The sequence below is a fragment of the Bidens hawaiensis genome, unplaced genomic scaffold (assembly GCF_021521415.1).
Source record: "Bidens hawaiensis isolate Kalapana, Puna unplaced genomic scaffold, B.hawaiensis_p1.1 tig00032121_1, whole genome shotgun sequence".
NCBI lineage: Eukaryota > Viridiplantae > Streptophyta > Magnoliopsida > Asterales > Asteraceae > Bidens > Bidens hawaiensis.
In genome coordinates, this window is record NW_027495456.1 from 24,875 (window position 1) to 96,963 (window position 72,089).

The following is a 72,089-nucleotide window of genomic DNA, read 5'->3' on the forward strand; positions in this document are numbered from 1 at the left end:
TATCTCTTAGTTTAGACGATGTAGAACATAACTTGTACAGGTTTGGAATTGATAAAAATTATACTACTTGGATAAAACATGGAGAAGCTGAAACCAACATTCCAACTAATGTTAATAATATTGGGTTTGCCTGCACCAACGTTCCAACTAATGATAATAATACTGGGTTTGTTGACACCAACAATCCAACTAAATTGACTGATAATAATACTGGTTTGTTGACACCAACATTCCAACAGATGCTTGTGAAACTGTAGAAACGGTAAATGCTACAAAAGACAATTTCAAAGGCGACCAGAAGCATCAACAGTTTCTACAACTACTTGCTGACGCTGAGAAGCCCCTGTATAAAGGATGTCCTGACTTCACCAAGTTGTCTGCATTAATACAACTACTCAACTTGAAGAGCAAGCACGGGGTATCTTATAAGTTCTTTGATGAACTTATGAAATTTTTGAAAACGATGCTACCTGCAGATAACGAAATGGTAAATAATATGTATGAGGGCAAAAGGATGATGAAGGCAATGGGCTCAGGATATGAAAAGATACATGTGTGTATCAATGACTACATTATTTATTATAAGGATTACAAGGATTTGGAGGCATGTCTAGTTTATAACAAGTCGAGGTGGAAGGTGGATGAGAACACTAACAAAACTTACATAAACACGCCAGCTTAGGTACTGTGGTAGTTTCCCATTATTCCACGATTCAAGTGCCTCTTTCAATCAAAGACCACAGCAGATAATTTAACATGGCACGCCACGAGTACCAATAAACCCGGTGTTTTACGCCACCCATCAGATTCACCAGCATGGAAAGCCATAGATGACAGGTACTCAGATACCATCGGAAGCGATCCAAGAAATCTTCGTCTAGGGATTTGCACTGATGGGGTCGACGTACATAGAGACAATATAAACCACAGTGTGTGGCCTGTTTTAGCAGTCATTTAAAACCTACCACCTTGGATGTGTATGAAAAGAAAGTTCATCATGTTTTTCTTATTAATATCCGGAGTTCCAGGAAACAATATTGATGTGTTTTTACAGCCTTTAATTGATGACCTAGCATCTTTATTTGAGGTCGGGGAGCCAACATATGATGCATATAAACAAGAAATGTTTACACTACGTGCAGTTGTCTTATGGACGATTAATGATTACCCTTCTCTTGGTACACTATGTGGTTGCCCTTACAGTGTATTCAAAGGTTGTGTAGTGTGTCGGGGCGACACTCAGTGTGTTCGACTTTATCTCACAAAGAAGCAGAGTTATGCTGCCCACAGAAGGTATCTAGCACATGACCACCCTTTCAAAAAACAAACAAAGACGTTCAATGGAAAAGAAGAGATGAGAACCGCTAAAGAGCCTATGACAGGGGAAGAGATACACGACGAGGTCAAAAACATTAAGAATGAATGGGGAAAGGGATCAGAATCTCTAAGTGGTAGTAAGAGAAAAAGGGATAACATAATGCCGCAACCATATTGGAAGAAGTTCAACATATGGTACCAACGGATCAGCTATCGGAAGCATTTACCTGTCCAACATTGTATTGATTTGATGCATGTTGAAAAGAATGTGACAAAGGGTATTGTCAGGACGTTGCTGAAGATTACCGGTAGGACAAAAGACGAGTTGGCAGCTAGAAAGAATTTGGAGTTTTTAGGGATTAAAAGGAGTTGCAACCGAAGCAAAAGTCAACAATACAGAACGGCCCGCAGCACGCTTCACATTATCAGCACAAGAAAAAGACATGTTTCTCGAAACATTGTATAAATAGAAGGCTCCACTAGGGTATTGTTCTAACATCTCTAGTTTGGTGAATCTTAAAGAAAGGAAGCTACAAGGCCTTAAATCACATGATTATCACATGCTTATGCAACAGTTACTGCCCCTTGCAATACTGTCCATCATGCCAGAACCAATGAGAAATGCTATAATCAGGCTTTGTTTTTTATTTTTCAAGTCAATTTGTAGCAAAGAAATCATTGTAGAGCAAATAGTTACACTGTGACTGCTGGAAAAGTACTTTCCTCCATCATTTTTTGATGTCATGGTTCACTTAACTGTGCACCTAGTCAGAGAGATAAAAATATGTGGACCACCATGCTTTCGTTGGATGTATCGCTTTGAAAGGTGTATGAAGGTTATCAAAGGGCATGTGCAAAACAAAACTTATCCAGAAGATTGCATTGCTAAGGAGAACATTGCGGAAGAAACAACCGAGTTTCTCAGCGAATACCAAAAAAGCATCAAGAGTACTGTTGGTATTCAACATAATAAGCATGATGATAATGGGGAGACAATTCCTGTCATAATCACAGGCGCTAAATCAGTTGAAGTTTCTCCTGATCTATTCAAGAGAGCACATTTTTATGTGCTGCAGAATACGCACGAAATAGCGTCGTATATCGAGTAATTAAGTATTACTAACATATATACTCTAATTAAATATATATATATATATATATATATATTAATTCACAATATATTATACTCCTACTTGCAGACAACACAAGACCTCTTTGAAAAACCAAAGACTGGTAAATGACAAGCATGCTGGAGGAGGAGCACACCTAAAAGTTTGGTGACTGGTTCCGCGACAAGGTAGATCAATTTACTAAGTCTTCTATAATTTTTAAAAATATTTTATAGTTTCTTCCATGTAGGTGAATATAATCCTTGTAATGAAATTTAGGTTGAAAGAGAGCTAGCGGTCTCCCAGGTTCTATATCGGAAACAGTAAAGTGGATTTAACACGGAGCACACCGCAACGTATACAAATACGACTCATACAACATCAACGGTTTTGCATTTCGTACAAAATCTCATGATGATAGAGTTACCAGAACAGCGGGGTTGGTGTAGAGGCGGATGACATGCACATCAAAAAAGGACTTATGGACAAAACTTTTATTTTGGGGTTTTGCAATAGATATGGGTCCTAGATTATCATACTAAAAGAATTCAGGTCTTCATGTGCCGATGGGTTTACAATAAACATGTCAAACATTATATTCTACGTTACACGTCGGTCGACCTAAACAAATTTGGCCACAAGTATGATCTGTTCATATTGGCCTCGCAAGCACGCCAGGTGTTTTATGTTGAAGATCAGCTGGATAGAAAAAAGCATGGTGTCCTCATGACTCCACCCAATAATTATAGACATTCGTATGACGAGGTCGATGAGGAATTTATACGGTTACTTTCCCTCATGAGGGTAATAGATTGCCCGTGAACCAAATCAACTGCTTCGTAATGAGTCCCCGGATGATTACTTGAGGCCCGAGGAAAAGCCTACAACTATTCGTAATGGCGATTAAACCAGCCATATAGAACTGCTGATTCAAAACCAGCAGTTCTGTCTATTGTTACAGAACTGCTGGTGAGGTCGATGTCGGGGTTGTCGACCAAATATTTTATTTTCAAACCTAGCAGTTGTGTACATTGATACAGTAATTTGTTCGCCTAGCTAGATGTCATTAATGTTTAAATCTAGTTATGATACATACTTTGTACTTATTAATTCAAAGTAAAGAAATATTGGTTCTTTTTAATACTATTACTGCTTATACATGCCGGTTTATTGAATTCATTCGTATGACCAGGCTCGACCTCGGCTCGTTTTGTTCTTTATTAATTAATAAAGCTCGAGCTCGGTTTGTTTCGTAGTTTTTCAAGCTCGAGCTCGGCTGGTTTAATATTTAATAATTAATTTATTATATTGTTGGTAATTAAAGTCACAAAACTGTTTTTGTATTAAAGGGATTAAACCACCACACTTTTACAAGACACTTTAGCCACCTATTTATACTAAAACATTCAACATAAAAATCTGCATAATCTGAAAACAACTTGTACAACTAGTTGCAAGTTACAACCTGATATACCAGTTGTTTACCTTACCTATTACAAAATTACCCAAGGTTTAAAAGCTTTAACAACATTAAAATACCAAGGGTTTCAGCTGACTCGTTTCATAACAAACTTGTGAACATGACGATTATGTCGACTAACATATATATATATATATATATAACTAGTGTTTTTCGCGGAGCGTTTCGCAGGATAGTCAGTAAAACCGAAGCGTTGTTGGTCCCCATCCGTTGATACGGTAAGTCGACGAGAATTCGTACAGTTTCGGTTACGTGATTTATTGTGTCGAAACTAAGAAAAAAAATAAAGCATAACAATTATAAAAATTGGGGTGGACCAATGGCGTGGCGTCAGCAGGTAAAACCAACCTTTATCGATCCCGGGCGTAGAGGTGGTTGTGTCTACGTGAATCAGTTGGTTTTTATCATGTTTGTTGCAGTACCAGAACTTCAAAACAAAATCAGCATTCGGTCCTTTTCGTTACAGTACTGGAACTAAGACAAAACGCGGTGTGTCTATGTGAGTTCAGTCGGTTTCAGTCGCATTAGACATGGTAGCATAACTAAATCAAAACAATAATAAAAAGAACAATAAAATATCAAAAACAATAATATATATGTATCTATTAATATATATATATATATATCATTTCTCTCTTGAACTTAAACTTATATATATATATATATATATATATATATATATATATATAAATGATGAGGTCGTTTAGGCTTACGAGCCGGCTCGAGCTCGATAACTGAAGCTCCGGCTCGGGCTCGTTTATTAAACGAGCTTTCTTTTAAGCTCGAGCTCGGTCTCGGGCTCGTTTAAGCTTGGCTCGATCGAGCTTTTTCACGAGCCGATCTCGAGTAGCTCGCGTCATTTGTACCCCCAGTCTATTTCATTTGGTTAAGTTCAAACGTACAGACATTAACTAACATTCAAACATCATCAACAAATATAAAATACATGCATGCAGCATCATCAACACAGTTAATAGGATAACCAAAATATATTAATTATATTTATAGTTAATAATTAGTTTACATGCATTACAATATTAATATAAAAAACTAATTAAAAACTATTACTAGCTAAGTCCTGCCATCAGATTCCATATCTGAATCTATCATCTGGTCATTCTCTTATGGAGTAAGAGAGGGCATGATCCTATCCCACATGCCATCTGAGGTGTAGATGGAGTCCTTTAGCTTGTGAAGGTGAAGGTGCACCTCAGTATGGAATGTCCTATAAGCGGACACAACCTTGAAGTCTTCGATTCCGTTCAACCCGATCCATGCGACCTCGATGCCCCGGGCCTTCACCACAATGCTGAAATAGTCAACAGGGGTGTACCCAAGAAACCTAACCATTCGGTTAAGTTGTTGGTGCCTGAAGGTTAGAGGGTTGACATAGTTAACATAGCTCACCCTTTGATTCTTCCAGACGGCGCCTGAATCAAAGTGGAAAACAATGGTGTAGAAGGCGGGGTCGTACTAGAAGGGTGTTGCCTCACCCTTTTTTCGTACAATCCAATTTGTCGGCGCCATAATATTTTTAGAAATCGATCGAAAACCGTGAAGAAGATGGTGAAGAAGGCGATACGGTTTATTGTGATTTGCTGGAATATTGGAAGCGATATGGGGGAAATCGAAAACTGTGACTGGTATTTAAACACCATCGTAAACCGGTACATCTCCCTGACAATTTGAAATTGGCGGCACAAGGAAACCAGAAAGACAGTGATTACTTGGCCACTAGTCAATTCACCGAGTGGCCATTAGTTACGTTTGGACACGCTTAAAAATATTTAACTATAACTATTTATCACTTATAGCCACACATTATAAGTGTATCAGTGACAATAAAAAACTTAGGAAAATAAAACTAAATTACTCTTTGGTCAAAAAATTCGTATAAGTGGCCATATGTTTTAAGGTTATAGCCACATTAATAATAAATACAATAGTTGTTCGTCATATTTCGCCACATTGTTAAAAATGTGGCTAACAAATGTGACATTAGGTCACACAACGTAATATAAGTGGCTATTTCTTTTACCTTTTAGACACATCTCTTATCAATACAATATCCGTTCGTCACCTTTGGACACACTATTAAAGCATGTGGCTAGTTAAATGTCACAGTTTTCCTTAGAGTGTGGCTAATACATGTGTTTTTGGTCACATGTTTCAAAGATCAAACAAACTATGACTTTAGGTCATATTTCGCCACACATTTTTATAATGTGGATAGCTTATGTAATAGTTTTTTTAAAGTGTGGCGAAAAATACCTGAGTCAGTATAGAATGATCACATGAAGAAAAACATGTGTGGCCAAAACTAGTCTGGAAGATTTTTAAACACGGTCAAAGACCTTTTAGCCATACATTTAAGCGGAAGTGTGGCAAATCGCCCAGACCACATGTGTGGCTAAAAGTCGTTTTCACGTATTGAAGTACCGAACAGGTACGAGTATTCAGAAAAATATCTCATCCCTAATGTACACATGTATTTGATATATGTGTGTGTGTTTATATATATAGGGGAGGGATAATTTGAGAACTTGCTGAGTTTTAAAAACTTTATTCTTAACCACACATTTAATTAAATAAGATAGATTACGGTGTTTGAGATTAAATTTGATTAAAGAATTAAGTTGGAGAGAGAATAAAAATGTAAAGTTATTACACTAATTTAAACGTCTATTACACCTATCTAAAAATTCGACTCGGTGCGTAAAAAATGTTGTAAGTTTTCTACGTATATATATATATATAGAAAGAGAGAGAGAGAGAGTTAAGTGCCATTTTACTACATATGGTATGGCCAATTACGTAACTTCAGTACCTATTCTATATTTTGTGCAAATGGCTACCTCGGTTTATAAAAACTTGTATTTTTAGTATTTTTTTTATAACCACGTCTTTTTTTTAAGTCAGGGATAACTTGGTAACTTCGTTATAATATTAATTTTTTTGAAACGCTTATATCTTGTAAACCCTAAATCCCTAAATCATATAATCAAAATCCAAATCGTAAATCCCCAAATATTAAAAAAAATTCAAACCCTATGATGATATGGAGAAAGGGTCTAGGGATTTAGGATTTGAATTTTGATGTTATGATTTGGGGATTTAGGGTTTACAATATATAAGCATTTAAAAGAATAAAAACTAAAAAAATAACGAATTTACCAAATTATCCCTGACTTAACGAAAAAAATGGACGGGGTTAGAAAAAAGTACTAAAAATGCAAGTTTTTTGATACTAAGGTAGCCATTTGCACAAAATAAAGAATATGTACTAAAGTTGCGTAGTTGGCCAAACGACATATATTAAAATGACACCAAACTCACATATATGTATATATATATATAGGGTTGGTCGTAGGGTAATGCGAGTCGGACGTTCGGCCGAAGCCCGTAATTTTCGTGAGCCAAAGTTTTTCCAATGTATTTTATCACTTTTTTATAAGACAAGTATAAGTCTTAATCACCTTAAATATATTGGGCTCAAACATTTTTTTATTGTTTATTGTTATAACGTTAATCCTCATTTAAAAAGATAGCTTATATATTTAGTTACTCATTAATATCTACGTGTCTTTGTATTCATGCTCAGCTGAAGTATTGAAATCCCACTGGCTGGCATATATATATATATATATATATATATATAATTGTATTTTGAGAAGTGTGAAAAGACTTTAAAAGAAAACAAACCACTATAATAGGATACTATACCATGTAAATAGGAAACCATACAGGCTTTAAAAACTACCAATCTCAACCACCATATCCTAAATCCAAGGGCCTAGATCTATTCTTATGCTTCTCACAAAACTATTGTTTTTTACGTTAACCCTATCATATATATATATAGGGTGGGGTTAGAATAAGAAGTAAGTTATTTGTATGAAGTGTGAGAAGTAATATCAGGCGTTGGATATGATCATCTCATGGTGGATATTGTTAGTGTGTTTTTTGTTCGGTGTGTTTTATTTTTTTAAGGGTAAAAACCACTTTTTACACTTCTTAAGATAGTTTTACTTCTTATTTTAACCTTGCTCTCTCTCTATATATATATATATGTGTGTGTGTGTGTGTGTGGGTATTGGATCATTTTCGAAGTTTTTTTTACAGCGAGAAGTGCGAGAAGTGAAGGTGTAACTCCATTAATCCCTAATTTCACTCCATTTTCTTATTGTGTAGGTGCGTATGTACGTGTGTAGGTATGTACTTTTGAATATGTGTATGTATGTTTGTATGTGTGTAGGTATGTAGGTTTGAATGTGGCTCGGTACGTTTGTATGTGTGTAGGTAGGTTTGAATGTGTGTAGGTACGCATGTATATGTATAGGTAAGTTTGAATGTGTGTAGCTAAGACATAAATACAACCAACATACATACATGTAGGTAACATCATAAGAAAGGGAGTGAAATTAGGAATTAATGGAGTTACACCTTTACTTCTCACACTTCTTGCTATAATATCACTTCTCGCAAGATCCATTCCCTGTGTGTGTATGTATGTATTTGTATGTGATATTTACATGCTTACATGTAAACCATATATAAATAAAAAGATTCCATGACTACCTTGACTCAACATTTTCGTTTTCAAAGGAGACTTATGATGCAGAAATAACGATACGACATATAATAAGCGGTACTTTTTTTTTTGTGAGTATTCCGTTGATTTGAGTTTTTGATTTAATAATATATAATTTACTATAAAACGATTACAATAAAGTGGCAGGCAAACGGGCAACAAGCTGCGCCGCAACCCCCTTTTGAATAGCAAAACCAATCCTGCTAAAAACGAAGCTTTGGGACCTAGAAGCTGAAGAGGTTCCATGTACGGCACGCTGAACCCTACTCAAAAATTTCACAGCCTCTGGGCCATAGCACCAAATGTATCAAAGGCAAATGGTAGAAAGACATGTTGGTTCTTTAAATCTTTCTCGTGTTAACAACTTTGCCCGATTCAGCCTTCAACGCAGCCTGGCCCACAACAAACCCACGGTCCCTGAGCCCAACAAGAGGAGACACTCCTGTAAGATCCACACATGCGTGTTTCCCCCCTGCCCAGCCGAACACAAGAATATCAGCTGGTCGTAAAGTAGACATCCCTTCAAGAGGATCCGCGAGAAAGTTAACAGGGGCCTCCTTTTTAGCAGAAATCCCTGCCCGTTTGAGAACATCACATAGAACATCCCTAACCAAATCATGTATGTATTTAAAGCCAGGCAATTCTTTGCAATGCACCACATGGTCACCAAAAGAATCCAAACAGACCTTGCGACAAATTGGACAAGGCTCATCAGTCGGGAACATAGGGATCATTAACCGGTACTTAAGGATAGCCCGATACTCCAAACCCGACATACGTTGGCCTAATCCTTCAATGGGGATGGCCGTTAAAAAATATTGAGCCCGAGGAGACCGAACGCATTCAAACATCGCCTTTTGGCGAGGGGATAGATCAAACATCACTTCTAAACTTTTGACGATTCCACTAAATAAGGCACTCGCCACAACATGTTGGGCTTTAGGGGGGCGGTGTCCTTATTAAGAACTCGCTAAGATCAAAATCTGGAAGTGAAGTACGTAAACGATCCATCGCACACTCATAATCATAGTCCAACCCATAAATATCACAACCCCGATTAACATGGTCTTGCAAACACCATGATTGTGCTCTCGAAGCCAAAAAAGCATATGTAGATACATCCTCAGCCGAACAGAGACCCAACCCCCCATAACGGGTCGGAAGTGATGTCAGCCTCCATTGGAGATCCCCAAAGAACGGACCTCCACAAACCACGATGTCCTCAATCGCCCTTCGAATGTCATTGTCAAATATGGAAACAGCTTCCCCCACACACATAGGTTGGCACGTTCTCAAATCGAACAAAAGGTTGACGACTCCCATACATGAGCGAACAAAAGAAGCTCGCATTGAGGATCCCGAAGTCTTGGGAGACAGCTCATCAGTTCCACAGCGCGCTAGATGCCCTTTTCATAGCCAAACTGCTGATAAACCCCGCATCCCGGCTTACAGCACCACCAAGGAGTTTCACACTAAGCACCGGCCTTCCAATTCCACAAGGGAACAACCCCTCCTGTACCTTCACCCCATTGCATGTTGGCCAAAATAACTCTGTTTTCTTAACGTTTAATTCAAGACCCAAACGAGGCCCCTCAGACATGATAATATCTAATGATTTGGCCACCTCTCTAGAATCCCCGATAATCGTGCCATCATCCAAGTACCAAGCATGACAGAGAAGCTTGCACCGATCTCTGATTTGATGAACCAGTGGGTGCAAAACTAAGGCAAAAAGGAGAGGCCCAAGAGGGTCCCCCTGTTGAACCCCAGTGATGGATTTAATGTAAGTATCACCCACATATAACCTAGCCGACTGCCCATATAAAAATTCCACCCAAAGGGAAATGGAAGGACATCGACTCCGGACCTCATGTAGATGGGTCGTCCTATCGACTAAGTTGAATGAATTGGAGTAATCAACAGTAAGCATAGCCAATGACCCATCCGAATGAAACTGATTTAGAAACCTATTCGCTCTATGGAGCACGGCCTCTACCCCACTAGGGACTCCCACCCCAAATTGAAAGTCATCAAGGTATTTAGCCATCTCCTTTCCAACACCCCTCATAGCCACCTTAGAGACCAACCGTCTCCAAATGGCCCCAACGGCAACAGGTCTAATCCCATTGTCCGGTTTAAGCAACGGCGTAAGTGGGGCAAACGCAACAAACTCTGCCAACACCTTAGGACACCTTCCCCCAAAAATAAATTAACCACCGTAGAGATAGCCTTGAGCAAACCATCCTCAATCGGAGACCCCTCTCCGCACAACGCATCTAAAATGTGTTGGGCTTGCAAACCGTCCCGCCCACACGACGTCCCTTTAGGAAAATATTTAATGCACCCAAGCACACTATCAACGTCCACGACAAGGGGAGACTAAGAAAGCAAGGAAGCAGGCATAATCGAAGGTGCCATGATGGGATGCTTAGATAACAAAGCGTTCAAAGTATCCTTACCGAAAGGTGCAACCCCTGAAGAGCATAATACTTTGACCGCAGCAGTGAAATGCCCGTCCACAACATTTCCGCATACATTGTTTAACATTGGCGCCCAACCCGGCGTTATCAGATTCGGGGGACAAACGCATCACCAGCCGGGGCATCTCCTAGGGGTTGGTCAAAAAGCGATATAAGGATCTCAAAGAAACAGTCACCGTCAACCCAAGCGGATAGCGACCGTTGAATAATTCGGCATTGCTCAGACTTTCTATTGCCAGACCTACGTTGCTGATGATTAGAAGGTCTGAAAACTCGTAATGTGCAACGTGGTAACAACAAAAGTTTCACCCACGCCTCAACAGACTCTAGCATAGTCGCCACCTTACCCAGAGCACCTACTAAGGCTTGGGAAAAAGCCATACGACAACTATAAATAATCTTTTTAACAGTCGTAATAGGAAGAGTGAAGACACGCTCAAGGAGAGCTACATCCACCTCCACCTTTCCCACCGTGACAACTTCCCTCCCAACATGTGGCTTCTCAATCCACATTATAAACTCCTCCACATCTCCCGTGACACACTTGTACCAGACCGACCCGTCATCATGATGGCACCCCCGACGGAGAGCATGTGACTCCATACACACTCCACACATCCACCTACGCGAGACCTTTAAAGCCTCACCAACCGAAATAAACAATCCAAATTCGTCGAGATCGCCTCCCGTAAGGTATTTTTCTTGTCATCCGATGACAAATGAAGCCGCTTAATATGTGCGGCCAATCGAACCCCCTTGGACCCCGGAAATCCATCCGGGCAATAGTGGAAGCCTCTAAACGGACACGGCCAAACACCCTCCTCAATCCCAGTCATAGCACCCCTGCCCAACAAAACATCCCGGTAGCCACGTACCACACAGAGAAAAATAATAATAAAACAAAACTCGAGTTGTTTTTGAGGAATGAACACCCGAACGAAAGAGGAAAGAGGAGAGCAACCACCCGTTGCCCTCCCCTCCTCAAAACACAAAAAACAATGATTATTTTATTGAGGCATTTTGTCGAACACCTGACGGGCAAACTATTTTCTTCAAAAAAATTTAGTTGATGATGATTCCTTTTTGAGTGTACCAAGTGAAAATGGAATTTGGGTTATAACGAAAAGGAGGAAGAGATTATTAATACAATTGATCAACGACTTTACATATTGAATTTGTGAAGACAGCCGCCATGTAAGTGGTTGACTTATAATTGATGGATCACTGCCATGATTAGACCGTGGTAGACCACCGACGGATACCCAAGGTAAGGTTTGGTTTTGTGCTGTTAACATAATATAATGTCGCCATTTAAAAGCTAGCTTGTTTTGCAAGTAGTTAATTGTTATTTATGTTTAATAACTTTTATATATGTTAAAATGGGATGTATTGTCGATAGAGCTTAATTAAATGTAGATGTAAGCCAAGATAACACAAAAGATCTCAATCCGTATATATCAAACATCATGGAAGGGTTTTTAAAGCATTAGCCGTGGTATCATAATTTATTTTTGTTTCGACTCCAACAAAATATTAAAGTCTTACGGAATGCAATGGCCCTCAAAACCAGGAATCTCAAATTAAACGCAAGTTTATAAAAAGCCTGGAACATAGAAAACGCAAGTTTATAAAAACATAAAATTAAACTTTTCAAATTAAAGTATTTTATAAAAGAATGTTTTCTTAATTTTATTACGGAAACGGTGGAAGTAATGGAGAGTTGGAGACAAATCAAAAACGAATAACATGAGCTGGAACGCGCAAAGGCAAGTTTCATTCTTAGAGTTGGTTCCCTTCTGTACGCTTTAATTATTTGCCTCCTCCAACACACACGATGGTTCCTCTCTCACACTGTCTACTGATTTAACCACACCTATTTAAACAACCATTTCACCACATATCTTTCTCATCACACAAGTATCTCTCTCTCTAATAACACTACCTCTCCCAGAAAATAACAATGGCACGATCACACTATTCAATCTCGAAAGCTTGTGCAATCGCTCTCACAATTTCATGTCTAATAGTAGCCACATCCGCGGGCAGTTTTTATGATGAAATGGACATCACTTTCGGTGGTGAACGTGCTAAAATTCTCAACGGCGGTCAGGATCTCTCGCTTTCACTCGATCAGTACTCCGGCTCTGGATTCCAGTCCAAGAACGAGTATCTCTTTGGGAGGTTTGACATGCAACTCAAACTGGTTCCTGGGAACTCTGCCGGCACTGTCACCACATTCTACGTGAGTACTAATTTATATTTTATTTTTAACATATATCCACCTTAATTAATTTACAAATTCCAACCAATACAATGTCTTTGTATTGAATCACATCAGTTGTCATCACAAGGCGCGGGGCATGACGAGATCGACTTTGAATTCTTGGGCAACTCATCTGGAAACCCTTACACAATACACACAAATGTGTATGCACAAGGGAAAGGAGATAAAGAACAACAATTCCACCTATGGTTCGACCCTACTGCAGCCTTCCACACATACACCATCGTATGGAACTCCCAAAGACTCATGTAAGCCTTTCATCCAACACATATATATTTATGGTTCTCGTATTTTATTTATATTTTGTTTTTATATTCATTGCACGGAATACTGATCCACTGTTCATCCTTTTGCTGCAGTTTCTTGATAGATAACATACCAGTAAGGGTGTACAATAATCATGAGGCTGCCGGGGTCCAAGAGCCAACCAATGAGGGTGTATGCCAGCTTGTGGAACGCGGATGACTGGGCAACTCAAGGTGGGCGTGTGAAGACTGACTGGACTAAGGCACCTTTCACAGCATCCTATAGAAAATTCAATGCCAATGCCAACAATGTGAGCCCCAATTCAAAGTCAACAAGTTCTGAAAATGACAACCAGGCATGGAGTACACAAAGGCTCGATGCTGCTGGGCGAAACAAGATTCGGTGGGTGCAAAGCAAGCACATGATCTACAACTACTGCAATGACCGTGCCCGGTTTCCCAGCGGTGTTCCTGTTGAATGCGTACGGAACAGATTCCTCTAGAGACTTCTGAAGATTCAATATACATACATTGTGATCGTTTTCTGAACTTAAAAAATTCTTTATTCTTTTATTCATTTTACACCGTACCAAGAGATTATGGAAAATTACAAGGGCATTTACTAAACCACTGTCTTTTATGGGTGAATCTCAAGAGTTGTCATTTCATTCTTGAATCTCATAACTTCGTATTCTTAGCAATCAAACGAATAGGCAAAGTAAAAATTGCAATACACATGTTAGAAGACTTCCAGATCACCATTATCACTCAAGCAACATTGTTGCAACATTTAATGTTCTATATCAGTGGCGGTACCTATGTGATATGTTCGGAAAAAATTTCAAAATGCGGAAATTAAAGGTAGACGAGTTGTTTAGAGGAGAAATGAAGTTTTGGATCTTTAGGTCTTTCGTCATTTTAAATGTGTCACACCCCGACTTAGAGCCTAGGCGTGTGACCAATAATTGGTACCTGTTTTGTAAATATATCAGAGTTACGGTTATTTAACGAAAGTCTTTATTTTATATTAGAATATTAACATATATTTTGAAAAATTAATATATTTGTAAACCTTTATTTATAATAATAAAATATTCAATTTATTTGAAAAGCTTCTTGGATAATAATATTCAAGTGAATAATTTATAAACCTTGTTTAAATATTGTTTGCAATATTTTAATAATTAAAAACCGAGTCATCTCTACTTTGCTACCTGTGCTAACTTTATTTCCTGAAATGTTGGGAAAAATACGTCAGCGATATGCTGGTGAATCGCTGACTCTAAAAACATTTTATAAATCTTTCTTTAACGGACAAGATAGTTTTTTTTTTAACAATCTTAGCAGAAATGTCTCTTATTTTTGGGATTTGTGCCACTGCTATACACACACAATTACGATTCTCCGAGAACTGACGTCAGTTGGAGAACTTTTATTATGATCTCTAGTCTGCGGCTACGTAGCCTTGATTGAAAGACTAGACAAATTATGTTTGGATCCAGACACATGTGTACTCGGTCTGAGTTGCTTTTATTTTCTATCTTGTAAAATTAGGAATCACGTAATCCCTTAAATATTTGACTGACTTTGTTTAAGATAAACAACCCGTTTATCTTGACTGATTGAAAATGTTTAACGTATTCACCTGTGATTGTCTGTTCTGAATGATGTGGTGATCTTGTTTGAAAAATCTTTATGAATGATTGATGATTAAACTATAATAAAATAGGTCTATATAAATACGCAGATAGTCTCTTAATCCTGCTACAGACCTTTATTCTGGTTTTGATAGCTTTAAACCTTGATTGATCATTTGTTTGAATAAAATATTTTCGACACGAATTTCTTCTCTTTATTTTCTAATCATGTGTTTTGTTTCTTCTTCAAGAAGAAACGTAATTTGTCTATAACCTTGATATATAAAATCTTATGTTTCTTAATCATAAAAAAAGACCATTTTTAACTATACCTTATAGGTAAAAGCTTATCTTCTAAATCATGAAGAAATAATATATTAACTATATCCTCATGTATATAAAATTCTATATTTCTTAACTTTAAAGGAACATTATTTTAACTTAACCTTTGTATTTATGTATCTTGATCAAGGTCTAGACTATACTCCTGACTAAGGTCTAAGCCTTTAAATAGAATAATAAAATATTAAATTAGGCAAAACCCCTGCCTTACACGGGTATTTGGAGTTTACACGCCTAAACTTGTACGATCAACACTTCTACTCTATATCGTGCGCGTACGAGAACTTAAATTGTCAGAACTTCGGGGCTTAGCACGCATTTCGAGGTTCGGCACACAAAACAAGGTACGCCGGTCATCGGGACTTGTCGGCACGTATTCGAGGCAAGTCGGTTTACTATAATATAATTATCGGGTTAAGGGCACGAAAATCAAGGTAAAGAGAGAAAGTAATTCTAGAGAGAGAAAGGTTTTTGTGTGAGTTGTGAAGTGCCATGAACCCCTTTATTTATTTCTGATTTTGGGTCCCATCGCGATACATGATGGACCCTTCCCTTAAGCCGTCACGTACCGCGATTGAGGGAAAGGGACACGTGGCTGATGACTCAGCCCTAGCGTCTGCCACGTTAATAAAAAAAAGAAAATAATAAAAAAAGATACTGTGGCCCAACTTGTAGCCCCTACGCCATTACATTCCAAAAACAAATTCACACTCCTTGCTGACTGGGTGCCACGTGTTACAATTCGCCCCCCAATTGTAGCCCCTCCACTACACATAGCCTAAGGTTAAATTGTATGTGTGTAAGAGATATATTAGATAATGTAATATTGAAATTGTTACACAAAGTGTAGTAAAAAACTCTGCACTTCAGGATGTTTTGCAAAAAGTAGTGTAGTCAAAACTCTTCCTAAAACTCTTCGACAATCATTAGTCAATTATATACTCAATTATTTATTTTCTTTATTTTCATATATATATATATATATATATATATAAATTAAACAAATTATTTCATTAAATAAAAAAAGTTAAATAAAATAAAAAACTACATAGAATAAAAAAACCTACATTAAATTAAAATACAATAAAAAACCTAAATTAAAATAAAAAAATAAGGAAAAAACATAAAACTACTTAAAAAAAATAAAAATTACTCAAGGTTGTATTTTTTTGTAAATTTCATTTCTTCAGTATTCGGCTAGGCGCTCGATTTTTGGGTGGGTTTCTGTCACACACCAATCTACAGCGAAATATGCTAGAGCGCGACTGATTGTTTACTACTTCACAAGACACTAATTAAATGAAATGTCAATATATAATTTTTTTTTATTTCCTAAAACTGAAGTACACCATCCAAATAAAAAAAAACATCCAACAATTCAAGCAAGGCAACAATTAGTATTCACAACCTACTAAGAGTGAGAAACTTAACCGTCATAACTGTTAAACCGAACCACAATCGACACAGCCGAACCGATTTTAATCGATAACCGTTATAACCGGTGGGATGGTCTAATAAAGTTGTAAAAACCGCTAAATACGGGTCGATATTGGTTAAAGATAATTCTAAAACCGCTATAAGCAAACCAACCTATTTATTTATCCAATAATATGTTTGAGATTAACATCCACCAAACATGTTGTTGGATTATACCATTTTGATGTTTTTGGTATAACGTTTGTTATCAAATTAAGTTGAATTTCCTTGTTTGATTATATAATGTCATTCTTTTTTTGAATATTTGGTATTGATATTATGGATTATATACTTCGTTAAATCATGTCATGCCGTTTTTTGTAATAATTGGTATCAAACTTTTAGCCCCAATTACGTTATTTTGGTTACGGTTAACTGACTCACTATAATCTAAAAAACCGATTAACCAAAACCGTCTTAATGGGTCAGTTATGGTTATGGTTATCCATTAACCGACATATTGGTTATGGTTATGGATTTAGCTCAAATTCGCACCAAACCGACCCATACACACCTCTACAACCTACTATGGAATATGCCATGTGTGGCGGATTACTCAGTAGCTCACTAAAAACTAGTTAAGTAAAATGTCAATAACTTACTATTTCATTCCATAAAATAGAAGTACGCCATTCAAATAAAATAAACATTCAACAATTCAAGTAAGGAAATAACCAATATTCAAATAATATAAATATATTAAGTTTTTTAATTGATATCCTATGGTCCATAACTACGAGCTTCAAACTTTCAATCATCCAATGTACGTACCTGCAATATGCGTAAAAATAATATATTTGTCAACAAAATTGTTGTTTGAGCAACACAAATAAATATGAACATTTCTGATGGGATGCGATAATCACTACAATTAATTTAGCACATAAAGTCTTTTCACCAGCTCAAGGTTGGAATACTCAGATGACGTATGATCATACTAATGAAGATGAGGCCACCAGACAAAAAACAATAAACACCTTACAAATTAATCATAAACAATTAATTGAGTAGCATACACAAACTCATTAAATAGAATTGTGGTTGAAGATTCATTTAACTAAAACATGTGGTTGTGGTTAGGGGTGTTCAAAGTCGGATATCCGGAGTTTCGGATATCCAAACATTTTGGATAGTCGATTTCACTATCCGAATCCGAATCCATATCCGAAATTTCGAATATTTCGGATATCCGTTCGGATAATGAAACAGATATCCGAAAATCTGAAAAAATATAAAAAATATGTAGTAACTATTTACCAATCTAACAAATCTTTGAAATAAATGTATAATTAACAAGCTAACAATTTATAATTAACAAGCTAACAAACTAACAACTGAAAATCTAAAATGTCTTATCTAGAATGGAGATACGACGGTGGAGGACTGGATCTTAGAGGTGGTCGACGTGAGACGAGGCCCGGAGGTGGTGACCGGCCGGAGACGGGCTGGAGATGGAGACGACCTGTGGAGAGTTAAGAGTGGAGATCGGAGGTTGTAGAAGGTGGAGATTGGAGAGAGGACTTTTATTAAACAAAATAATTTTTGTTTAACTTTAAAGGAAAAAAAAATCAACGGTATGTTTTAAAAGGAACATAAAAACATTTATATTATTTTAAAAGAAAAAAAATTATTAATTCAATAAGGAATTAAGTAGATTATTTCGAAAGGTATCTTTCAAAATAAATAATAAAAGCGGTCAAGAAATAGGAGGTTCAGTTTTTTCGATTCAAGAAGTGATTGGTCACGGGCAGTTTAGCAGAGGTGTGATCAAGCAATTGAAAGAACCAGGGGGTTGTCTTCTAGCAAGTAACATGAGGTCAGAGATTCGATCTAGGAAGAAATTGATCAAAAGCACTTTGGCAGAGATTTGATCAAATCCAGTGGTGACCAAAAGACCAGTGGGCTGTACTCGCTAGTATATATAATTCAACCGAAAGCAAAAGTAAAATTTGAATAGTGACACATCAAGTCATATCAAGATTGGGAGAAGGAAGAAGACTCGATCAATGGCTGGCAAGAATAATGAATCCGTAAAGGAAGCAGGACCATCAATGACGCTACAATGCCCAATTTTGAATTCAACAAATTATACAATATGGGCAGTAAAGATCATAGCAGTTTTTGATGTTCATGGAATCTCGGAGGTACTCGAAGAAGAAGATGCAGTTGATGCTAAGAAAAATAGAATGTTTATCGCATATCTCTTTCAAGCAATGCCCGAAGAAATTGTTCTTCAGGTTGCTCATCATAAGAAAGCATCAGACATATGGGCAGACTTAAAGGCTCGTTTTGTGGGAGCAGACAGGGTTAAAGAGGCAAGATTACAAACTCTTGAATCTGAGTTTGAAGCCTTGAAAATGAAAGACACGGACACTATCGATGACTTCACAGGAAAAATTAGTCAACTCGTGTCACAAGCCAACAACCTTGGATCCACAATCGATAATAAAAAATTAGTCCGAAAATTACTTAAATCTGTACCAAAGAAGTACATTCAGATTGTTGCTGCAATTGAGCAATTTGCAGATTTGAATACTATGTTGTTTCAAGAAGCCATTGGAAGGTTAAAAGCATATGAAGAACGCATCAAGGAGTCAACCGAGGAAGAAGACAAACATAATAAACTTATGTTCACCAACACATCTGGAAAAGAAAAGTTTAAAGAACATAAGTGTAAGCATTGCGGCAACTGGAGTTCAAACCAAGGAAACTTTGGACAAGGCCGGGGTAAAGGTCGTTGGTCCGGGAAAAGTAAAGACGACGAACAAGCTCATGAAGACAAAGGCCATGGAAAATTAGGCGAACCTATCCGTGAAGATAAAAGTCATGTGAGATGCCATAAGTGCAACGAGCTCGGACATTATAAAAGTGATTGTCCAAAATTGAAGGATCAGGAGGCTCATCTCGTTTGGAGTCAAACTACACTATTATGAAGAATAGCAAGTCATAATACAAGATCGAGATTAAGGGGGTGATTGTTGGAATAATCCCGATCTCGTTAAATATCCCGTTAGTTTATTATAGTTTAGTTAAACTTTGTTAAATAGACAGTTAATAAAGTTAGGGTGTAAATTGTGATTAGTTAATAGTTTGTGTAAATATTGTAACTAGTTAGAAAATAAACGAAGCATTGCGTTCTTTCAGGGAACCATCGCGACGGTAGAATTGTAACCGCCGGTGGGTGTAAATACCACCACCGACCATCATTGTAAAATATTCCTTTCAAGACAAAATCAATAATATATATATAATTGTTCGTATTCAATCGTGTTCATATATTTCGTTTAATTTCTGTCAATTTGTGTTAATCGATTCTGAAGACCATCAGGTACAAATGGTGTCAAAAGAATCTCTTATTCATACAGTTTTTCTCAGGTACAAATGGTGTCAAAAGAATCTCTTATTCATACTTTAAGTCTCTTTACATTGAATTTTGAATTAAAAAAATGAGAATTGCTCACATTCGAAAATTTGCAAAGGAATAAGTCACATAAATTTCAGGCGTTTGCATTCAGTAGGAAGACCTCCAGGAAAACGTGTGTTGTCATTGCAGTAGTTGTAAATCATGTGCTTACTTTGCACCCACCGAATCCTGTTTTGTCCCGCTGCATCAAGTCCTTGAGTACTCCACGCCTGGTTATTACTCGAAGAAGTTGCGGAGTTTTGGTCAGGACCAACGATATTAGCATCAACATTAAACTTCCTGTAGGAAGCGGTGAAAGGTGCTTTTGTCCAGTCAGTCTTCACACGTCTACCTTGGGTTGCCCACTCATCAGCATTCCAAAGGCTTGCATACACCCTCATGGGTTGGTTTTTAGGATATGGGACTCCAGAAGCCTCATAGTTATTGAACACCCTTATCGGAATGTTGTCAATCAAGAATCTGTTGAAACCAAGATACTTAAGATCGGTGCTTGTTGCAAAGTAAATTTAAAAATTAACAAAATAATAAATTATCACAGACTAGACAATAAACATACATGATTCTTTGAGAGTTCCATATGATAGTGTAGGTATGGAAGGCTGTTGTAGGGTCGAACCAGAGGCGTAATTGCATTTCTTTGTCTCCTTTCCCTTGTGCAAAAACAATGGTGTGGATTGTATATGGGTTTCCAGATGAGTTACCCAAGAACTCAAAGTCAATCTCATCATGCCCAACACCTTGTGACGATAACTGATCATGATGGATATATTAAAACCATCATTTTTGTTACATTATAAATTCATGAAGCTAAGACATGAATTTTAAGATAATTTATAACTGAAGGTGCTTACATAGAAGGTTGTGACTGTACCAGCAGAGTTGCCAGGGACTAGCTTAAGTTGCATGTCAAACCTTCCAAAAAGGTACTCATGCTTGGACTGGAAACCCGAACCTGAATATCGGTCGAGTGAAAGCAAGAGATCCTGGCCGCCGTTAAGTATCTTAGTATGTTCGTTGCCAAAAGTGATGTCCATGTTTTCGTAGAAGTTGCCTGCTAAACCCACTGCTACTAGACATGCCATGACCACAATAACTGTAAACCCTTTAGAGCTTGAATAACTTGATGCTTCCATTTATTAATCTTTTCTTTAATAGGTGATGGTGGTTAATTTTCCCTAAGGCAGCTATATATAGTGGTTGTTTAGTTGACGATTTGCTAGACGAACAAGGTTTTGAATTAATAAAATAATGTTCACTTGGGGTTATAGCTGGCCTTAGAAACTGCAATGAACCAGTTGTCCCGATACCTTCCTCGGATTAACTACAAATACATGGTGCAGAAAAGGGGGTAACTGGACAGGACATTCTAGTAAGGCCACCAAAATTGACAAAAAATGTGAAGCAACTCCGAAGTTATATATTAATATTTAGTTATACAAATGGGATTTCTTTTTTCATAAATGCAGTGTTCTTTTAAGGTGTGTAATTATTTTTGGGTTAGGTTTTCAATCATAAATGAGGTAATAACGTAGTGTTGCATATAAGGCCATGTGTAATGGGCGATGGCTGGGGGCGAAATGAGGCGATGAAGGGCTAGAACACCGCCCCCTGGCGATAATTGGGCGAAAAGGGGCGGGGTTTATTTGTCGCCGGTGGAGAAGAAAAATGATAATATTATAATAAAATGACCGTTTGACAACGGTCAAATTTAAAAAAAAAAATAATTTAAACAATATATATATATATATATATATATATATATATATATATATATATATATATATAAACATACACCCTTCTTCTCCATTTTATATCCATTTTATATACAAACTATATCCAAATTCCTACAAAAAATAAACAAAATGAATCCCAGAAACAACCCGAACCAACTGAACTACCAACTCCCTGGTTTCGGTCAAGCGTATGGTTCGCAATCGAACCAACCGAACTACCAATTCTCTGGTTCGGTCAAACTTATAGTTCGCAATCGAGCCAACCGAACTTACAATGGAACCAACCGAGCCAACCGAGCTATCCGTATCAATTTTCCGACCCGAACCTAAACATGTACGCCAACTATCTCAGCCCGCAAAACACAATGCCAGCATTCGGGTCTACAACACCGGAGTCGGAGCCGGTGACGGTGTCGGAGACGCAAACGTCACGGGCATCCGGTTCAAGCAAAAAGGCGACTCGTAAACACAAAAAGAAACAACCGGGGGAGCCGATGGCGCAACGTGATCCATACAAGCATTGGAGCGAGGTGAGGAGGTGGCCCTCGCAAGGGCTTGGATCGTCATTTCGGAGGATCCCGACGTCGGTAAGTTTTTTAATATTAAGTATTTATTAAAAATGTATTTAGTGTTTATTAAAATGTATACTAATTTTGACAAATAATTTTAATTTGTAACTAATTTTTAAGCCACCGGGACGTTTTGAAAGAAAGTATTTGAAGCTTGGCTCGCGATAACCGGTAAACCCTAAGACTACCGGGGAAAAGAAGCTGTTCAAGCCTACTAGAAGGGGCTTAACGCCGATTGTCAAAAATTTGTCGGGATAATTAACCGGTTGCAGGGGTCCGGCTGGCGTAGCGGGCATAACGACGTCGACATTATAAGTCAAGCCTTGAGCGAATTTCGAGCTCAGGGTCACACTGTTGAGCGGCCCGGGAAACCGTTCAAGTATTTGACTTGTTGGGAAAAGCTACGTGGTTGCTCGAAAAGGAAGGGGGTACCAACCGTTCCGACCGCCTGACGAGCCGGTTCATCCTGGCCTTCAAAAAGGTCGAAGACATCGTCGTCGACAAATCCAAGCACACCAAACACACCCTCCGATGCTCGTAGCTTCTTCCTAGACGACACGGTCAATTTAGCCGACGATATTGATATAGCCGACGACGAAGGGGTAGAGGATTTGCCTAGACCACGCGAAAGATCGTAAAAAAATAAGGGGGAAGGTTCATCGTCAACACGATTCAATACGGAGCACGTTGAAATAAACGAGTTGGTCGGTCGTTTGGAAACAAATGCCACAGTAATAGGAAACGACCTTCGAGCATCCAACAAACAACAAGAAAAGCTGAACCAGACGTTGGAATTACGTCAAATGAAAGACGACTACGAATCCCTCAAAGCGGAGGGATTTCACGAGGAAGCCGCATTATTGTTTCAACGACGACGTGAAAAAATGCGTGAATATTACGGATATTAGTTTCTTTTTTTTAGTTATGTTTTTTTTTTAATTTTTTTCTTTAGTTATGTATTTTTTTTGTATTTCTTTTTAATTTCAATGCATTTTTAATTAATTATTTAAATAAATTGGTTTTTATTTAATTAATTTAATTATAAAAAGAAAATAATAAAAAAAGATATTGTGGGCCCAACTTGTAGCCCCTACACCATTACACCCCAAAAACAAATTCACACTACTTGCTGACTGGGTGCTACGTGTCACAATTCGCCCCCAATTGTAGCCCCTCCACTACACATAGCCTAAGGTTAAATTGTATGTGTGTAAGAGATAGATTAGAGAATGTAATATTGAAATTGTTAGATAAAGTGTAGTCAAAAACTCTTCACTTCTGGATGTTTTACAAAAAGTAGTTTAGTCAAAACTCTTTCCAAAACTCTTCGACAATCATTAGTCAATTATATACTCAATTATTTATTTTCTTTATTTTCATATATATATATATATATATATATATATGTATATAAATTAAACAAATTATTTCATTAAACAAAAAAGTTAAATAAAATAAAAAACTACATATAATAAAAAAACCTACATTAAATTAAAATACAATAAAAAACATAAATTAAAATAAAAAAATAAGGAAAAAACATAAAACTACTTAAAAAAAATAAAAATTACTCAAGGTTGTATTTTTTTGTAAATTTCATTTCTTCAGTATTCGGCTAGGCGCTCGATTTTTGGGTGGGTTTCTGTCAAACACCAACCTATAAAAGGTCGAAGACATCGTCGTCGACAAATCCGAGCACACCAAACACACCCTCCGATGCTCGTAGCTTCTTCCTGGATGACATGGTCAATTTAGCCGACGATGTTGATATAGCCGACGACGAAGAGGTAGAGGAGTTGCCTAGACCACGCGAAAGATCGTAAAAAAATAAGGGGGAAGGTTCATCGTCAACACGATTCAATACGGAGCACGTTGAAATAAACGAGTTGGTCGGTCGTTTGGAAACAAATGCCACAGTAATAGGAAACGACCTTCGAGCATCCAACAAACAACAAGAAAAGCTGAACCAGACGTTGGAATTACGTCAAATGAAAGACGACTACGAATCCCTCAAAGCGGAGGGTTTCACGAGGAAGCCGCATTATTGTTTCAACGACGACGTGAAAAAATGCGCGAATATTACGGATATTAGTTTCTTTTTTTTAGTTATGTTTTTTTTTTAATTTTTTTCTTTAGTTATGTTTTTTTATATTTTTAGTTATGTATTGTTTTTGTATTTCTTTTTAATTTTAATGCATTTTAATTTAATTATTTAAATAAATTGGTTTTTATTTAATTAATTTAATTATAAAAAGAAAATAATAAAAATTGATACTGTGGGCCCAACTTGTAGCCCATACATCATTACACCCCAAAAACAAATTCACACTACTTGCTGACTGGGTGCCACGTGTCTCAATTCGCCCCTAATTGTAGCCCCTCCACTACACATAGCCTAAGGTTAAATTGTATGTGTGTAAGAGATAGATTAGATAATGTAATATTGAAATTGTTAGATAAAGTGTAGTCAAAAACTCTACACTTCAGGATGTTTTTTAAAAAGTAGTGTAGTCAAAACTCTTCCTAAAACTCTTCGACAATCATTAGTCAATTATATACTTAATTATTTATTTTCTTTATTTTCATAATATATATATATATATATATATATATATATATATATATAAATTAAACAAATTATTTCATTAAATAAAAAAGTTAAATAAAATAAAAAACTACATATAATAAAAAAAACCTACATTAAATTAAAATACAATAAAAAAACCTAAATTAAAATAAAAAAATAAGGAAAAAACATAAAACTACATAAAAATAATAAAAATTACTCAAGGTTGTATTTTTTTGTAAATTTCATTTCTTCAGTATTCGGCTAGGCGCTCGATTTTTGGGTGGGTTTCTGTCACACACGAACCTACAGCGAAATATGCCAGAATGCGACTGATTGTTTAGTACTTCACAAGACACTAATTAAATGAAATGTCAATATATAATTTTTTTTCATTTCCTAAAACTGAAGTAAGCCATCCAAATAAAAAAAAAACATCCAACAATTCAAGCAAGGCAACAATTAGTATTCACAACCTACTAAGAGTGAGAAACTTAACCGTCATAACTGTTAAATCGAACCATAATCGACATAGCCGAACCGATTTTAATCGATAACCTTTATAACCGGTGGGATGGTCTAATAAAGTTGTAAAAACCGCTAAATACGGGTCGATATTGGTTAAAGATAATTCTAAAACCGCTATAAGCAAACCAACCTATTTATTTATCCAACAATATGTTTGAGATTAACATCCACCAAACATGTTGTTGGATTATACCATTTTGATGTTTTTGGTATAACGTTTGTTATCAAATTAAGTTGAATTTCCTTGTTTGATTATATAATGTCATTCTTTTTTGAATATTTGGTATTGATATTATGGATTATATACTTCGTTAAATCATGTCATGCCGTTTTTTTGTAATAATTGGTATCAAACTTTTAGCCCCAATTACGTTATTTTGGTTACGGTTAACCGACTCACTATAATCTAAAAAACCGATTAACCAAAACCGTCTTAATGGGTCGGTTATGGTTATGGTTATCCATTAACCGACATATTGGTTATGGTTATGGGTTTAGCTCAAATTCGCCCCAAACCGACCCATACACACCTCTACAACCTACTATGGAATACGCTATGTGTGACGGATTTCTCAGTAGCTCACTAAAAACTAATTAAGTAAAATGTCAATAACTTACTATTTCATTCCATAAAATTGAAGTATGCCATTCAAATAAAATAAATATTCAACAATTCAAGTAAGGAAATAACCAATATTCAAATAATATAAATATATTAAGTTTTTTAATTGATATCCTATGGTCCATAACTACGAGCTTCAAACTTTCAATCATCCAATGTACGTACCTGCAATATGCGTAAAAATAATATATTTGTCAACAAAATTGTTGTTTAAGCAACACAAATAAATATGAACAATGCTGATGGGATGCGATAATCACTACAATTAATTTAGCATATAAAGTCTTTTCACCAGCTCAAGGTTGAAATACTCGGATGACGTATGATCATGCTAATGAAGATGACGCCACCAAACAAAAAACAATAAACACCTTACAAATTAATCATAAACAATTAATTGAGTAGCATACACAAACTCATTAAATAGAATTGTGGTTGAAGATTCATTTAACTAAAACATGTGGTTGTGGTTAAGGGTGTTCAAAGTCGGATATCCGGAGTTTCGGATATCCAAACATTTTGGATAGTCGATTTCACTATCCGAATCCGAATCCGTATCCGAAATTTCGAATATTTCGGATATCCGTTCGGATAATGAAACAGATATCCGAAAATCTGAAAAAATATAAAAAATATGTAGTAACTATTTACCAATCTAACAAATCTTTGAAATAAATGTGTAATTAAAAATTTAACTATTTATAATTAACAAGCTAACAATTTATAATTAACAAGCTAACAACTGAAAATCTAAAATGTCTTATCGAGAATGGAGATACGACGGTGGAGGACTGGAGCTTAGAGGTGGTCGACGTGAGACGAGGCCCGGAGGTGGTGACCGGCCGGAGACGGGCTGGAGATGGAGACGACCTGTGGAGACTTAAGAGTGGAGATCGGAGGTTGTAGAGGGTGGAGATTGGAGAGAGGAGATGGCCAACGCCAGCGGTGAAGATTGAGAGTTTGAAGATGGAGATTTTAGCACTGAGCGGCGTTTGACTTTAGATCTAGGTTTTCATCTTTGTTACTTTATTAGTTTTGGGTACATAATATATATATATATATTATATATATATATATATATATATATATATATATATATATATATATATAATATATATATATATATATATATATTCAATAAATATATCGGATAGTTCGGATATCCGAACTATCCGAAAAATCTCATAACTACTATCCGAATTCAGATTCGAATTTTTGGATATCCGTCATTAAGATAACCGAATTTTCGGATAGTTAGGATACGAATTTCAGATAATTTGGATACGGATTCGGATTCTTTTGAAAAACACTAGTTGTGGTACGCCTACTGCCCCCAAAATAAAAGAGTGAAAACGGGGATGCGATTGCTGTGACATCCCACATCGGTTGGGAAAGAGAACTAAGTCTTCTTTATAAGGAGGTGGATACCTTCTCCATCATAACGCGTTTTGGGCGCTTAATGGTAGTAGATGAGAGGATAATTCCACATTTAAGCATGCTCATGTGGGAGTAGTACGAGGATGGGTGACCACTTGGGCAACCGAAAGCAAATCCGTGATGCGATAGTGGTACGTCCTGGCCAGAGCGGACAATATTATGGTGCGGTGGTAGCTGGGTTGTTACAGATGGTATCAGAGCTAGGGCCGGACCGGTAGTGCCAGGTCCCGCGAGGATGCTGAACTCCTAAGGGGGTGGATTGTGACATCCCACATCGGTTGATAAGGAGAACTAAGCCTTCTTTATAAGGAGGTGGATACCTTCTCCATTATAACACGTTTTGGGCGCTCAATGATAGTGGATGAGAGGAGAATTTCACAGTTAAGCGTGCTCAGGTGGGAGTAGTATGAGGATGGGTGACCACCTGGGCAACCAAAAACAAATCCGTGAGGCGATGGTGGTACGTCCCGGCCAAAGCGGACAATATTATGGTATGGCGGTAGCTGGGATGTTACAAATGGTATTAGATCTAGGGCCGGAACGATAGTGGTAGGTCCCGTGAGAATGCTGGACCCCTAAGGGGGTGGATTGTGACATCCCACATCGGTTGGAAATGAGAACTAAGCCTTCTTTATAAGGTGGTGGATACCTTCCCCATCATAACGCATTTTGGGCGCTTAATGGTAGTGGATGAGAGCAGAATTCCACAGTTAAGCGTGCTCAGGTGGGAGTAGTATGCAGATGGGTGACCTGGGCAACCAAAAGAAAATCCGTGAGGTGACGGTGGTACTTCCCGGCCAAAGCGGACAATATTATGGTGCGGTGGTAGCTGAGTTGTTATAGATGGTATTAGAGCCAGGGCCGGATCGGTGGTGCCAGGTCCCGCGAGGACGTTGGACCCTTAAGGGGTGGATTTTGACATCCCACATTGATTGGTAAGGAGAACTAAGCCTTCTTTATAAGGAGGTGGATATCTTCTCCATCATAGCGCGTTTTGGGCACTTAATGGTAGTGGATAAGAGGAGAATTCCATAGTTAAACGTGCTCAGGTGGGAGTAGTATGAGGATGGGTGACCACCTGGGCAACCAAAAACAAATCCGTGAGGCGATGGTGGTACGTCCCGGTCAAAGCGGAAAATATTATGGTGCAGTGATAGCCGGGATGTTACAATTACTCATATTTAGCAATGAAAGCGAGTGAAAGATAACAATAAATAAGAAAAATCCCCGTTAGCTGACCAAACGAACTTGCGAGTTTATCCCTAAATCGAACAAAATACTTATATTAATATAACTAATCAAAATTGATAAATTAAATTACAAATCTTGGGTGTTTTCGATAAAAATAGTGAAAAAGTATGTTTAAGAGAGTGTTCGGCCGTAGTCGGTCCGAATAATGACATAAGGTCAGATTCAATTCCGAGATGTCCAAAATATCAGTTGAAGAAAATTTAGAATTAATTGCATCAGAAGGTTAATTAAACGAAAAAATGTGATTTTAATCAACATAAAGCTTTAAATGGATGAGGTAAATCGGATGTAAAAATCCCTTCAATCATCGATATTGATAGAGGGCTTTTGATCCTTGGATAATTTGTGACAGAACATATTCACAAACTTACCCGGAAATCATTGAAGAACTAGGAGAAATCGAATGGAGAAGAATAGTTGACTTTAGAAAGTGAACAATGGAAGAACTTGAAGATTAGAGCACCACTTCGCGACTGAAATTGTAATTTAAGATTGAGTAGAAGTTAGGAAGGGTTTATATAGGTTTAATTGATCTTGGGGAGCAAGAAAGCATGTAATTGAAGATTTAGGGCTTTTTGGTGGGTTTTTGCAATGAATCAATTAATAAACGAATTAAGGCCCAAACATATGGATTAAGTTAGGATTTTTCTTGAGTAATATTGGTGATTCGTCTTTCTTGAAGAACAATTTAGAAACAAACCGAATTAGATGAGATTTGGGGTGTAAAATCGGGTTTACGTAAAAAAATCAATTTTGCTGATATGACGGCCGTTGCACATCACGACGGCCTAGAGTGCTCCCCATCGTGTAACGCGATAGGTGGGTTTTCACAAAAACTTTGGTTGTTGACATATTAAGCCCTTAAACTCTCTATAATGCGATTTTAAGCCAAAATAAGCGAATTTAAGGATTGTTTGACATTTTCAAAAGGAAAAATAATATAAAATGAATTAAACACCAACAAATACTTATAAATGCGTTTTTTTATTGATAATGAAAGATCTGAATTACAATCCTGAATCGGGTAAGCAGAACAAATATGAATATGCAACCGACAGGTGTCACAGTATTCTCTACTTTTGAAAATTTCATCCCGAAATTAGGAAGAATCCGCAACAAAGATACGAGGATGCTTGTTCTTCATTTTATTATCACGTTCCCATGTATATTCAACCCGATACTTAGATTCCCATCGAACCCTAACCAACGGGATACGACTACGTTTAGTCTCCCTAACTTTTCGGTCCATGATTTCAACAGGTTTCTCAACAATGTGCATAAATTCATTGACGTGAACTTTATGAGAGGGATATGGATATTTCCTTCGGCCACGCACTTCTTGTGGTTCAATACATGAAACGTTGGATAATCATTAGAAAGTTCTTTAGGGAGTTCGAGTATACAAGCAACCTTTATAACTCGATATAAGAGTTTAAATGGGTCAATGAAACGCAGAGCTAGTTTCCCTTTCTTTCCAAAACGAATGACACCTTTCCAAAGAGAAACTTTGAGAAGAACTAAGTCACAAACAATGAATTCAAGCAGTTTTGTCGTTTATCTGTATAACTATTTTGAAGACTTCTTGTGTGCGAGAAAATTTTGACGAAATAGAGAAATTTGATCAGTAGTTTCTTAAACCATCTTGGGACCACCATCCGAGTTTTACCAATTTTCTTCCAACAGATCGGAGAACGACATTTGCGGCCATAAAGAGCTTCACACAGTGCCTTACCGATGCTAGAAGGAACACCATTTTTATACGAGAACTCAATAAGTGGTATATGCGAATCCCAATTTCCTCCAAATCCTACAACTCAAGACTTGAGCATATCTTCCAAAGTCTGAATAGGTCTCTTGGATTGACCATTGGGTTGAGGATGATAAGTGGTGTTAAGGTCTATTTGAGTACCCAAAGCTTTTCGAAGAGATTTCTAAAATTGTTCTGTTTATTGAATTTGTGTACTTGTTTTAATGTTAATGAAATTAAATAATTATTTTCGCTTTAATTAGTGTCTTTCCGATCTTGAACAATGTAAATTACTTGTACCTGTTGCATGTATAAATATAGAGTTTGTCAACACGAATGTTGGTGAGAATACATAAGTTTTAGTTGAGATATATATAGATAAAAACCACAATTCAAATGTTAATGCTGAGCATTATAATTCCTATGAAAATGTAAGCAACTAAATAGATGTGGACCCTTTCTTATTGATACAAAATCAATGTACTTGGGTAATGTATGATCATACTAGATGAGAATAAATGAGGATGAGATAACATAAAATAAACATTTAAGCATATAGAGCATAATCATAGAGCATGCAATAATCACACATAAACGTATATTGAATTGCATCTTGAATAGATGAGGTAATAAAACACGAGTAAAGTGAATAAGGTATATATGCTACCCCCCCCCCCCCAAATATAAAATATGAAAAAGGGGGATATGTAAAATCACCTTAATGTGTGGATTATCGAAGATTAGATCGCGATGAGAAGTTAAGAAGAGCCCTCGGTATACGTTGATGGAAGTTCCTAATTGTTAATGATAATATAAATTATTTATAACGAAATAAGGCTTACGATGGATAGAGTTTAAGTATAATTTTAATTTAAAATATTATTAGTTAATTTAACTATCAATGAATTTGTAAATACTATAACTAACTAGAGAGTATAAGTTAATGAAACATGACACAACGGTTACTAATCGGCTTAAAATGAATTTGGAGTCGTTTAGGGTTTCAATCTATTATTATCATTTTTTTATTTTTAGCATCTATTATTATATATTATTATTAGGTTTTGATAAAATAAATTATAATTGTTGATAAATAAATAAAGATTATAAATATAATGATATATCATGATAGAAAAGTTAAATGGAAATTTTATTTGAACATCAAATAGTTCGATTCGTTAAGCGAGTAGTGACAAAACATTTGTCCTTTTTTCTTTATTTACAAATATATATATATATATATATATATATATATATATATATATATATATATATATATATATATGTATATACAATTTATTTAAGGATATTACTATATAAGTAAAATTAACAAAACCGAATACAGGAGGGGTTTGAAGGTTCGGTTTATCAAAAAGAAATGTTTATCTAATGTTGTATATATGCAATAATAACTAAATTTGATTAAAAATGATTTTTAATAAATATAAACTCAAAAACTAGGCATGAGGAACTCGAACCCGCGCCCCAGGCTGGTTTAGTGTGTTAAATGAAATTGCACATGCCACTAAGGCATGTGTCTAACCTATGAAAGAGATGGAAACCAAAAATTATAAACACACTTGCACATGTTCTTTCCCAAACCACAATTAAACCCTATAATCCAAATATGGTTACATGGTTATTGTCGTTTACAATTGATTTGGGGTTAATGTTTGTTGGTTGAACACAAACTAAAAGCACCAAATAATTACCTAATGAAGGATGACAAAGAAGAGAACATCGAGCTAGGGTTCCGGCTCTGGATCGATCCCGATTCTTGATCTTACAACAATATATGGAGAAATTAATTTAGGGTTTAGGGTCAGCTGGTTACAGGGATGGTGTGGGCGAGTTTGATTGAATTAAAATAGTGTATTTATGGTGTTATAAAATCATGTTTTTCCGCGGTTTGTTATGAACCAAATTAGCTGTCAAATCGCTATCATTTACTATGATTAGTGCGTCGGTACAATGCGTTTTTGGTTATCAAAGGATTTGGAAAGATCAATTTCGCTAAAGATTGAGGAGCAAGAAAATTGGGGGGGGGGGGTGGTTGGTTATGGCCATTGGTGGGAAAAGGAGGGAGGAGAGAAAGGTTTTTTTTTTTTTTGAATAAATTGCAACATGGTCCTTAATCTTAAGTTGTGGGTGGAAAAGTGGGCTTAACTTTGCTAAGGGGCTATTATTGCACATAATTCATAGCTAAATCAATAAATAACAAAAATAAATCAATAAAAGAAAATACATATGTTTAATCGACGCGAGAATTTATTTAGCATTGAACGTTCGAATAATTAATGAGACAAAAGAGAAAATAAAAAGAATAACAATAACAATAATAATAATAATAATAATAATAATAATAATAATAATAAAAAATGTGTCGGGTTTCGGGTTTGAAAAATAACGAATGTTACATTGAAAGCAAGACATGATGTGAAGTCATGAAGATGGCCTATCTCCAAAAGCATTTAGACTTACAACCTTGGAGAGACGAATTAGGATAAATTTCTCAAAATAAACAATTTCGACATTGCTTAAAAAAAGCCAATCCATGTCTACCATGACATCAAAACCACCCATTTGCACGGGTATACGATCGATGGAAAATTTGTGCTTGTTGAGGGTGAGAGTGTAATTATGAATAACGGAATAATAACAATCCGAAATACCATTATCTACTTCTACTGTAAATGATTTAGCTAACTTAGTGCGGAACAAATCAAGTATATAATCAAAACTGTACGAAATGAAACTCCTATCGACACCAATATCAAATATTTAGAGGCATAATGATTATTAACGAGAAACGTACAGTTCAACACATCTCTTGTGTTATGGGTTTAGTTTATATTGATCATAAAAGCATGCCCATGAGGGCCTTGATTTTCTTGAGTCACTTGAGGTGCAAGAGTTGGAAGTGTAGAAGATGGGACAGTCTGAATCATATGAGCTTGAGGAGCAATGAGCTATGGAACTGGAGATTGGTAGGTTTGAACTTTATAAGCTTGAGAGGGATAATAACGGATATGTGCAAATTAGGCTTGTTGAGTAAAAGCACGTCGAGGAAATACATTGCGGAGATGGTTACGATCACCACTGTTGTAACAGACCCTAACAATAGCAATTGACTGAGCAAACGACATGGGACAAGGCTGGTTATTCGGTGGCATAAACCGTTGTGAGGCGGTTTGCACTCATGAGGCTTGATGACAAGTGTTGGCTACATGACCATAATGTTTACAGTTTGTGCAGATGCGACAAAAAGAGTGAGTTAGGGGATGATGTTGACAAGTGTTGCACAACGGATGTGGACTAGGTGTGATGATGGGAGACTATGTGAGTAGGTAGCATTCACTTGTTGGATCCTTGAACTGAATGAGTTTAATCTCACCACACTGTCATGCCTTGAACTGAATGAGTTTAATCTCACCACACTGTCATGCCTTCAGGCGAGCGTTCATGGGCGTTGACCTTAAGTGAGGGTTTTCTCTGGATCGAAAGACGAGTGTACCCTGATATGGTGAATTTAACCGGTAACCCTTTTGAAGGATTCATTGGCCATTAAAATAAATATAGTAGTAGCAGTAGTAATAATAATAATAATAATAATAATAATAATAATAATAATAATAATAATAATAATAATAATAATAGTGGTGGTGGTAATAATAATAATAATAATAATAACACCAATAATAATCTAAAAAAAATTAATGACAACAATAATAAATTTTAAAAATAATTAAAAAACTTTATTAACATAATGTTTTGATAATTATCAGCATTCTGTAACTTAGTTTTTATATTAAAGGTGATTGGACACCACATACATGTTCATATACACTTAATAAATCATCTCAACTCACGCAGAAACTAAACAAATGAATACATTCAAACATGAAATGCTACAAGATCAAGGTTGAAAGTCATAGTTTAATTGTTTTGTGATTTAAGATATATTTAAAAATAAGAGTTAAAACAAAATAGCATGATCAACAAATAAAAGACATTTATATACAAAAAGGTTTCTTATAAAAATTGTGATGATATCTATAAGTCTAAAATTGTGACTAATGCATATGAAAAATGAATACTTGAGGATGTGCGAGAACTACACAACAGGTTGCTGAAGTTCACTGGAATACTTTATTTCATTGGAGAACTTTGGCTCATTTGGAAACTTGTACACCGTTTAGTATAAATACGGGGTTCATTGTAATATTCATTAGAACTATACTAGAAAAGTGTGTATTGTGAGGGTTTAATTATATTGTTACATCATATCACACTCAATACGATTGGGGCTTAATATTTTGATTCTTGTGTTTATGCTCATTCTTGATTGTGAGTCACATGAGTTGACGAATTCTGTTGGAATCGTTAATCTCCTGATCAAGATTAAATCACACTTTGGAGCTGCTCAAGAAAATATCTACGTTTATTTTTATTGTTGTTGGGTCATAGTTTATGTAAATGGGCTGAACTAATACTTAAGAGGTTTATGTTTGTATTTAATGTATAATGGGCCTATAGCCCAGTCAGTTGTCTTTTAGGTTTACGTATGTCTGTTATAACGTTGTTAAACAGTTGATTGTGAATGGTTATGAAAATAGTTAATCAACCGTTCTCATCAACAACTATAAATAGGTCGATGTAAAGGATTGTATGTACGTGAATGTTTATCATCAATAATATTAACTTTACATCAGTTGTTTTCTTGTTCTTGTTCCATTCACTATATCAATTGTACTGTTATATATCCTTGCTGCGTTTTTGAATCGATCATCATGAAGCCCTCATCGAAGCAACGTACCAACAGTGGTATCAGAGCCAAAGGGCTCGAATCGATCCGTAAGAGTGGGAGTTTCGGCAACGACAGGAAGACGTCACCGGTGAGACGTTTATCGACTACGTTGTCGCGGTTATTGTTGCAGGCAGATTTGCCTAGGGTTTCGTCACAGAATCGTTTCAAACATCAGGCAGCGAAGAGAGTTATAAACCGGGCGAAATTCCACCGACATCGTCTTGCAAATGCACCCAGAAGAAGGAACGAAGGCCTTGGTGCACGGATTTGCGGTAAAGATGATATGGAACCGAGTAGTCTGGAAAATCTCTCAGAAGTTCGCTGTTACCATTGTCAAAATTTTGGTCACTATGCTTATGCATGTCCAAGTAAGTTATCCAAGTTTATTTTCCTTAGTGAACCCAAACCAGAAGATATGGATTATCTTGTTAAGGGGACGGATTATGGCAATTGGAATAACATTTGATATGTAAACCCTAGTATAAAGAAACATCAAACAGGTAATCTGACTTTGTTTTGTGATTTTAAATCCACATATAAGTTGAAAAAGATCACCAAAATAAACCGATGTTTGTTTACGGGCTAGGGTTGACCGAAATTCTTGTGGATGATAAGATAGAAAGGATTCCTCATATTCAATATGTTCCTAAATCTACAAAAAATATTTTTAGTAAGGAACAATTGATATTGCAAGGATTTGATATAGTTTTTGATGGGCCTACATGTGTTGTTTCAAAGACTTTTAAAGAAATTTCAAATGTTGATAAACGTGGGAATTCGGGGATTTTAGAAGCCGGAAAAGATAAAGAAATTGTAAAGGCTAGTTCCCTAAGTTTGTTAAAATTCCATCAACATGAGGCCGATATAATTTTTGATTATTTGAAATAAGTAAAAGAGGGAAACAAGATTGGTGTAAATTGGGACATATGTATCATGTTTATGAATATGATACAAGTTCACAATATGTTCCTTAAGCATAGAAACTTTCTTAAAACCGAATTGAAGGATCTTGTTAAATGGTTTATAGAAAACCTTCAAAATGAGTTCCCCCTAAGTTAGAAGATGGTGTTATTGTCGATCTACTTGATTTGTATATGGAAGTTCATATGCTTGGATGTTTTAGGAAGGTTACTCGGGGTCAAAAATGGACTGATTTGGCAGTCAAGTTGGGTTTTCAAATTGATCAAGGTAGCGATATTCAAATTGTCTACTACAAGTACTTAAACACACTCGAATGGTATTACGAAACAATCACCAAAAGAGGGTACTTTGAAGACGAAGATTTGAAAGAACTTGTTGATAACATAGGCGAAACAAGTAGCAATGAAGAAAAGATCAAGGCCCTGCCTATTAAGAAGAGGTGTACAGGTTACCAGCAACCGGGACCGTCAACCAACCACTTTGCAACAAATATTGAAGACGAGGCTGTTGGGGATTCAACCGAGAAAGATTCAAATGAGTCCGACTCATTTGAAATCATTTGCTAATCATATCAATGGAAGAGAGCAGCACATGATCAAGAGATTAAGGGGGAGTGTTGGAATCGTTAATCTCCTGATCAAGATTAAATCACACTTTGGAGCTGCTCAAGAAAATATCTACGTTTATTTTTATTGTTGTTGGGTCATAGTTTATGTAAATGGGCTGAACTAATACTTAAGAGGCCTATGTTTGTATTTAATGTATAATGGGCCTATAGCCCAGTCAGTTGTCTTTTAGGTTTACGTATGTCTGTTATAACGTTGTTAAACAGTTGATTGTGAACGGTTATGAAAACAATTAATCAACCATTCTCATCTACAACTATAAATAGGTCGATGTAAAGGATTGTATGTACGTGAATGTTTATCATCAATAATATTAACTTTACATCAGTTGTTTTCTTGTTCTTGTTCCATTCACTATATCAATTGTACTGTTATATATCCTTGCTGCGTTTTAGAATCGATCATCATGAAGCCCTCATCGAAGCAACGTACCAACAAATTCCGCACGAATTCCGCACGTTAGTTTGTGTTTGCATAGAATGTTTTGGGATAATCGATCCATACAACGGGCATGAGAGCTTGATGCTCACTGTTGGAAGCAAAATCATATTAGTTGGAACCGATGTGATTTTTTTGTGTGTGATTTTGATCAAGATGTGTTTGATTGAGGTTCGCGATAGTTTATGTTCAAGTTTTAAGACAACTCATTGGGTTATTTGATCAATTTGTTGATTCGTGGCTTCATTATAGAAGGTGCCCTCTATTAATATAGGTTTAATTTGGGGTTAATATGTTTTGCATGTATTTGGGTTGAAATAGCTTGAATTGTGTTTGATATTGGGCGCTTGGCAACAAGCAATTGAAGATTTGATGGATATGGCGCAATTATGAGTTTGTTAGAGTTTTCAAAAACTCCTTTGAAGTTTCTTTGACTTTGCGAATACTTCAAGAGTATTCATGTGACATTTATTTGAGGTAAGTATTCTCTTGGGTAGGTTTCCACTTAAAGTTATTCGTTTAGCTAGTTTTCACATTCTATTTTGCGAAAACTTGAGTAATTAGTTGATAGTTCTTGCATCCTAGTGTGCGAAAAATTTGGTTATATTACTTAGCTTTGTGATAACTTTTGGAACTAGAAGTTAGTTTTCGTATTGACTTGTGTGAAGACTTTGATCTTTTGACCAAAGTTTGCGAATACTATTCAGTTTTGATAACATGGCTTTTGCATTTTGTATGTGATTACTTTTTTGGTAACGGATCCATGCGTTGTGTGATTAATTCTGCCGCGACTACTTTTGGTTTTTCTTGTTTGTGCGAATACAATCTGTGAGTACTTTGATTTTGTGAAAAGCTTTAGTTTTTTATGCAAAAACTTTGAAATTTCAAGAAATGGCAATTTAACCTAAAACCCTTACGATTTATGCCTATATTGATCATCACAATCAGATTGGTACAGGAACAAAGTCACCAAGACTTCAGTCACGGAATGATTAATCAGACTAGGCTTACATATAATACACTGAAATATAATTTCCACTGACATGTCTATTGTTTCCTTACCGGAACACCTTATTTAGTTTGGGCTTTGACTGTTGTAGAGGTAGGGTATTAAACCCACCATTTGATCAAGTACAACACCCAAATCAAGGCTAACTCATGCGTTTGACGGAACACTTGGCGCCCTAACAACGGCGGACATACTATACACCAAACATAATGCATGACGCCAAGGCTGTAGCCCAATATAATAAACATTCCATGTCACCTAGGGAATGGTAGCGCAAAAGTCTTCACCATCATGGGACAAAAAGATACAATTCACATGGGAAATAACACCCAACCAATGGGGGATTGGACAACACATAAAGGACGATACAAAACAGTACAACACGTCCATGTCAAAAGGCCATGATGCCCACCAACCTCCATGACTGCACGGGTGGAGAATGTTATTGGTGGAAAACCTGATAAAGTAGTTGACCATATTCTCTCTCCTCCGGCTATAAATACCAATAGATCTCCAAATGGTAAAATATATACATGCTCCATTATTTCTACCCTCTCAATATATTCTATTCGTACGACCAAGTATTTATTCTCACTTCGGAGGGTGGTTACGAGAGAATCCCCCCTTCCTCGTAACGAACTCACGGTGTTCAGTTTTGCAGGATATACTCGTCTGCGCCAAGAAGCTTTTATAACCTATTGTGGGGAATACTTAACCATAACCCTCGGACTAACATGTTAGACCTTGAGGGGTGGATTTGTGTTTCTTCATTGGCACCATCCGTGCATATTGCTAGACCAGTTACTCAAATATCATTCCATTCTTGATTCAGATGAGTGGCAAAACTACACCGAAAGAGGTTGGCCAACACTCAAAGGCCAACCAAGAGGGAAATATTTATATCCTAGACATCATAGGTAGTGGTGAAGGCATCGCTAACGCGTCCACCCTTCACCCTACTATCACAGAAAAAGCAAAAACGAACCCACATTCACAACTAACCATGCCGCCAGATATAATGGCTTGGTTAGAAGCTGAACAATAGAAACTCAAGGACAAAATCCAAGAAAAAATGGCGACAGTCCTTAAACCACGAACGTTGTTCGATGGTGAAACCAGCAGTAACGACAACGAAGAAGAGTACGAAGAACACTCAACGCCAGTTCGTACGAAGGCACCAACAGCAAAATCACCACCGGCTCGGTAAAACAACACAGAAAAATCACATCGGTCACGCCCAGAAGACGAATCACGTCTAGATGATCCCGACTACGAAGCAAGTTGAAGAGGCCCAGACACCGCCAGAAAGTTGGTGAAATATCATTCAGACGCAACGGAAGATTTCTCCAAGCCGTACCGACCAACAACATCGGCAGGAAAATCGAAGTTCGTGGTAAAAATTGCCGAGGCGGAACTACAATAAAACCAAAGATTCCACCAACGGTGGGCTAGTACGACGGCATATCAGATCCAGATGATCATTTGCAAACTTATACAGCCGCCGGGCTAGTATCAGGGTGGACCATGCCGTTGTGGTGCCACATTTTCATGTTGACACTGGTCGACGCCGCCAGAGCCTGGTTTGAATGACTGCCAGAAGGGCAGATCACAAGTTGGGAGGACTTATCAAAACAGTTCATCCAACAATTTAGCCAACAAAGGCGTCACATCAGCGACCCAACAGATATTCTAAATTTGTCTAGAAGAGATAATGAAACGCTTGAAGATTTCATCAGCGGATTCAACCAAGAGGGTCTGAACATCGATGGCGTGAGCGAAGAACTTCTGCGCACAACCTTCCGCCAAAACGTAAAGTGTGACGATCTGATTCGGAACCTTACGGGCAGAGATGGCATGCCGCACCAATGGGACGATGTCATAACCGCAGCCAAGAGGTATGCGCGAATGGAAAAGAGTCTGGGTAAAGAGCTGGCAAGAAATGATGCAAGAAATGATTTCAATAGAGCCCGCCAAGGCAAAAAGATATCCTCCGTATGGTTAAGATTGAATAATGAAAACCAACAAAAGGAGTCCACGGCATACGAACCCTTCAAAAGTAAACAAAAAGGACAGACAAATGCGTCCAGATGGACTCCGCTGACCAAAAGCTCAGCCCAGATCATGTATATGGAAGGAATCCAACTCAAGAAACCGGCACCAATCAAGCAGGGGCCAAACACCGACATGAAAATTTATTGTGACTATCATGAGCAACATGGCCACAACAAATCAGTGTTCTAACCTGACGGATCCCATTGAAGAGTACATCAAGAACGGAAAGCTAGACCATTTGGTCAAGAGTATCAAAGGGAGATACAGACGCCCGCCTTCAAGAGACGACAAAAGGCCAGAAAAGAAAATAAAGGACCTTCACGCCAACATGATCTCTGGTAGCAAAATGCGCAGACATGCGGAGCATGCAGCCTATAAAGAAGAACATGTCATCTTTCCCAAAGTAAAAGGCGGGGCAAACAAGAAAGCGCCATTAGTAATCACGGCAGTATTCGAACACTACCTAACACCGCACTTTTTCATAGAAAAGGGAGCAACGTCTGACATCATGTATCGCCAATGCTTCGACTTACTGGAAGAAAAAGACAAGCAGAGGTTGATGCCCGTCAATGCTCCAATAGTGGGTTTCAATCAAGGTATTGAATATCCACTGGGCCAGTTGACATTCCCAGTTGGGCTCAGCGATGGGATACATTCGCGGATGGAAGATGTTGATTTCTTGGTCATGGAAACGCCCCACCCACACTATGACGTAATCTTGGGAAGCGAGGCGATCGGGGACTTCAACGCCAACCCCTCGACAACCCATGGCATATTGGGAGTACCAACTCCAACAGGGATAGCGATGATCCAGGCCAACAAAGAATGCAACATGGCAGAAAGAAAAACACCACCACAAAAGATATCAAAAACCAACAACGAAAGAGAAGTGGAAAAATGGGTGCTCAATAAAAAGTTCCTAGAACAAAGCATAACCACTGGACCAACCATCTCAGATAAGGTACGGGCGGCGCTAAAAACGCTGTTAGTCAAGAGCGTGGATGTCTTCGCATAGACACCGGCGGACATGACGGGGGTCCCAAGAAGCAACGCAGAGCATCAGCTAAAAGTTAACTCAGCTTTTGTGCCAGTGGTACAGAAGCGGAGGAAGATGGGGCCAGACCAAGCAAAAGCCTGTGATGAGCAAGTCCAACAACTGGTAGACGCGGGAATAATCCGCGAGATCCAATACCAAATGTGGGTAGTCAACCCAGTGATGGTACCTAAAGCAAACGGGCAATGGCGCATGTGTATTGACTTCAAAGATCTCAACAAAGCATGCCCAAAAGATTGCTACCCTCTACCAAAAATCGACCTAAAGGTTGATGCGCTCGTCCCTTTCCAGTACAAATGCTTCCTGGATGCGTACAAAGGATACCATCAGATTCACATGGCTGTAAAAGACCAAGATAAAACAGCGTTCCAAACAAACAATGGAACATATTGTTACAAAATGATGCCATTTGGCCTAAAAAACGCCAGGTCTACATACCAGAGGTTAATGAACAAAGAGTTCAAGTCTCAAATTGGAAGGAACTTAGAAGTTTACATGTATGACTTGGTCATTAAAAGCACGACAGTGGCAACAATGTTAAGAGACATTGAAGAAACCATCAAAACATTAAGGTCAATCAGCATGAAACTCAACCCAGGAAAGTGTTCATTCGGAATGGAAGAAGGAAAGTTCCTAGGGGTAATCGTAACCAATGGCGGCTTCAAAGACAACCCAGAGAAAGTGGAAGCAGTTCTGACAATTCCTTCACCAAAATCTATCAAGCAAGTGCAAACACTTAATGGCCGACTAGTCGTGCTCAACAAATTCCTATCAAGTCACGCGGAAAGGTCTTTTCCATTCGTCTCAACCTTGAGAAATTGTCTCAAGAAATCTCAATTTAGATGGACAGATGAGGCAGAAACGGCGTTCCAATAAATTAAGTCGCGTTTAGCGGAATTACCAACGCTAACAGCGCCAATGGCTGGAGAGCCGTTGGTAATATACCTTGCAGCTTCCGAAAGAACAATCAGTGCGGTCCTGATGCTGGAAAGAAATGGTGTTCAAACACCCATTTACTATGTAAGTCGCACCCTAGTGGATGCAGAAACAAGATACTCCACCTTGGAAAAACTGGTCTTATCTCTGGGACAAACGGCACGACGCCTGAGAAGGTACTTTCAAGGCCACCCAATACATGTTCTCACCAATTATCGCTTGCAAAGTGTGTTAAGCAAACCGAAACTATCCGGGAGACTAGCAAAATGGGCGATAGAGTTGGGAGAGCATGCCATCGAATATAAACCTAGGCCAGCAATCAAGGGCCAGGTTTTGGCCGATTTCATAGCGGAAGTACCTCACGAAAAAGAGGAAGAATGCCGGAAAGAAATAGAACCCCCCTAGATCAACAAAAAGAACAGGTTTGGAAGCTGTTCACAGATGGGGCATCTAACGATGAAGGTGCAGGCGCAGGTTTAAGAATAACCAACCCAGAAGGACAACACTTCACATACACAATACGCCTAGAATTCAAAGTACGAACAATGAGGCAGAGTATGAAGCGTTGTTAGCAGGGTTAAGAATTGCCAAGAAACTGGGATCCCGACACCGGAAGCGCACGTCGATTCAATTCCAGTGGCAAATCAGATGGAAGGGTCATATGACGCTAAGGACGACAAAATGGCGTCTTACCTGGCGCAAGCTAAAGCGCTAATGGCAACCTTCACCACATGCAAAGTAAACCATATCAAGTGAAGTGAAATAAACAAGCATATGCCCTAAGTAAACTGGCATCAGTTGGTTTCGAACATCTTGCAAAAGATGTCTGCATTGAGGTACTAGCAACACCTTCAACAATGAACAGGGAGGTTTGCGTATGTTCAACGGGAGAACAAAATTGGATGACACCAATTGTCACCTACCTTTCGACGGGTATTTTGCCAGACAAAAAAGCAGAAGCCAGAAAGATTCGCCACAAAGCACTGAATTATACAATTCAGGATGACATCTTATATAGGCGATCATTTTTAGGGCCACTTCTTAGATGCGTAGATCCACAAGACGCAAATTACCTATTGAGGGAATTTCACAAAGGGATATGCGGTGTGCATGTGGGTCCAAGAATGGTGGTCGCCAAGATCATAAACACCGGGTACTATTGGCTGGGTATGCATGTGGATGCAGAAAAAACGTTAAGACGGTGCATCGCATGCTAGCGCCATGCGCCAAATACCTTACGCCCAAAAAATGCGATGATTCCGGTGACAGCCTCTTGGGCATTCCAAAAATGGGTGATTGATATAACAGGACCGTTCCCCGAAGCACCAGGGCGAGTGAAGTTCCTAATTATCACAATTGATTACTTCACAAAGTGGGTTGAAGCGAAGCCAGTGGAAATGATAAACGCAAACTAGCGTCAAAAAAATCATATTGGAATTTATCATATGTTGCTTCGAACTACCCATGAATTTGGTCAGCGACAACGGAACACAATTCCCAGATCAACACGTCCAAGGATGGCTGAAGGAGTTGAATATTACCCAAACATTAACTTCTATTGCCCATCCGCAAGTGATCGGGGAAGTGGAATGCGCCAATCGAACCATTGTCAGCGGGATCAAGAAAAGGCTAGCGAATTACAACTCAGGATGGGTTGATCAATTGCCGCATGTTCTTTGGGCTATACGAACCCAAAAAAGTACAAGTAACACAGAAACGCCGTTCAGCCTAACTTATGGTACCGAAGCAATGATCCCAGCAGAAGTTGGTGTGCCATAACCGAGAATCACACTGCCAAAGGATAATGAGGCGGAAAGGCGTCTAGATTTAATGCTCCTTGAGGAACATAAAGAGTTGGCCGCAATGCGAGAGCAAAATTACAAGCGCCAACTACAAAAGTACTATAATGCAAAAGTAAAGGTTTGTGAGTTCAATGCTGGAGATTACGTCCTTCGCAACAACGAGGAATCAAGAGCGCAAGCACAAGGAAAACTAGTGCCATCTTGGGAAGGCCCATACTAGGTCAAAAAAGTATTGGGAAAAGGGGTCTACGCGCTAATACTACTCGATGGCTCACCAGTTCCAAGAACTTGGAACGCGGCACAGCTGCGGAGGTGTTACATGTAAATCGATTCCAATATTGTAAAAACAGACCAAGGGTCAACAAATTTGAATGGAAACAATACTTCGCATTTCAAAAAAGAAAAAGTGCGTTTCATATATTTAAACATAATTACAAGCGGATACCAACACCCGCAAAAGAAGTTACAATCCTAACTATACAGACCAAGGGGATACCCTAATCGACATAGTTTATACTCTTCTCCGATTGATCAACAGTGGGAGCGCTATCTCCTTCGCCATTACCAGATGCGATAGACGGACCTGCCTGCGTAGGCTCCAGCAGCTTCCTTAGCAGTTGCACGCCATTTTCTTCCTTGGCATACTGCGCAACGTCAAAAAGGATGGGAAACGTAAGAGCATCATACTCCGCCTCAGCGGCTTTTTACTCCTTTTCCACATCAATAGCATGAGCATGAAGAACAAAGCTTCAGGAGGGAGATTGTCACGTAAATGCGTCACGGCCTCCTGAAAGCCAATCTTGAGACCAAGTTGCTGAGCAATAGTAACAAGGGCCCTAACACACCGCGTTAAATCGTCATCGGTAATGATGCATTAGGAGACCTGAAAAACAAAGGCGTTAAAAAAACATAAAGCGATAAAAGAGCATGTATCTACTGGGAAATAATTACCTTGCAGATGGCATGTTTTAACTGCCAATCGCGGTCAACGGTAGCAGCGGCACGTTCAGCAGTCAGAGACTCAATAGTCTTCTCATGCGAAACCAGCGTATCAGCCAACTTGCCCGCGTCCGCTTTTCTCATCTCAGCTTCCGCCTCCAACTCTTCAATACGCTTGCGCAACACAACGTTCTCATCCTCGAGTTTTGCGGAAGCCTCCTTGATAATGGCGGAAAAAGCATGGCTACGCGCATTAGAAAGATCAACATTAGACTTATTGCAGGAAACATGAAACTCTTGATAATGAGCGGCACGCTCGCGGGTAGACTCCGCCAAGTCTGCCTCAACCTTCCCCAATTTCTCCTCGGTAACAGCTAGAGCCTGGCGGTGCTCCGCTGCTTCTTTCCTTGCCTTCCAAATGGTGGCTTTAGTATCCTTCACCGACTTCCCCATATCCCTCATGGTAGTGGTCATCTCAATACTTTCTTCTTGAAGAGCACGATTGTCACGAACCAGCTCAAAAAAACTAGAGAGGGATTGGACATGGTCAAAAATAGAATCAGAGTACAGACTATTCCGAGGTTGAAACTTGCGAGCAACACGCTCACCAGGGGGAACAACGTGTTCCAAAAATTCTATACAGGTAGCAGGGTCCTCAAAATTGGCAACGCGAGTAACTTTCCACTAGGGTTGAAAGACCCGGTTCACCTCCACAGAATCACGAGGATCCATATCTACACCCAATACCCCGCTACTTGTCCCAACACCCCGCTACTTGTCCCAACACCATCACTAACAGGAAAATCAAAAAACCTACCACTAACAACCGCGCCAACGCTAAACGGGGGCGGCTGCACAATCTCGTCGCCATGAAGAACGAAAGTCTTGTCCGGCGAGTATTTCTTGGACTTCATGAAGTCAGCAAACGAAACACCCCTGACTCGCTGCAAAAAACCTGAGGAAAATCGTCCACAATTGTTTTCATCGGTTCAACAATCGCCGTTAGGGAATGTTTACTGAAATTTTGTGCCCTAACCCTAGGCGCGAGTAATGAATGGGGCTACATTCGTCAAGGAAGGATAACCATTCGTTAAGAAGTAACCCCATTCGTTATAAAACTCTCATTCGTTGGTGGCCATTCGTTAGACAAGACTAACGAATGAGCTCCCATTCGTTTGATGCTCATCCGTTAGTCAAGTCAACGAATGAACCCCCATTCATTAAGGGATCGGATGACGAATGGAGTTTGGTAAAATGATAGAAAGGTCCCTGGACTTAGTAAAATGGATTAATTACAAAGAAACCCTCGAACTTTTTGAATTAAAAGGTTAATGAGTGTTGGTGCAATGTGCCAGTAGTTCATTAGTCTTTAGTTAATTTTGTCTGTAATCGTTACATTGTTTGTTATGTTTTGGTGAACTTAATGTTTTGTATTTTGTTATAGGTGAACTTAGCCCATCAGCGAAGTTAGGGACAACTTCGCCAAGCTTGTTTGGTGAAGTTGTCGTAATTATATAAACCTAACTTGCGCTGTAGTTTGGTAAGGTTTTTGGCTTAAAGGTTAAGAGCTCTGAGTAGCTTATAACGATTAAGTGTTTGATTTACGTGATTTTTATTATTACGTGTTCGTTTCATCATCTCGTTCATACACTCGTAATCGTATACTTAAGGGATTCCGCACCCTCCGTGTACGAGATACTCCTATGTAGATTCGGCTTGGAACCTACAACTGGTATACGAGCCGAGGCTCTTATGCTATGGTTCGAGATCTGCGTTTTGGTGTTTTTGGCACGTTTCAGATTTGGTTTTAGTTGGAAAAGACGGTAGGGGTGAAGTTATAGGGTTTGAGCGAAGTTGTCGCTAGAATTTTAGGGTTTTGGCAAAGTTACTGGAAGGTGAAGTTAACGAAGGGCGAAACTAAAATCAGGCGAAGTTAAAGTCAGGTGAAGTTAAAGTAAGACAAAGTCATAGTTAGGCGAAGTTAAAGTCAGACGAAGTTAAAGTCAGGTGAAGTTAAAGTCAGGTGAAGTTATCAGGTGAAGTTATCAGGTGAAGTTCACCCTTAGGTCAGAATTCTGATATGCAGAAGGTTAGACTAACGGTATGTTTTCCTTTTCCTCTGACGCTCAAGATATGGCATTCCAAAAAAAAACTTCGTGAAATATTCTTGAACGAAAATTTTTATATGTCAATCATATGAAAAGAGGATCATTGAGGAAAAATTTGCTGATAACATTTTTGGAGATCATGGATGCTCGGGTAATAAAGATCATGGAGGATTGGTTAAGCTTTTGATGATTATTACAGGGCATGCGTGTTAGATTCTGTCATGGTGGTTTTGTGATGAAACTGATTATTTGCTGTTGAGTAGTTGAAGATTGAACTTTATCTTACGAACTGATTATGGTTGAGATGATTGATTAGGCAATGGGATGCAGATCAAAGATCTTGATATAATTTGGATGGGCTTACACTGAAGGGGAGATCTGATATGGAAGACGTTGGGTGAATGGTAGATTTGTGAAGCTACAAGACAGATTCAGACACTTTGGTTGAAGACAGGATTGATGTTGCATATATATGTGAAGTTTAACCTTAAAGATCACAGTGCAATCTCTGAAGATCGAGTCATTCCAGAAGAAGAACACAAAAGATCATCAGTTAAGGGGGTGTCTGTTGTTGCATGTTTTGTAACAAATGATCTTCAGTATTTGTTAGAATCGAGAGCAACGGTCAAAGGGGAGTCTGTTGGTGAATTTTGTGACCGTCGCTATGCAATTCCGACCAGCTGGGGAGAAGTTGTGGAGGAAGCCAGGCGAAGTTGGGGAAACTTCACCTATTGGTGAAGTTAGAACAACTTCGCCATAGGTGAAGTTAGAACAACTTCGCCATCAGACCCAAGCCCAAGCCCGTGAAGATGTTTATCTATATATATGTGTGTCATGTTTAAGGTTAATGGAACTTGAGAGGAACAAGATAGGACATAGAGAGTATTTTGTGTAGCCGTTACATTGTTTAGAGAGAAATAGATAGAGAGAGTCTCGTGGGCAGACCCGAGGTAGAGCTCACCTCAGGTCGGCCATAATATATTTTGTATTTCAGTATGTAATGTGTTTTGTTAATATATATAAATCGATCTGCAGATCTATTTATCCCATTCATGTGTGTGTTTGCTTTATTCGCGTTCTTCGTCTCCAACACCATAAACGAGTCTAGGAGGATTCCACACTCCTAGACGTCGTGCGGATCTCGTATCGATCAACGTCGAAATGGGGACTTACAAGTGGTATGTTTTCCGCAGAGGAGGTAGATTTTATGTTGCCTTTGGGGTATAAGGGATATTTGGTATGTCCTCGGTTGATGCTTCTGAAGTTCATGTTTCTTTGGTCGATGTGTCTGGGGTTCGATGTTCTTGGGTTGTCGGTTCAGTTGGTCAGTCACTTCCCTCAGTTGAGGATTCTGAGGAAACTTTATCTGGTTCATCCACAGATGAGGCTGTTGAGGCACAAAGGGTTCTGGCAGCTCAGCAAATATACAGGGGAAACGAAAGAAAGGTTCTGATGATGACAGTGAGTCTGATTATGAGGAGGATTTGTATGCTCTAGTTCGTAGATCACAGAAGGCTAGGGGTGGTGAAAGTTCACGTGTAGTTCACTTTGCTCCTTCACAGTTATCAGGTATGTCTAAACTTGTACCATCCTCACCTGCCCCTTTGACAATGACATCTGGTGTATCCACGGTGGCTTTGTCAGTACCGTCTATTATGCTTTCTACGGTGGATGTGTCTGCACCATAAATTGTCTCTTTACCACCTCATTCGGTTACTCCATCTGAGGTGGTAGCTATGTTTGTGGAATATACTCTAGTTGCTACTGCTGGATCTTCGTTTTTGACTCCACCTCCTGTTACTATTTTGTCTACATCCGAGATTCCAAAAAGTTTATGTATTCCACCACCATATGATCAGGATATCTCTCACATGTCATTTGCATTTGATACTACTTTTTCGGATTCCGAGCGATTGCGGATCCAGAACGTGTTGTTGCTGAGCAGTCAAGGATCAATGTTATTCAGACTCAGGCCATCCAACGTCTGGTGGCTGAAAATCAACTTCAGACGGCTCTCCTGGGTGAACAAGGTAAACTTTTTGATTCCTTAAATAAGTACTTAGCATCTCAGGGGGAGAGTAGTTGCAAGGGAGATGAGTTGAGATCGAAGAGAAGGGAGGACAGAGATCCCAATGCATCGAAAGATGCAAGTGGTGAGCTGCCAAGGACTTCACAACCTCTTGGGGATTCCACATCTCAGGGGGAGTCTACTGATCCGCCTGGTAGTGCAGGTGGTGAGACTATTGTTATGGATAATGACGTTGAGATTGTTGAAGATGTGTTACCGTACAATGAGATTGAAAAGCTGGGTGAACAGATCGAGATTGACAGTGGTTTGGAAGAAGGAGAGATACCGGAAAATGGGGTTGAACATGATATTCCGGGTAGTGGTCAAGAACATGTGAGTCAAGATGATGGTGACCTAGATGGATGGAAGAATATGTTCATTGGTTTGTCAAGACAAAGAAACAAGTGGTGCCTCCAATGTTCAAGAGGAGTTATAATATCAAAGGGTGTGATGAATCGAAGAAGGGAATCATTTGTTGGATCTATGATGATCAGCTCAAGGTGTTTGTGGTTAAGAGATATGATGGGATTCAGTACTTTGCAAAGAAGCTGAGATCATTCAACACCTTGCCCGAGTGTGAAGTAAAAGATCTGGCTCGTTTGAAGTTGATTAACATGAGCGATGACATATATGCTAGTTGGATTGGAAAGATCGTGTGGAAGGAAGTAGTAAAGGAGAAAAAGTTTGAGTTGTTAAAACCACAGAAGGGAAAGCTAATTAAGGATACTGAGAGAGGAATGCGAGCAGATGGTAATACATGGATGGTTATAAAGTACAAACTAGTTCGATGTCTAAAAGAGATTCCAATGAAGATCATGCCTCAAGATGTGCTGAAAGACTAGAAATGGTGGTATGTTGATTGCCAGACTGCTGAAGCTGTGATGGAAGATCAAGATGAACAGGATATCTTAAGGGTGTATGATCCTATGCACCTGGTTAACTTGTCTCAAGCTGATTTGCAGGTACTAAATGAAAAGAAGATCTTTTATATTCCTGCTTGGAAAGATGAAGCTAAGAAGTTTCAAAGGATGGTCTCGGTTTGTGTGAGACAAGGTGTGCATGCCTGAAGATGGATGGTATGGCTTTTTGGATTACAAGACGAGACGAGGCTATAAAAGAAATGAAGCTACTGCCAGGGGAGGTCTGTTGGTGCATTGTGCCAATAGTTCACTAGTCTTTAGTTTATCAGGTCTGTAATCGTTACATTGTTTGTTACGTTTTGGTGAACTTAATGGTTTCTGTTTTGTTATTGGCGAACTTAGCCCATCGGCGAAGTTAGTGACAACTTCGCCAAGCTTGTTTGGCGAAGTTGTCATAGGTTTATAAACCTAACTTGCGCCGTAGTTTGGTAAGGTTTTTGGGTATTAAATTTTGATATCGTTTTGCTTAAAGGTTAAGAGCTCTGAGTAGCTTATAACGATTAAGTGTTTGATTTACATGATTTTTATTATTACGTGTTCATTTCATCTTCTTGTTTATACACTCGTAATCGTATACTTAGGGGATTCCGCACCCTCCGTGTACGAGATACTCCTGTGTAGATCCGGCTGGGAAACTACAATGAGTAACGATTAACTAACCGGTTAAGGATAAATAAAGTAAAACCGGCTTCGACGCTTAAGATTAATTAAGCGAATGGTTAAGAATAGCTAGAACGGTATTTAATGCTGTATATATTAAATACTTAGTCGCGCGTAGCTAAAGAAAGAAATAACCATTAACGGTGAACGTAACAAGACGCATGTGAGTTTCTAGCCCCATTCCTTGATATGTTTTTGGGGCTGTGTGCATACTCAATGTGAATGTTAATACATTTACCTTAAGTGGTAAGTGTATGTCATAATGATAGATGTGATAGTTATATTTATGTTATGAATGCATGCTTGACGGTACGTGAACGATCTTCGGATATTGCATGTATTGTCAAGGGAGGTAATGTGTAGTAAGTATGGAATGAGTATGTAAAAGAAAGTATGTATGAATAATGTATGTATGCTAATGCAAATGTCGAAAGTATGCATGAAGGTTATAATTATAAAGACAAAGAAAGGTACGGTAAGGCTGTATGGAAGAAAAGGGAACCGGACCCTAATAATATTCGAGGCAAGAGGGAACCGAACCCTAATAATATTCGAGGCTAGAGGGAACCGAACCCTAATAATATTCGAGGCAAGAGGGAACCGGACCTTAATAATATTCAAGGAAAGAGGGAACCAGACCCTAATAATATTCGAGGCAAGAGGGAACCAGACCCTAATAATACTTGAGGAAAGTAGGGCGTAATGCACTTTAAAATGTATAAGTATGAATATGAAAGAAAGAGAGTATGAAAGTATGTAACTATAATAGAACGAAAGTATAAAGTATGAACGAAAGTATAAATATATATGTATGAATGATGTTTAAAGAAAGAAATATGTGTCTTCGGATATATATATATATATATACATACATATATATATATATATAAGTAAGGCAGCGAACATGTTGTATGATTAACTAGAACTCACTCAGCGTAGCTGACTTTTAGTATGCACGCAGGTGAGTAGGATGAGGCAGCTAGCTTGAGGAGGGCACATGGCAGAAGAATAAGAAGCTGGCATCTGAAGAATTGTGATATGTTTATGAATGATGTTTTATGATGAAAGATAAAAGATGTTTATTTAAGACAAGTTTTTGTACTAATATGAAATGTTTATTTAAAGTTTTAGATTTCGCAAAAGTTTTTATTAACTCTGATAATTAGAACTGTGTTTATGATTAAATCCAACGTCTAACGTGAGGCACCGGGAGCGAGGCCTTACAATTTGGTACCAGAGCATAAGTTCGAGAGAATTAAGCATCCTACATGCTTAGACTCGAATAGATAATGCACATAAGTAAGAAAATAAATAAGATGCCGGTTTAAGAAAGCCATGTGTCGCTCAAGCAAGCTAAGTAAAGGTAAAGTACATGATTAATTTCATGTGTAATTTATGGATGTGTAAGGAAGTTAGCTCAATTGCTAGAGATAGGAGCATGTGATTATATGAACTATTTGATAGGCTAACTGTTCTAGTAGAACTAGCACAAGTGGACTCACAAAAGTAAGTGTATAGGACACAGAGAGTAATGTGATCAACTAATCACAGCTGACCACTGTTATTACTTGTTAGCCTTACTATCCTTGTACTAAATAGTTCCTTGAGTGATGACGTTTGTGTTTCCCTGTAGAATACGAATGGATGGAGCAAGGAAAGTTGTTGGTCAAGGAGGTCGTACAGGATGTCATGGAAGGCCACGCATTACCAGGGAACCTTCTGTAGAGTCAGTTACTAACACAAGGGAAGGTGATTCGAATGAAGTTCGATATGAGAAATTTGATGAGAGAAAGAGAGTCCGAGATGAGTGTAACTATAAGTCGTTTAAAGGTTGCTACCCGCCGAAGCTGACTGGTTTGGGGGATGTAATCTCTACTCTTAAATGGATAACCGCCATGGACAAGGTTGTCCGAATTAGTGAGTGTCGCCCTGACCAAGCAGTGGGTTATGCTACCCAGTCGTTCGGGGATGAAGCTATGTGCTGGTGGGAGTCGGTAGAGCAGAGGAAGACACGAGAACAGATTAAGGCTATGAGGTGGAATGACCTGAAGGATATGGTCATGAAACGTTTTTGTGCTGATGCCGAGGTCGAGAGGGCTGAGATAAGCTTTTTGAATCTGAAGGCGGGAAAGATGACACACCGCGAGTATACCACTGAGTTCAACCGCATGTCGAGGTTGGTTCCCAACATGGTTAATACCGAAGCTAAAAGGATCAAGTGCTACATAAGAGGACTGCCACAGAACGTCCGCACCTTATTCAGGGCTAATAAACCGGCTACATTCGACTCTGCTGTGGAACTTGCAGAGATGGTTTATGATGATTTGACTAAGGGTGATGTTGTGGTAGGGGAAGAGAAGAAGGAAAAGAAATGGGTTGCTCCTTCTACGCGGCCCAGCACTCAGATGTGGAATCCCAAGGCAAAAAGTGTGGGAGAGAAGATCCAATAAAACGTGCGGTAAGATGCACGGTGGTGAGTAGTGGTGGGGTATTGGTTCTGATACATGTCACAAGTGCGGGAAAATCCATGCGGGGGAGTGAAAAGTGGGATCAAATGTTTGCTATAAGTGTGAAAAGGCGGGGCATTATGCTTATGAATGTTGTGCTAAGCCTGCGTGTTACAAATGCGCAAGACAGGTCACATGTCAAGGGAGTGCACTGATGGTGGAGCTAAAGGAAGTGGAAAGAAAGATATCGAGCAAGCTAGGCCAAGGACTAGGGCCTACATGCTAACCCAGGAGCAAGCCAAACAGATCCCAGATGTTGTTACCTGTACGTTTCTAGTGAACAGTATTTATGCTTCAGTATTGTTTGATTCGGGTGCGAATAGATGTTTTGTAGCTACGACATTAAGTAAGTTAGAAAAAATGAAATATTGTCGTTGCCTGAAACTTTTAAAGTAGAAATCGCGAGTGAAACCTCGGTTAGAATAATGAGAATGGTTAAGGATTGTAAGATAGAGTTAGAGGGACATGAGTTCCCTGTTACCTTGTATGTCATGACCTTAGGAGGGTTCGATGTGGTTTTGGGGATGGATTGGCTATCTGATTTTGAGGCTCAAATAGTGTGTAAGAGTAGATTAATAAGGTTAAAGTCCTTGGATGGTGGTACAGTGACGGTTTATGGTGATAAAGAAAGTTCAGGGCATAATGTCATTTTGATGATAAAAGCTTAAGGATTGTTAAAGCGAGGGTGCGGTGCTTACCTGGCGTATGTTTTCAAAGCTACGGGCGGGACAAAAGTAGTGAAAGATATTCCTGTTGTGTGTGACTATCCAGAAGTGTTCCCAGAGTACCTTCCGGGGTTACCACCGGAGCGAGAGATAGAATTCCAGATAGACTTAATACCAGGAGCACAGCCCGTCGCGAAAGGACCTTACAGCCTGGCACCATCCGAAATGAAAAAATTGATGTCCCAACTGCAAGAACTCCTCGATAAGGGTTTCATAAGACCGAGTGTTTCCCCGTGGGGCTCACCAGTGTTGTTTGTTAAGAAGAAGGATGGAAGTATGAGAATGTGCATAGATTATCGTGAGTTGAACAAGCTTACGGTGAAGAATAGATATCCGTTGCCACGGATTGATGATTTTTTTCATCAACTACAAGGTTCGATTTGGTTATAACGAATAGACCTTAGATCAGGTAATCATCAGCTGAAGGTGAAAGAGGCAGACATCCCTAAAATAACATTTCGAACGCGGAATGGACACTACGAGTTCCTCGTGATGTCGTTCGGTCTAACGAATTCTCCCGTAGCATTTAAGGACATGATGAATAGGGTGTCTCGGCCGACGTTAGACAAGTCCATTATCGTTTTCATTGACGATATATTGATTTATTCAAAGAGCGAGTCTGATCATGCTAAAAATTTAAGAAAAGTATTGGAGGTTTTGAAGGAAAAGAAGTTGTATGCTAAGTTTTCGAAATACGCATTATGGTTGCGAGATGTGCAGTTCCTTGGTCACGTGATCAATCCTGAAGGGATTAACATGGACCAAGCGAAGATTGAGGCTGTAACGAATTCGAAAACTCCGCAAAACTCGACTGATATATGAAGCTTGATGTGGTGGAAACAGTCAATTAAATATTAACTAAACTATAAAAGTAATAAAAAGTAGACTTAAGACTCAACTACACAAAGCACCGGCTAGTGAACCGGTCAATTGTACTAAAGCTAAGTAAGTCCGGAATATCGAACCCACAGGACTCTATAAATTACGTTAATTAACTAATTAGACTCGACTTACGACACGACTATTTATTATTAATGGTTTAAAGGGGTTTTTAAAACTAATATTAAACTAAGAAAACAAATAAGAAAGTAAACTAGAAATAAGAAATAAAACACAAGATCGAAACCAATCTGAGAAGGAATCTACCTAGGTAAGAATCCCATGTATCAACAATCATCAAGCAATGGACAGATAACATGATTATGGAAACTGATTTCTAAATGTATTCATCTAACAAACCCTAAGTACCATTAACTGAATCAAACGAAATCCCAAAGAATGAATATTAGACTATTAAGCAATCAGTTATATTGATTTCCTTACGGTTATCAAATAGGGTTAATTAATAGTATCTAAAGCAAGTAATCTTACGAAACACAAAACTCTAGATAACTTGATAAACTTAACATGACATCATGAACATGGATCAACACACTAAGCAAGAATATTGTCACTATCTATCCTAGCATGCGATTGACCAAGACACATGAACAACTCCTCACCTTACAGCTATTGGAATTTAGCAGAACATTCAAAACCCTAACCAATAATCAACTAGATTCTATGATCTAATGGGTCCATTCAATCACAATAATCAAAACACCAAGTAATGATTAAACATAAATCCTAAATCTAAAGAACACAATCAAGAGATAAAAGATCTATGTGAAGCAATAGTTAACAATCAATCAAGATAATAAACACTCATATGCATCAAAAAACAAAATCAAGTCTTTTACTATTAAATCAACAAAACCATAATCAAAACATTAGTCCAAAGCAAGAATCAAGTCAACACATGTTCATCAAACCTAGGTAGACATGAAGTCTAGCCTAGCATAATCTTAATCAAAGATAAATAACTAAAACAAAAGAGAATCATGATAGATAGTGAACAAAGATGATGAAAAAGAACGAAAGAACCCTTCTTAATCGACCCTTGAACACTTGTATGAAAGCTTGATGATCCTCCTTGATTACTAGCTCCAAAAACTTCACAAACCCTTGGAAAATCGGCTCTAATAATGCTTAGATCGGCTGGGTTTTGCATGAGATGTTTAAATAAGCGATAACCGGGCTTGGGCTTGCAAAATTGGCTGACCAGGAAGCCTAGGCGCCGCGCGGAGGCATATTGCCTTTTCCCTTAGCGTGGCGCGGCACCCCTTTGGGATGGCTTCCGGATTTTTTTGTTAATTCTTGTTAAATCTTTGCCAAATCTTGATAATTAGCTCCGTTGATCTCCAAGTAATGACGAGAAACTTCTAGAACTTGCTTCCATTGCTTCTCCAAGCCATCATATATATGAAAACATAACTAAAGATTAGTGAAGCAATCACATAACCGTTTGACGAACAAAACTAACATAAGCTTTGCATGAAATGATAGAAAGAATTAGATTTAACATGCAAGACACCAAAAGATATAAAAACACGATAAATATATAAATCTTGACTCAAAACCTTAAATAATAAAAGATGAACAAAACACGAACTAAACCAAACTTAAAACATTAAATAAACAAAACTTTACACGGGATTCGAAATGTATAAATAGATGTATATCAAATATCCCCACACTTACTCTTTTTTCGTCCCTGAAAAAGTCTTATGCAGTTGGATGAGAATCGGAAAATATAGTCTAACAAACATATAGGTTAATTTTTAAAGCTTAGAAAAACACAAAAACCGCGATCATCGATATTGTTGTCCACTTAAACCCATGTCTTAATCTTTACCGGGACAAATATGATCCGACAATAATAGTACTCAGTGGTTTACACAATTAAGACCCGATTAGTTTCAGCTTTTACCGGACCAGACCACCCCAACTTGACTTAAACCTCAAAATTAGCAGAATTAAAACTTTTGTTACTCTATTTTTTTCATGAATAGTTAAGACGATCAAGGTTATTGTTTATCCACCTAAGCTTAAGCATCAAAGTCTACCAAGCAGCAATTAGATACGATTAAGGTTCAATTAATTTATAGCTAGTGTTCCCCAAAACATGACATACCCCCGTTATCAAGCAATACCCCGAAACCATCACCATAGGTAAAATTTCATCTGTAGGGCTAACATGTAGCGTGTCCCTTGTGGTCCGTTTCTTAATGGTAATGAGACGCGAGCAAGGGGACCCCACATGGCTAACAGCGTGGATGATCAAGTCTGTAGTGAATTTGTACTTTTGTACTTTTGTGATCATGTTTACAGACTTATAAGGGTTTGCTCTTTTTGGCTTAATTTTAAATATCCACAACCCCACTTAGGAATTGTGAATACCCAGATGAATAGATTACATACAGACCCATGGTCTCCGGACCCGAAGCATCCCATCAATACAGGATTTAAGGTTATAAAACCATACGCCGATGAGGTGTAAAACACTAAATTAGCATTTTAAGATTTATATCACAGTCTACACGGCATACTCTAACGTTAAACCTACCCAAGCATCACATGATAACGTATTCAGATTTAAAAATTCATAATATTTCCACTTTTCATACCAATAATTGAGGCTTGAGTATGGCCCGACCTTTCATTACTTATTTTCCACGGACAAAACGTTTTACCCACAAAAGATTTCCGTTTTAACTATTTTATCAAATTTTCCCTTTCATTTTCAAGGCTGAGCCTACCGACACATCCCAAGTTAAGTGCGTTTTCTTTTATTTATCTCATATTATTAGTAGTTTGAAAAACCAATTTCCCGATAAATATCATCATCTCTTACTTTAACGCAAAAAACTAAATTCAAGGGACATCTCATCTTTTTTAAACATTTTTCAATTTTTTTAATTTTTTTTATTTTTTTTTAAATTTAAACTCGATTTAAACTACGACTCAAATATCCTATCCCCATACTTAAATTTTGCATTGTCCTCAATGCGAAGATAAGGACGACTTAAATTAAAAATAAAATAAAGTTGGACTACAAAAACTAAAACTCTAAAAATAAAAACAAAATAAAAAGTTAATATACTAGATAATGGAAAAGACTTAGCTTGTAATATGAGAATGGAACATGATGGCAAAGTTTTCTTCCATGAATGCCCTCCAGCTACGAACGTGCTCAGCAAACGGTAACTCCTTCTTTCACACACGAACGTAAGCGGCAAAATAAAACAAACATGTCTATAAATGTATCTTATCATAATGATAGATATTAAGCATTCAAAGTATTTCACATCAATCAACAAATAAATCATGAATAATTAGCATCAAATAAATAAATAAAAAGTATACGGCTCGGCTGCTCCATCCCCACACTTGTCTTTTTCAATAAATTCTTCCTTGGGGATCTTCTCACTAACTCGCTCAATCTCTCTTTTACCTAGAAAAAACCTAAAAAAACACCTAAACAAAGAAGAACTACAAAAGACTATGTTAGCGACTCGATGACTCAACGAAACTAAGAAAATAAAAACTAAAATAAAGGAAAATCTACAAACTCTACACTTGAGCTTTCACTCAAGAACCTATGTTTATGCGAATCACGTGGCGGACCGAGTGGAGCTTCCTCCACCTCGATAGAAATCCAATGCCCTTAACGATACCGAATCACGATCCAACCAGTCGTCAATCTTGGTCTTCTTCTTTCTAACTCCACGAACCTTCTCAAACTTACACTTTCCACCACCTTTTTCTCCCACATGCTTCACCATTTCCCAAGAACTAGAAACCGCTCGCTCCTTCCCCACACTTAAACTAACAAAACGAGAATCGTCAAGACTAGGATCCATGCCCGAGATAAATGATTCTATCTCGTAAACTGGGTGACTTGGGTCAATGAGACCGTCTTGACCACTCGGATGTCTCATGGACTTAGCCAAATAGGTGGCACTATCATCACCGGCTCTAAGAGTGATCTTACCTTCAAACACGTCAATGACCGCCCTAGAAGTACGTAAGAATGGACGACCTAAAATAATAGGAACTCTCTTGTCGGCTTCCATATCTAAAACAACAAAATCTACGGGGAAAACCAAATTATCTACCTTAACGAGCAAATTCTCTACGACCCCCCTCGGATACTTAACGGAACGATCGGCTAAAGACAACGTCATACGAGTGGGGGTGAGCTCTCCTAGGTCTAGCTTTTCATGTAAAGAATATGGCATAAGGTATATACTAGCTCCTAGATCGGCCAATGCTTGACACGTCGTATTACTTCCGAAAAGACATGGAATGGTAAAAACACCGGGGTCGGGTAATTTCTCCGGAACTTTATTAAGCACTACTGCGGAGCATTCTCCATTTAGGGGCATTGTCGACAGCTCCTCCAACTTATCCTTTCTTTTAAGAAGGTCTTTCAAAAATTTGGCGTATTTAGGCGTATGCTGAAGGACTTCTACGAATGGAAGGTTGACATTCAATTGGCTTAATATATTAAGAAAATGCCCGTAATCTTTACTTTTGATTCTTTAGACGATCGGGATATGGGACATAGGCTAGGTCAATGGTGTGTGGTGGTGGCCAGGCTCCAACCGGCTTCTTATCGGTGTTTTTCTTAACTTGCGGCTCTATTATTTGTGTTGTATTTTGTGACTTACCTGGAGCCTTTCACTCTATCTCCTCATCTATCAACTCATCGTCGATATCTTTCCTAATTTCTCTACTAACTACCTCCGGACCAAAAACCCTACCACTACGAGTAGAGATGGCGTTCAATTGAATAGCCGGATTAGTTTGAGGGATACCCGAAAACTGACCTGGGGGCCTTTCTTCTAAACAATGAGCAATATCACCAACAGTCCTTTGAATATCGAGAATAGAAGATTGTTGATTCTTGAAGAGAAAACGTGGTCGGCTAACTTTTTCTGTGTAACTTGATCTCTCTCCAAGATTAGCTTCATCATCTCTTCCAAACGCCCAAGTCCACCGTTCGAATCCTGCACATTATTTTGACCATTATTACCATCGGTGTTATTATTATTATAATACTGGCCTTGTTCTTGATTATAAGAATTTTAAAATCCTGGTGGTGCACCCGACAGACGCTAGTTAGAATTATTTTGATTCGGGTTCTTGAAAGTGTTCCAATTCTGATTATTGTTGTTGTAATTGTTGGAAAACCTAGTCTGACCAGCAACGAAATCGACATGTTGATTCATCACCGGGCACTCCAACGTACCATGTACACATCTACAAAACTCACATCTATCCACCTTGGCCTTAAGTTCCTTCACCTCTCGGGTTAGTGATTCCAAAGAAGCAGCCACACTAGTATCCAGATTAACCTGGTGTACACCTCAAGCGGATGAGGATGTACTGCTAACGGGAGTGGAATTCCCGCGATGTGGCTCTTTGGCAAGGTCCGATTGAGCGAAGCTCTCAAACATCTCGTTACACTTGGTGACATTCTTCTTTGCCAGTAAACTTCCTCCTGCAACCGTGTCGAACCGAACTTGGGTTTCGTAGTTCAACCCATTGTAAAAATTTTCCACGAGAGCCCATGGTGTGAGACCATTCTGGGAGCAACGAGCTAGCATGTTCTGAAAGCGCCCCCAAGCATGACAATATTTCTCCCTCGGTTCCATGTGAAAAGAATGAATTTGATCACGAAGAACAGCCGCTTTAGCAGGTAAAAAGTACTTCATGATAAACGCTGAACGTAACGCCTCCCAAGTAGTAAATGTGCCAGGTGGTTGAGTGTCAAGCCAAATAGCAGCTTTACCCGCAAGGGAAAACGGAAATAAATGTAAGAATAGAGCATCTTCAGTAGCACCTTGTAAATTGAAAGTTTTCAAAACGCGGTAAAGTCGGTTAATATGAGCCGGTGCATCCTCGTCATCACGCCCCGTGAACTGATTAGTTAGAACGACGTTGTTCATGACGTATGACGGAATCTGCCATGAGTTGGGATTGTTGATTGCGGGAACGACGATGCATGACTGGTTTCCGGTTAAGCCATCGAAGGCTTGAGTAGCAATTGTTCTGTCGTCTGCCATTTGAACGTCTGGTTGACTTCTCGAACTTTCCGGTGGAGAATTGGATGGTGATGATTTCGGTGTAGAAGTAGCTTCCGACGGTGGTCCTTGTGAACGAATATGTGGCATAAACCTTATGGATGCAACAGACTAAGTGAGTAGACTAAAAATGTTAGTGCACGGTTTTGCGTCTTGAGTCTTTGTAATTGTCGTTAATGTATTTGTCGTTTGTTTTATGTAATAAACCATTATTAGTTAATGTAATTCGTTAAGGTATTAGGCCAGTTCGCTAAGGATGTTTAGCGAACTGGTCCTTAAGTTAAGTCTCCTCTGATTCGTTAGGGGATGTTAACGAATTAGGGGGTGTTTCGCCTATTTAATGTATGTAACGAAGTAGGTTCTGGTTCGCTAGGGGATGTTAGCGAACTAGACCTATCTTCTATATATAGTGAACACTGTTCACTTGTTATTTAAGTTTTGAGAGTTTAATTAACGAATTGCTGTTCAAATCCTCTCTCGATCTTCAATCTTAATATTATACAACTACTATTATAAACGTACTGAATATATATACACACATATAACACTGAATCGAAGTTAATTATGAGCTAGATCTATTAGTTAAGGTATTAATCGATTACGCACAGATCTGAGATCTGTTAATGTTATTGTTATTAGATTGATACACAAGTTACGGGATCCAACAAGTGGTATCAGAGCCGTTGGGGCTCAATTACACTTGATTTGGTGTTTAATTAGTTTTTGATATTGTTAATATTCTGTTTGAGTGAATTTGAATCAATTTTAAGAATGATTTGACTGAATTATGGATGAATTGGATTGAATTTGAGTTGGTTAACGTATTGGAATGGTTTTGTGATTTGGAATTGAGTTTTGGATTGATTTTGAGTGGATCGGTATTGGTTTAGGTTTAAGTCTGAAACAGGGTTAGTGTTGTGGTAAAATTGGATTGGTAATCGAAGTTGTTTGATATCGAGGGTTTGCGTATTGGATTCGTGATTGTGTTACGAGTTTTTTGGTAGGTGAATTGTGTGATTAGGTTTAGTATCAAGTTGGTATTACAAATTTCATGTTTCTGGGTTGATGTTCATCATTCCCAATTTTCTGGAAATTTTAGTTGAAGATTTGAAGAGTCAAAGATGAACATAATTCGCTACGTTGATTCTCTATTCTGTTCATCTTGTTTCGTTCATTAAGTGTGTCAATTCGTTACTTATTTCACCTGATTTGTTAATCAGTTTGCTATATTAGCTGATTCGTGTTATCTAATTCGTTGACTGGGTTAACTGATTCGTAAGACACGTGTTCACCTTGGAAATTGTGTCATAACAACCTTTGCCACGTGGCATAAGGTATCAAAGTTTGTTACAAACGGTTGTAACAACTTGATTCGTTATAGTTGATTTGCTAAATCAACTGTAGCTGATTCGTTATAGTCTGTTCGTTGTCTAATTCGTTACAAGAAATCTTTAATTCGCTAAGCCTGTAATTCGTGGTTGACTTAGTCAATTCGTTAGTGTTGACTAGTTCGTTGACTGCTTTGTTGACCATCTGGTTTGTGGTCTGATCTAATTCGTTATTTTTTTAATTCGCTAAAATCAATTCTTGTTCGTTAACATTAATCCTTATTTCGTTAAGGATTGATTCGTTAATCACTGTTTACAGCTCGCTATAACTGTTTCCAGTTCGTTAATCTTATTCATTATACCCTTGAAGTTTTACTACTTGTCAAAGATGGCTGGTATGTATGCATTGGCTTCTCAAAACATATTGATGCAACAAATGTTGCAAGTTGAAAGCGAGATAGGTTCACATTCTAAATGTCCAAGATTGATGAAGTTTAGTGACTTTGCCAAGTGGGAACCTCGGTTTCGTGCTCATTTGGGGTCTTTTCATCCTGATTGCTCATATTGTCTCGATGAAGTTTATAAGGAACCATTGATTGGTTATGATACCATTGGTTTTGTTCCTAAAGTTGTTTCTCAATATTCACAAGAAGATAAGAAAGCTTTGGAAATCGAAACAAAAGCTTATTCCACTCTCACTATGGCATTGCCATAAAACATCTTTCATCAAGTGGGTAATATTAAGAGATGTGCTTCTCTATTCCAACATCTTCGTATGAGAAGTATGGGTAACACAGCTGAGAGTAAGAAAGTGATGCTCAAGTTTCAGTTTCGAAACTTTAATCTATTGAAGGGAGAAACAGTTGAAGAGATGATTACAAGGTTTATTCACTTAATTGCTGAAATGGACAAGATGAAATTGGAAATTTCTGAAACGGATAAAATTGATACTATTAAGAGTGTGCTTCCAAGTTCTTACTCAACATTTCTCATGGTCTTGAAAGAGAATGACTACTTCTTGAACGAAGACTTGACTGCACTTGAATTTTTACAAAAGATCGAAGCTAGAGAATATGATCATAAGTGTCAAAAATCTTCTAAGGAAACTCAAGATCCAGCTTTCTATGGTGGAAGTATGCCTCTTAGTTCGTCGATTTCTTCAATCAATACCTTTCTTACCCAAGCTGCAAGTGAAAAAGAACCAACTTTGTTTAATGGTCCAAAAGTATGTTTCTATTCTGCTGGTAATTCTGGATTGTCTGGTGGCTCTGGAAGTTCAACTACTACTAATCCATTTGCTTCACCACTGTTAATATGAAGGAAGCTGAGCAAAACTTTGCTTTTCTGACAACTTTCATGTCTTCATATGAAAACTTGGTAAGTAGTAAGATTGCCACAAGTGATTTAACTGATGAGGACTATGATCAGATAGACCATGATGATTTGGAAATCATGGATTTAAAGTGGAACATGGCTATGATTGTCCGTAAGGTTAAAAGATTCATGCAGAGAACTGGTAAAGATCTTCCGGCTTTAAACAAGAAATTGGGTTTTGACAAGTTGAAAGTAAAATGTTATAATTGTCAAGAATTTGGGCATTTCGCAAAGGAATGTGACAAACCAATGAAAGAATACACTAGTTCTCGTGGTCAACATCAAAATTCTTCTACACCACGAGGTAGTGATGCTGAAAAGAAACCATCCTCTTCTACAACACAAGCAATGTTAGCAGATGGTAATGACTGGTCACAACGGTTATTATGTAATGTTGCTCAAGCAAATTTGGATATGTTTGGATTACACAAAGATTGTCAAGATACAAGTGGAAGTGAGATGTCTTCTGATAATGATTCTGGATCTGATTCTGATGCTTCTTGGGACAAGCCTCCAACAGTATTTGCTTGCATGGCCAAAATCAATGAGGTTAGTCATTCTATCTCTGCTACTTCATTTGTTAAAGTATCATGTGTTGATTGTGAATCTAACAAACCTAAGTTAGAAGCGTTGAAAAGTCAAAATGATAATATTGTAAGAGAAATTGTATCTCTGAAGGATACTTATCAACAATCTCTTGAATCTCAAATGAGATCTCGAAAAAAGATTGAAGCATTGTTGACAAGTAACCACGATCTCAAAGCTGAGTTATCTGTGAAAATGACGATTAATGACCAAAAGTTTCAAGAAATATTGAAACATCATTCAAAGATAACCGAGCTTGAGAATGAGGTTCTTGAGTTAAAGAACAAACTTGGAAAGTATAGAAATTCTTCTTTTCTGTTGAATGAAATTATTGAAGTATCTGATAAACAAAAGGATTCAAAAAAGGGTGTTGGTTTTGTTGAAATTCCACCACCATTTCACAATGATTACAAAATTAATCCTTTTGCTAGAAAAGAAGAGGATTTGATTGAGAAAGAAACTGTGATTTCTGAAAAACCTAAACCAGTTAAATCAGAAAATCAGTTAAGACAGAAACTGTTAAGACCCATGTTGCTCCTCAAAAACCTCATGTTCAAAGTAAAAAGGTCTTTGTTGAGAATGATGACAAAGTGATTATCGAGGACGTGTTTGAACCTGAGATAATACACAAGAATAAGAACATCCCAAGTTCTAATCATATTCTTTGCGAACCTCAAGAATTTGAGGAAGCTGTGTATGGTTCATTCAAGTCTTACATGGAAAAGAAAGAACCGGTAAAAACTAAACCAATAAAGGCAAAGAAGTCAGATAAACCAAAGATTTCTGATGAGGATTTAATGCGGTTTGTTAATCTTCCTAGTTCTAAGCCTTCACCTGTTAGAGTTTTTAAATTAAAAGGGATGGACATGATGTTCACAGAAAAAGATATTCCAATAAGTATCATTAAACTAGAACTTATTGAGAGTGTCTTTATCAATGAAGCGTCACAGATTCAAGATCTTGAACTTAGATATGCTCAAGCAAAAACATCAGTTCCATCTGATCCATTGACTAAAGCAAAACAAGTTTTAAAACAAGCGAATAAAATTAAATTTGTGAAGTCAACCGGGACAGATACTTTGAAGAGTTTCTCGAACTGTTCTAATTTGGATTTCTACTTGAAAAAGAAGTCTGAAGTATCTGATGAGTTTGCTAAGAGCATAACCAAAAATGTGAGTCATCATCAACCTTCTGCGTCATTTATTCCAACTACTTCTCAACATCATCGTGTAGACATGCGAAGCTGTTTTCTTTGCGGTCAACATGGTCATGTAGTGAGGAATTGTAGTCAGAAGAGCCATCAGAATCTTCATCCTTTTATCAAGGACAACTCTAAGCCAATTCCATTGATAAAGGAGATTCTGAAACAACCTGCGTCGTATATTGATGATACTCACATTATGTTCTCTAATGTGAATCCTCGAAAGGTTATTCATGTTAATGAGACACATGGTTAGGTTAAACCAAAGTTTATCCCGCATGAGCGAGTTTGTAGAAACACAAATTCAAACGTTGTTCAAGAAGCTTACTTAAGACGAAAGTCTAGGAAGCCAGTCACTTATTCACAAGTGGCTGAACAACATTTGAACTCTGTTAAAGTTAATGATCAAAGAGATAACCAAAAGGTGCCCAAGACTGAGGCCTGGGCTGCCTTTTTGAACTAATCATTTTATTTTGTGTGTAGGGTACATCCAGGACTGTGTCTGGTGAAAACTGGATAATGGATAGTGGATGTTCTCGTCATATCACTGGGAACCTCGACCTATTAACCAACGTGAGGAATATTCAAGGGGGTTATGTGGCATTTGCTGGGAATTCTGGGGGGCATGATCACAGAAGAGGGTGAAGTTTCAAATGGTCACATCACGTTTGAGAAAGTAAATTATTGTGATAAAGTGGATCATAACTTATTAAGTGTATCGCAGATTTGTGATAAAAAGTACACAACGATATTCACTGACAAAGAATGTCTTATCTTGAAACCGGGTTATGTTATTCCCGAGGACATGGTTGTCATGCGATCACCATGATCGAATGATATTTATGTCTTAAACATGAGCTCTAAGATATCCACATCGATCGAAACATGTTTTGTCTCGAAAGCAACCGAGAAAGACTCGATTCTATGGCATCGTAGAATGGGTCACATACATGTTAGAAAGATGAATTATTTGATGTCCAATAATTTAGTGGAAGGTGTCTCGTTGAAGAATTTAAAATTATCCGAACACTGCGTTGCATGTAAAAAGGGCAAGCAGAAGAAGAAGACAAATCTTTCTAAATTATTGAATTCCATTAATACTCCTCTTGAACGACTTCATATGGATTTATTTGGTCCTGTGAATCATGCGAGTATTTCTGGGGATTGGTATTGTCTTGTGGTGATTGATGATTATTCAAGATACTCATGGGTGTTATTTATGAGTTCGAAAGATCAAACACCAGTTTTGGTACAAAACCTTATCACCAAGATCGAATCACTGTACAAACAAAAGGTGAGGAGAATCCGAAGTGATAATGGTACAGAATTCAAAAACACTGTCTTAGATTTCTTTTGTACTCACAAAGGAATTCATCGAGAATACAGTGCACCTTACGTACCTCAACAAAATGGTGTTGCCGAACGAAAGAATCGAACCTTGATTGAAGCTGCACGTACAATGCTCGCTGATTCTAAGCTTCCAATTAAATTATGGAATGAGGCTGTGAATACAGCTTGCTATACTCTGAATCGGGTTCTAACCGTTAAAAGACTCAAAAAGACAAGCTATGAGTTATTGAATAATCGAAAACCTAATTTAAAGTATCTGGAACCTTTTGGGTGTCCTTGTACTATGTTGAAGAAGGATGTGGGTAAATTTGAAGAAAAAACTATCGAAGGGTATTTCTTGGGATATGCATCTCCAAAGAAAAGGGTATTCAATTTTACATCTGGTTGTGTTGAAGAGTGGTACCATATGGACTGTCAAAAGTATACAACTCCTCCTCAAGGGAAAGGTCCCGATTGGATGTTTGACTGCGATAGTTTATTTAATTCATTTACTCCATCAACTGAACACATTGACAAAGACCTGGTTCGAGCATATTTTGAAGATCATTTGGCAATTCCTAGATTTTCAAGTTCTAATGATGTTGCAGCTCAATCTGATGCTCCAACTGAGGAAACTCAAGTTGCTTCTCCAGTGGCTAACGATAATGTTTCCACTTCTTCTGATGATGATCAAGCTGAAGATCAAGTTATTAACCTAAAACATCATTGGAGAACTTGATGTAGGCGTTCGTACACGTCATCAAGTTGCTTCGTCAAGTGATAATAACATATTGTGTGCTTACACTGATTTACATTCATCGGGAATTGTAAATCTTGCTAAATTCACTTGCTTTCTATCTCAAGTTGAGCCAACGACAGCTCGTAAGGCACTTGAAGATCCTTCTTGGGTAGAAGCTATGCAGGAAGAATTACAGCAATTTTCACGTTTGGGTGTATGGGATTTAATAGACAAGCCTGCTAGAGTCAAGAAAGCTATTCCGACTAAGTGGGTATTTAAGTGTAAAAAAGACGATCGAGGTGTGATTGTCAGAAACAAGGCACGTCTAGTGGTGCAAGGGTTTCATCAGCAAGAGGGTATTGATTACACAGAGGTATATGCTCCAGTTGCAAGATTAGAGTCGATTCGAATCTTCCTGGCATATGCTGCTTATAAGAATATCAAGATATATCAAATGGATGTTAAAAGTGCTTTTCTCAATGGTGAACTACACGAAGAGGTGTTTGTCCAACAACCACCTGGTTTTGAAGATCCTGAGTATCCGGACCGTGTTTACCGATTAAACAAGGCCCTGTATGGTCTACATCAAGCCCCGAGAGCTTGGTATGGCACGCTCGCCGACCATCTGACTGATACTGGCTTCAAAAGAGGGACTGTCGACTGCACTCTATTTCATAAAACTGTTGGTGATGATCTTCTCCTAGTCCAGATTTATGTTGATGATATTATTTTTGGGTCTACAAACGACACATTGTGTAAGGAGTTCGAGAAGTCCATGCAAACAAAGTTCGAGATGAGTTCGATGGGAGAGATGAATTTCTTTATAGGGCTGCAGGTTCACCAGTCTGCCAACGGAATCTTCATTCACCAGAACAAGTATGTGAACGACGTCTTGAGCCGATTCAAGATTTCTGCCAGAAAAATCCCTTCTACTCCTCTCCCCGTGGGTCACAATTTATCACCGGATGAATTGGAGGATACCGTTGATCCTACCCTCTATCGTGCCATGATCGGTTCTTTAATGTATCTAACGGCTTCTCGTCTTGATATTATGTTTTCTGTTTGTCTTTCTGCTAGGTATCAAGCAAGTCCACGAGTGACTCACCTAGCTGCGGTCAATAGAATTCTTCAGTATTTGAGGGGAAATCCAGACATCGGGTTGTGGTACCCCAAGGATGATACTTTCGATCATACTGCTTATTCAGACTCAGACTATGGAGGTTGCAAGATCAACTTCAAATCAACGACTGCAGGATGTCAATTTTTAGGAAACCGGCTTGTTTCCTGGCAGTGTAAGAAGCAGACAACGGTCTTCAATTCAACCGCCAAAGCTGAGTATGTTACAGCCTCGAGTTGTCGTTCCCAGGTTTTGTGGATACAACAACATCTCCACGACTATGGTTTGAAGTTTCTTACTACTCCTATTCTGATTGATAATTCTGCTGCAATTTCTATCACAAAGAATCCTGTACAACATTCGAAAAAAAAACATATCGAAATTCGATATCACTTTATACGGGATTGCTTTGAGAAGAAGTTGATTGACCTTGAGAAAGTACATACTGACTTTCAAAAAGCCGATCCGTTTACCAAAGCTTTTTGACAAAACGCGTTTTAAATTTTTGCTTGGTTTAAACGGATTGAAGACCCTCGCTGATATCCTTAAACAAGGATGACTATCTTTTCTTTTAAAATTTATTTTGGTTTTAGGGGGTGAAAATTTAGAAAATACAAAAAGATTGTATTTTCATTTGTATAGATAAAACCCAAAAACATTAAAAAAAAAATTCTTAATCCAAAAACATTAGAAAATTCAGAAAATATCAAAAATATTGTGATTTCTTTTCTTTAATGTTTTCCTTTAAAATATTTTCTTTAATGTTTTCCTTTAAAATATTTTGAAAAAACCAAAAACATTTTTAAAAAAAAATTGAAAATCCAAAAAGAATGTGAAGTTTATTTTGTTTATAAGAATATTGAAAAAGACAAAAATATTGTGTTTTTATAGTGTGTATAGAGAAAAACCAAAAAAAATTTTGCATGCGTTTGCTGAAAATTATGTCAATTAACTACATGACGGACATGTACGTGTATATGTTTGGTCCTGACATTTACTTGTAAATGTTTAGGTTAGCCATTTACCTGATAATGGAAAATAGTTGGGGCGTTCGTTATGCGGTTTTAGATTATTTCCTCGTTGAAAATTATGTCGGTTATTTAAGTTTGTGAAGCATGCTTGCATGTCTTGGTCCTATTATTCACTTGTTGAATTGATAGAACATCCATTTATTTATAGACTTATGTTAACTGGGGCGATTAAATTTATCTTTATTTTGTTTTATGCTCCTCAAAATTTTGAGTTTTTGAAGCAAAAAGAGAAAACGATAGTACATTGATTATCTTGACTCCAAGTCCAGCAAGAAGTAAGCTTAAAAGGTTGTGTGCTTAATTGCATTGGTGCGTTGGTAGGTCTTAAAACAACCAAGTAGAGTAAAGTATGTGATATAAACATAAAGAAACGCAAAATTGAAAGGGGTGTTAGTCTCTAGCAAAAGTCTCGGTAAGGATGGCAGAAATGTAATAACCAGTCATACTCAAGCCTTATAATTGTTGATCTCCAAAAATATAATAAAGCAAATAACAAGCGTTAGGATTCTGGACACTGTGAGTCTTTATGCGGCTTAATCATCTGGGTATTCATAAGCATGAATATTTCACTCGCTTTCTAGAGCAAACCCAAAGTCATTAAACTTGATCACTGCTGTACTTAGTACAAACTTCCAAATTACTGACTTGATCAAAAACCGCTGTTAGTCATACATTTGTTCCTCCCTTGCGTGCGTCTTAATACCATTAAGAAACGGACCCCAGGGGATACATTGTATGTAAGCCGACAGATGGACTCGTGCATACTCATTCACAGTAAAAGAAACTTGATGCATTGCTCAAAATTTCCCAATTGGTATCAAAAATTTTGATCAACACTATAATGGTTTAAGTCAAGTTGGGGTGATCTGGCAAAAATCAAATTAAGCTTGAACCGAGATTAGAGGCTGATAGTTTCTGATATTCTGTGCTATAATTGAACCAATTAATCATATCACAAAAACACTTGAAAAATTTGTTATTAGATTTAAGTGGACAACAATACCAATGACTGACTTAACGCCAGTCATAATATCGCTGAAATATAAAACTGTGATGGAAGGGCAATTTGGTTAATATGATTCTCTACTCAAACTCAACAAAAACACAAAAATATGTATTGCTTTTGTTAAAATCATAGAAAAACACAAAAAGATTGTTCAAATTTTTTTTAAAATGTTCGGATATTTCTTTGTACATACATTCTTTAAAATTGTTTACAAAAATACCAAAAAGATTTTATTTTTTTTTACTTATTATTTAAACTTATTTAAGTTATGTTTCATAAAATGAAACGTTTTATTTTAAGGTATCAAAATTATCGGGATAAAAGGTTCTCGTTAATCTTTTAAGTTAAAATTTTTAATGCATTATTTAATTCATTTAAAATTAAATAAAGTGTTTAATTTGTTAAAATTCTACTTCGTTAATTATGGATAACGAACTAGGTGATTCTTTAGCGAACTAGTTTCTAGTTCGCTCACCTAATTCTCTTCCGCACTCTGTAAACGTATCATCCCTTCTTCGTTATACATATTTAACGAATCAAAACACGAGTCATGTCTTGTTCGCTATTCTAAGGTAACGAACTGAAATAGCGATTTGTCTAATTCGTAATTTATAATTCAAACGAATTACATAATTCGTACATTGTGTACCTCGAGTAGCGTGTTAGCCTATATAAGACAGAAAAAGACGAACAGTCCTTCACTGTTAATCTTTTTCTTCATCCTAAAGACACTCTATTCAAAATTTTCTCTGAAATTTGATCTTTAATTTTCAACATTTCAAGATTACCATTGTGTGTCTAAGGTATAGATAATCACAACGATGTGATTTTCGTCAAAAATGACTGTGTATTATTAGAGTAATAATGGACTTTTTAGATTTAAGGGTTTTCCGAGTTTATAAAACCGATCTATTTATGGTATCTTATGTGGAACTTACTTATTTATGATTCATTGTGATCGGAATGCGATTCCGATACCCTGGGTAGAATTTAATCAACAA

The 72,089-nt window shown here is 37.8% G+C and overlaps 2 protein-coding genes and 1 pseudogene across 3 annotated transcripts; 2 read left to right on the forward strand and 1 right to left on the reverse strand.

Moving 5' to 3' along the window:
- Window positions 1–12,810: 12,810 nt before the first annotated feature.
- Window positions 12,811–14,071, forward strand: LOC143583100 (xyloglucan endotransglucosylase/hydrolase 2-like; annotated as a pseudogene). The gene is made up of 3 exons (XR_013144098.1): window positions 12,811–13,219; window positions 13,316–13,509; window positions 13,621–14,071. The product of XR_013144098.1 is annotated as a xyloglucan endotransglucosylase/hydrolase 2-like (transcript).
- Window positions 14,072–18,967: 4,896 nt separating this feature from the next.
- Window positions 18,968–19,894, forward strand: LOC143583102 (uncharacterized). Its single transcript, XM_077065502.1, has one exon. The coding sequence runs from the start codon at window positions 18,968–18,970 to the stop codon at window positions 19,892–19,894; it is 927 nt and encodes a 308-aa protein (XP_076921617.1).
- Window positions 19,895–20,447: 553 nt separating this feature from the next.
- Window positions 20,448–21,787, reverse strand: LOC143583101 (xyloglucan endotransglucosylase protein 1-like). Its single transcript, XM_077065500.1, has 3 exons — window positions 21,237–21,787; window positions 20,942–21,135; window positions 20,448–20,844 (listed from the first exon to the last, which is right to left on the reverse strand). The coding sequence occupies exons 1-3, from the start codon at window positions 21,516–21,518 to the stop codon at window positions 20,448–20,450; spliced, it is 873 nt and encodes a 290-aa protein (XP_076921615.1). The 5' UTR covers window positions 21,519–21,787.
- Between the last annotated feature and the right edge of the window lie 50,302 nt (window positions 21,788–72,089).

Bases quoted from the DNA above. Each gene is read 5' to 3' on its own strand.
- LOC143583102 (XM_077065502.1), top strand. From the start codon at position 18,968: ATGGCTGGCAAGAATAATGAATCCGTAAAGGAAGCAGGACCATCAATG.
- LOC143583101 (XM_077065500.1), bottom strand. From the start codon at position 21,518: ATGGAAGCATCAAGTTATTCAAGCTCTAAAGGGTTTACAGTTATTGTG. The intron at 21,136-21,236 runs GTAAGCACCTTC...CATCATGATCAG, and splicing joins GTACAGTCACAACCTTCTAT to TTATCGTCACAAGGTGTTGG. The intron at 20,845-20,941 runs GTATGTTTATTG...TGGTTTCAACAG, and splicing joins TGGAACTCTCAAAGAATCAT to ATTCTTGATTGACAACATTC.